Genomic DNA, 72089 nt, shown 5'->3' on the forward strand with positions numbered 1-72089 from the left:
TGCCGGATGTATTGAGAAGCTCCAGATGACCAATTCTTTGCCAGGTTCTGTCTAGTTTAGAATTAGGCTAATGTTCTGCATTGGTGTGGGTTTATTTGTGCGTATGTGTATATATTTAATGTGCTTCTTTGTGTATTAAATATATATAAAGTTTCAGTAGGCCCCTGGGTGGCAGAGCCTCAGTGGGCCCCTTTGCAGTAAACTCATGTGGTGGCATTAAAAATTCAGAAACTCAAACCGTCTCATGTTCCCTAAAATATTCCCTAGTTAATCATATCAAACAGCCCCCTCATAGTTATTTTATATAAAGCCCCCCTCATCCCCATGGATTCCTTATGTACAGCCTTATGTGGGCCCTCCCAGCAGCCCTGGGCCCCAGCACTTACCTGAGTATGCCCAGTGCTGGCGCCGGCCCTGGCTCTCTCCACTAAATTATGCATGAATGCAGGAAATGATGAGGAGGAATGCAGTTTCCCCACAGTACTCAATGCTGAATTCACCAGGGAATTTTGGTGAGGTCAGGGAGTGGATGTCCTGTCTACTCAGGTCCAGATTTGAAGAGACAATGAGCTGTCAGCCAAAAGAAGGGGGCAGGGTTCACTGGCAGACTGGGGAAAGCTTCTTGGAGACGACTCCTCTACATAAGTTGACTCTTGTCTACTCATGTGCATATCAGAAAACCAGCTGCATTAGGGTCCATTGCCTCAGTGGCAGATTATTTTAGGTAAAATGGGGGACACTTAACCCTTTTCGAGCAGGTATTAAATTCTTTTAACATCTTTTATGCTACATACTGTTATTAACAGAGAGTCTTCCAGTTAATAAATCACCCAGCAGTATTTTTCCAGCGATCTGTCATTTAAGAGAAAGTTTTGTTGTTTCAAATGGAGATTAATGATTTATCCAAGATTCGCTTTGTAGAATTTTTCAAAAGATCCCATTTGGATCCTAATATATTAACTCCAAAACCATGTTGGTCCGATTGTCCTGGAAATTGTACATAACCCCCTCTACACCACTATTTTTTTTAATAAAAAACTCCTTATTTGTTTTATTATTATTTTTTTTTTTACAAATGTTTTTATCTTTTCTTCCTCCCCCCACCTCCCTCACAAAGCTTTGTGAGGATTGATAGAAGTTTCTCGCTGCCATTTTAGAAGATTTGTCCAAAGGGAATAATTCACAGATTCTGATACGACATGGTACTGGAAAAATGGCAGATTAGTACTAAAGCTTTAAACCAACGAATATACTGTCTCTGCTCCCAGTGATAATGTAACAGACTGTCCTGCTCTGTTACCATAGTATGATGTGTAACTGCCACCACTGCACATCACCTCACTGAGATGGGTCTCACCACAACATTGGCCATACTGGATGCAGTACAGCCAAACACAGAGGTGATCACATGACCTGCCCAGGCAGTTGCAGGACATTTGATATGGACATGTGACCAGCAGCAATCTTCTGGGCTTTGTCGTTTCCATAGAAAAATAACCAGTAGCATTTTAATTCTTAAAGGACATCTACCACCAGGATGAAGGATTGTAAACCAAGCACACTGACATACTGGTGTGTGCCTCCTCTGGCAGGATCGGCTTTTGTTTTAGCTTCTTAGGACCCTGTTTTTATGAAAAAAGGGTTTTAACAGGTATGCAAATTAACCTGAGGGGCTCAGGACTACATAAGTGTTAATGGAGCCTAGAGCCCCTTAGGCTCATTTGCATAATTCTTAAAACCTGTATTTCCTAAAAAAAAAAGGTATAATAAGCTACAAGAAAAGCAGATGCTGCCAGAGAGGGCACACACCAATTTATCAGTGTGCTTGGTATACAATCCTTCATCCTGGTGGCAGATGTCCTCTAATTACAGTGTATGTCAACAGCATTTTCCTGAGCAAAATTTTAAATAACAAATACTTACATATTAGCTATATTTTAATGCCCTATTTGAATATGATTTATGCTTACTCCTAGAATACCCTTTATACTTTGCAGGCTGCGGCACTCACTGGCACCTCGCTGTATGGTCGCGTGGTCTACCACTTTGTGGTTAAGGTGATGTTGGTCTAGGATACTTCTGCTGTATAATAATAGCTCTTACATTTGACTTGCGGCAATGGTGACTTCTCACACCTTAACCTTTCAAGACCAAGTTTGTTAGATTTTTTTTTTGCACTAAACAAAAGCCTCAAGCCATATTCTGTCAGTCATATTTCTTTCATATTTCAGGAATTTTTAGTGGTTTTTAAATTTTGTAAAATATTTAATCTTATATATCAAATAAATATATAAATGAATCCGCAGATCAGATAAGAAATTTCGGAGGGAGGGGAGGAGACAGCAGAATGGAGGGACTAGTGATCTCTCATCTCTAATTCCGTCCATGTACTTCCCCCATGTGGCCAGCAGCTACTGGGACAGATCTGTGCAAGTGTTTAAATGTACATCAGTGCTTAAATGTGTGGGCAAATATGTATATTTTCAGATTTTCCATTAGATCACATGATGCATAACCAGTCCAGTTGACACTTTAAGTAGTTTCTATGTGCAATAGAAGTTTTTGAGGCAGTTATCAACCTGTTCTGCTAATTTACACTCATTGGGAGAGATTTATTATGCCTTCTCTGCCAGTTTTCTAGCATAGGAAGCATGTAAATCTCACCATCCTCGCCAGATCTGAGCCTTTCCTGTCCCATATGGCACTTTGGACGTCCCATATAGCAAGATATGTGGGACAGGAGTGTGAATGGCCCTGTCGGACTGCAGCATTCACTATAGTCTTCTGTCGGAAAACCTGAAATCTCTTCTAGGTCAGACTTGATCTAAACAGGACATTTACAAAGAATGTGGGAAACTTCACTAAAAGTGTATTGTCCATGTATTTTGCTTGGTGCGATTCATTATCAACGTTCGCCAGAAATCATGAATATGCGGCTTCCCTGCACTGCCCGTCAGAGTTCACCAACTTTTTTGTGGTGCACAAAACATACATAGGGCCTGCAACAGAGTTTGCATGTTAAATCCGGCGCATGGTCTGACTGAGTGCCGGAACGGACCCTAATTTGTCTTGCATGCAGGCTAACGCAGCCACCAACAACACAAAAGTGGCGCAGACACTTCTTAAATACCTGTGCAAGCAGTTTCCACCTAAAAGAACATGCAAAGTCCGTTACAAAACAGGTGCAAGGGCCTTAGTAAATGTGAGCCATTGGCGCAGATTTATGAAGCTGTCTAAGAGTAAGAACATTCTTAGTTGCCCATGGCAACCAATTATTTATACTATAAAATAGTATAAATTAATGATAACTACTCTTGTAGGAAACCTACCACCACGGATCTACCTATTAAGGTGGTAGATGCATCTGGAAGATGCATCCGGTGGTAAATGCATCGAACTTATGTAAGGATAGCCCTTTTTAGGGATAATCGTTTAGTCCCCTGTATCTTTTCTAATCTTTAATCAGGGAATATGCAAATTTTCTGGTGTGTGGAGTGCCCCCAGCTGATTCGGAACCACCACCTTGCCTATGCTTTGGCAAGGGTGTTGCAGATTCTTTGGCAAGGGTGTTGCAGATTCTTTGGTGTGTCCTCAGAAACAAGAGGAGGGAAATGATGAAGGAAATGCCAGCTCCCCTATATACCACTACAATAAAAGACTGGATAAAAGACTATGGGCCACATTTATCATACAGTCTGTTACAGTTTTCTGGCGCAGACTGCATATAAATACATGTGCAAACTGTTTGCACATGTATTTATGAAGTGTTTGTGCTAGTGTTGCGGCTGCACTATGCACACCACGACACAATCCCGTGCACAGAAAGGCGAACGCCCACAACGGCTGACACATTTATGTTGGAAACTCTGACAGAAATATGGCGCATGCCCCTTGAACTGAGTGCACCGGTCTTCATGATTGTGTCGCCCGCTGCACGATAGTTTTTTTTATGTGTGTTTCTAATTTACAAAACAATAAAATGGCGCCCGGCTGACTGCTAGACTTGCTGACTCTTTGAAACTTCACTAGCTAGCAGTCATGTGTTAAGATAAGCCGTGCGCCTGCCAGCAATATTTTAATAGCAAATATACATTATGTAAAGTATGTATTGAGAGTTGATCAGTTACCTGTAAAATGTATTATGTACTAACCAATAAGAGGTGTTAATTGAATAGCTATTGTTTAAATGTATGTTAACCAATCATGCTAATTATTTAAGCAGTAACACCTGGTGTACCCTGCTGGGTGGGGGGGGGGGGGGCTAGACCCACCCACAATTGGGATTTTTGCTGAGTGCTACACCTGTCTGTTGAGCTCCGTTATTCCTCCATCGCGACGTCATTCACCTACAGCATGTGGCAAGATCCCCTGTGCGCCGGACGGTATCTTTGCTTTAAAAGTTATAGAGATCTAAATCCTCCTCCGTGTTATATTGCCATCATTTCATGTAGTGCAAAACCTTCTTTTAAGGGTTAATATGTGTCCGTAGTAATATACAAAGTCACTTTAAATTTGCATTGTCACATGTAGTGAGAGTGTTTGTACCTCCCAGTTCCTGCCCCGACCTCCCTCCTAGCCCACTAATGTCTCAGTCAGTGATGTCTTCCTCATTGCAGCCTTTGCTGATCTCAAATACTTTATATTTGTGTGGAGGACGCTTCTGTCTCTTTAACCTGGTGACAGGTTTGATTATTTGGCTCTGTACCATGATAGTTGGTGATGAGGTGAAGCAAGAAGAAGCAAAGCTCAGAGCAGATCACTCAGGCACAGAGGACACCGGTGAGTGCACACTCAGTGTTATACCTGTACACATGTCACTCAATGCTGTTCATAATAATAATCCTACTGTTATTTTTTACTACTACTGTTTTTTTGTTCTATTTTCACTTTTGAGGAGTCTCGCGTTAATGCTGTGGTGTGTTTACATGTGTCAGATTTTTATTTATGGGACTTAAAAAAATTGCAGCATATACTGAGTCAGATGATAAAACTTTTCACCAAAATGTTGTACAAATCCTGCATTTCACTCTGGTCCTTAATATAATTTCTTCAGCTGAAAGTAGGAGAAATGATAATAAATCTTTAGTTATATAGAGCCATTATATTGTGCTGCGCTGTATAGAAATTTAAACCAAACACACAGAAGATGCACTATTAGGCTATCTATCTATCTATCTATCTATCTATCTATCTATCTATCTATCTATCTATCTATCTATCTATCTCTATTATAATATCTATCTTTCATCTCATATCTACCACACATATCTATCTATCTATCTATCTATCTATCTATCTATCTATCTATCTATGTATATCCTATCTATCTATTATCTCATGTCTACCTCTCTTATCTACTCTATCTTTCATCTCATATCTACAATACTTACCTATCTTTCTACTGTATCTATTTATTTATTTATCTATCCATCTATCAATCACATATCTGTCTCTCATATCTACCCTATCTATCTATCTATCTATCTATCTAGAGAAATTCCACAGCAACACATCATGGAGCCAATTCTGGGAGGGTGCTAAGCCAAATGGTTTCTGGTCCAAACCATAAATATCTAGGTCCACAGAAGAGGCAGCGCTCCAAAACTAAAGTGATAAAGTTGGTAAAGTTTTTTCCATGGCTGGTTGCATGGAGTGATGTCTCTTCTGTGATCTTTTGTATGTATCTATCTATGAATCCATCTATTATCTTCGTATTCATCTATCTCTTAACTGTCTATCTATGTCATCTTTCTCTTAACTATCTTATCTATCTGCTGCCATTTGCATTGAGCTGGAATCATTCAAAGGTCAACCCAAGTTATGAAGTCATCCTCTTTTCACAGTACAGAAGATAATCTGATGATTATTAGGGTCCTCACCGCTGGAACCCCACCAATAATGAGAATGGGGGTCCAGTTCCATCTAATGAACTGTCGATTTGACTACTGGAGATATTGCTGGGTTCTCTAGGGTAATACTATATGTTAAATATGCCATCATGCCATTTCATTTATTTGGGGTAAAGATGAGCAAATCATTAAAGATTTCATTCTCTAATGCTTCTCTGAATTTTTCAATCAAATCAGTCCAAAGTGATGTCGCTCCAATTGTTCCCTGTACTCTAATCCTCTAAAATACAATTTTTTCTTTCTTATTTTGTTCATATTCTACATATTTTTTTCATTAGAATTAGGGTTACACATCAAAAGCGAATAAAAAAAACTGATCTGATTTGATCAGAAGATACGGTCGATATGTACTGAATCTACATTTGATCCTCTCTATTTTGGGGCAACAAGACCCTATTCCTGGATGAATGGGGGTCTCAACATTAATTTCCACAGGATACAACTAAGGTCAACCTCTATGAGCCCATTGCACAATGTGCGCAGACCTGGCGTAGATGAGACCTGCCGGTGCACTGCATCTTTATTGCCCAGCCGGATTTATCAGATCCGACGGCTTCTATTTTTTATCTAGTCTCCAGTCTTAAGGAATTATATAGCTGCTATGGACACATGGTAAGAAAGTACCCTAACTTTTTCATTCAATTCTTGGATTCTTCAATGTGGGCTTTTTGCCCAAAGTACTGTTTTTAATATGCAGAAGTGCTGTTTTCATTTCCCTTTTTGTATTTTACATAAATGATAGATCTAAGATGTATAAGAAGATAGATGGATAGATAGATAGATAGATAGATGGATAGATAGATAGATAGATAGATAGATAGATGGATAGATAGATAGATAGATAGATAGATAGATAGATAGACACAGAAAGATAGTCCAAGCTGCACAAAAGTTAAAAAATAAAAAAAACAAATGCCTTTTTACATTCTAGATAGATAGATAGATAGATAGAAGATATATAGGAAGAGAAAGTCCACGGCAGCACAGTAGAAACCCATAACAAGGGGATATGAAAAGTTTGAAGGTCGCTTGACCACTTATGGAACAAAGTCTTACCTTGAAGAGGACCTGTCACCCATAAAAAAAGGCACTAATGCGACCTCAGATGTAGCGGTGTTACACTGCTAGCTATATCGGAAACCTCAGTTAAAGCTAACAGATACTGCTGCGCTGTACGATAGAAACGCCAGACCAAGCTTACAGCGGTTCGGTGTATTCATGAAGTTGCAGTCCGAGGCGCTGCCTCTTCCCCTGAGCAGCACTAGGAGCTACTTACTTTTTAGGGTGGCAGGTCCTCTTTAATTCTACATTGAACCTGGAGTGCTACATTACAGCCTAATCCGAGAATAGATAGATGATAGATTTATTAAAAGAGATTTTATAATTCTCATGAACTTTCCGGTTAGGTCTTCATTGGTGACCTCCCGATTACAGTAAATTCAATTATTTTTTAAAGAAAGCAGTAAAACTAACTGAGAAATTTTTACTGAAAGTGAGCACACAGGGGCAGAAGTATCCTTTTCCTGGTGCTTTTTTTTTAATTGCACCTGGTTTTGTTTCTATTTTGCATATTAATTCTTTAATTTTTTTGCCACTATGATGACTTCACTATAAACTACTGTATATACTCAAGTATAAGCCGACCCAAGAATAAGCCAAGGCCCCTAATTTTACCACAAAAACCTGGTAAAATCTATATTTTTTTTTTACTCAAGTATAAGCCGAGTTTGGGTTTCCAGCACATTTTTTGTGCTGAAAAACTAGACTTATACTCGAGTATATATGGTAGTTTAAATTTTATTCTGCTCTCTGGCTGGAGTGATTTCCTCCCTCCCCAAAAAGCGAGTTTTCTGTTCAGATGCAAAATAGAACTAAACAGATGTTTTTTTCTAAGGGCAAAATGACACGAACGTGTGCCCGCCGGCACATGGTGACGTGTAGCACGGCGGGCACATGGTGGTGCACGGAGAGGAGGTGGGGGTAAGCGCTGCTCACCCTTACCCCTCTCCATAGAGATATATGGTGCACGGTGTCAAACAGACTAAAAAATTTTGATAAATGTCCCACCAAATCCTATATTCTCACACTTTCAGAATGGTTGCTGAGAATAATGCATAGGTTGACACTTCTGCAGAGATCAATTTTCTGCTAAAATTCTTCTCACCTTGGACTTTGTATATAAGATGACGGCTGATGACTGGTTTAAGCAGCAACATTTGTTATTAGCTTAAGTAAAAAATCCAATGTTTATTTAGTCTTATTAGATGCAGGGAAAACACAACCACACAATGTTTTTGCCTACACGTTTCAGAATTGCTTCCTTACTTGTGGCCATGAGACTGGACAAGGTTTAGATAAAGAGGGATTTGTCATTGTTCAACAGATTAACTTTAATGCATGCGATTACCCAGCACAAATTCTAGTGCAAATATTTTTAATTTCATAGCTGGTAAAGATTGTTTTTTATGGACCCTGGACTTCCAAAAGTTGCACCAAATGTAATAATAAACTTCTACAGGACAGGTTAATGTAAGATGGGACAAAAACACCAGTTAATAAATTCTCCCATATGATCTTTAAATAGGACCTCACACATTTGATGTTGGACATACCATAATGTAGGAATTGTTACACAGATTCAGGGGTACTTCAAATTATATTTCTAGCACCCACAGATGCTCATGTATCAGCCCTGGTATCTGACCATTATAATTCTCTCCACTGTCAGAGAGGAGGTGCTGGATGACCATTTGTCCGCTGCAGAGTAGGAGGGGGTATGTCTTATGATAATCTTCTCTGACACTGTGCAATCAGCTGTAGACAGCATCATAGTGTGATATCTCTATGCCCATCAAAAAGCAGTGTTCACATTGCATTTACATTATGTTAACTCTCCATTAAAATGACTTTCACATTTACTTAAACATAGGGGCAGATTTATCAAGCTGTCTGAAAGTCAGAATATTTATAGTTGCCCATGACAACCAATCACAGCTCATCACATTTTACCAGTGCTCATGAATATTTTAAAGGGGAGCTGTGATTGGTTGCCATGGGCAACTAGAAATATTCTGACTTTCAGACAGCTTGATAAATCTGCACCATAATGTTAATATTATGTTGCCTTAATGTTAACTTAGTGTTACTACAATGTTAACATACTGTAAACACAACATGTGAATGCAGCCAGAGAGATCACACTGGCTGCTGTATACTCCTGTCAATGTGGGCACACAGTGTGCTCCCTCTGGGTGCATTAACACGTTGATTTCACGTTGCATTAACATTTCATTTACTTTTATTTACTTTCTGTTTAAGCCAATGTTGACATTGCATTTATATGAACAAAGCCTCAAGCCTAAACGGTATCAGAGAAGGTTATCATAACAATAATGTTAATAAGGAGGGCTCAACTCAGGTGAGTATATACTTAGTGCTCATTGAATAAAATGCCAGGATATCACTGGTATAAAATAGCGGATTTGCAAATAATACAGTTCTTCAACACTTCAAATGGATATAAGGCAAAATCTATTTCTTAGAAAACCCCCTTTATTTGGTACAAATGACTTATAGAATCATAAAAAACATACATTTTATATATTACACACCAAAGCATACTGATTAAAAACTCTCAATAATAATGCATTCAATATAACTAAATGTAAACCAAGTTGCAATTGTCCATATTGGACATATTGCAACTTGTAAAATTACCTTTAAAAGATATCCTGTAAAATTACCATATACTGCAATAAAGAAGTATTGCAGTATATGACATGAGCAATCAGACCCCCTATGGTTCAAGTACCCCAGGGGGGACATAAAAAAATTGTGAAAAAGAAAAATTTAAACAAAATGTAAAAATGTACACGTGTGTATATAAAAAAAAATTACATACTCACCTTGGATGCTCCCTGATGCCCCATGCAGCTACTCTTCTTTCTCCTCCTCACATATAACAGGGCAGGCAGAAACCCGTCCATGCACTCTGCCCACGGCCCACCCTATAATGTCAGCGGTAGTGACACGACGCATCATGGTGTGTGCCATGGGCAAAGCGAATGGATGCATCTCTGTGCACTGCAGGGCATTTCATTATTTGGGGGGTGGCAAAGCATTTAATTATTTGGGGGGCTGCAGGACATTTCATTACTAGGTAAAGCTGTGACAAATGCATTTCCCACCCTAGGTTTATACTTGAGTAAATAAGTTTTCCTTGTTATTTGTGGTAAAATTAGGGGCCTTGGCTTATACTCGAATGTTACCATAAAAGTTAACATGTTAGGTATCTCCATGTCCTAAAATGCCTCAGCGGTGAACCCTGTAACAGAAAATAGCTTATCCTGAAAAAAATGACAAATATCATTGGCCTCAGTATATGGCAAAACAAAGACTTACACTTTTTTCATTTATTAAAACATAATAAAACCTATACAAAATTGATATTCTCATGATCATAACGACCTAAAGAAAAAATTGCATAGGATATTAAATACTGGCACTGGGATGTGCAATAGGTTATGCAGAAAGCAGATGAGATCTCCTTGCCTAAGGTTCCTGGTTGCAACTTCTATCTACAGCCCCACATAGCTTCTCCTCTATCATTACAGTAACCCTCAGCACAACATAATAACAAACCTGTCAAAATGCCAACTACCTATAAAACAGAGTGTGACACATATAGGACGTCACAAAACCACACAACAATACAGGCGATCCCCTACTTAAGAACACTCGACTTACATACGACCCCTCGTTACAAACGGACCTCTGGATGTTGGTAATTTATTGTACTTTAGTCCTAGGCTACAATGATCAGCTGTAACAGTTATCACAGGTGTCTGTAATGAAGATTTAGTGTTAATCCTGGTTCTTATGACAACCCAACATTTTTGAAATGCAATTGTCACAGAGACCAAAGAAGTTCTGTCTGGGATTACAATGATAAAATATACAGTTCCGACTTACATACAAACTCAACTTAAGAACAAACCTACAGACCCTATCTTGTATGTAACCCGGGGACTGCCTGTAATGTATTATAAAGCTACTTATCTCTAGGTGCAGAGGTGCTGTAGATTACACCCCCCTGCATTATGCCCTACCTAATTTTTAGGAAAGTTGTGACATTTAGACATTTCCGTGAAAAAATAGGAATGGTACCAGTCTGGTTTATGTAATCTGAAAATACTTGCTCTTGTTTTGTCCTTGTTCAGAATGTTCAGCAATAAATGCTGTATGTCAAAGTTTTAGGCAAAGGAGTTACTTGAGATTTGTTAAGCAGTGGGATGACATTTAGGCTCTGGTGCTTTAGATTCACTTCTCTTTTCCTGGTATTATGAAATATTGTCTTAAAGGTATATTCCTATATCTAACGTCTAATGCACAACCTGCTGCTACTCCATTATATTAAACATGACCTATTCCCTTTAGGAGAATATACACACATGACATTGTGTTTGTGTATCACTTTTCACCTAAATTAGATTCAGCATAAAAGGAAAAGGAAATAATAAAAAAATGTTGAACTTCCTAAAATATAAGGAATTAGAATACTCTTCCTTGTGAGTTATTTGCTTGTTTTCTTGATGTTATTGTGGCGGGCACAATGTCATCATGACCTAGCACCTGCCAATCTCTGTGGCACAGCTGGTATTGTATTCTGCATATGCCCAATTCCATACAGAAAATTCATGGCAACTCTGAGCCAAGTGCAGGGGCTTTCAGAATGATTTTGTTAGTTGGAATATTACTGAGTGATATTGCAGAGCAGTTCAATGACCGCTAATCACAACTTGATGTGTTATGTGCTATGTATAGCTGCAGAGCAGTGGACGGCATGTGCACTATTCTTCATACTCATGTTTCATGTGCCCATCCCTTGGAGAGACTGAGCACAATCAGCACGATCAAAGGCAAATGAGTTTAATAATGTTCCTCGAATAATTTGTACAATGCTGATGGCTATCATAGAGATTGTACTGAAAAGATTATTCTTACCGCCTCCAAGCTGCTAAACAGAAGGCAGGACGTGACGCTGAAACCACACAGGTGATGTGGGTTTGTGTATTTCATATTATTCTCACCGCTTTAATGTGCCAGAATCTTTGTATGAATTTAATATTTTAACCTTGATTTAGGCAGTTATCATTTTTAATATGTTGATTTTTTGCATTTGTATGCATTTTTACTCTCTGAAGGATAATTCTCAGTTGAGCTGGTTGGTGGAGAATAGCTGCCAGGATGACTCCTATTTACTGAATCAAAGTTTTAGACCAGGGCAAGTGTTAGTTTAAGTCCTGAAAATTAATGTTTAAAAATGTTGGCTGGCGTGGCTATAATAACAATTAACTGCTTATACTCACCTTCTCCGACGCTCCCGTTCACCCACAGCCAGTGTTTATATACAAAGGCCAATGGTGCCCCCGACCAAAGCTGGGCGCCTTCTACTGCCGGAATGCCCTGCTGTAAAAGGTGCGCATTCTGGGTCGGTGACCTTTGTATACAGAGACAGGCATCACTGTGGGTGAACAGGAGCATCGGAGAACGTGAATATAGGTGGTTTATTTTTATACAGGCTGTTTAAAATGTATCTAAAATGTAACTGATCCAAATGTAACCATTTGGATCAGAAGACAGCCTCAGACACTAAAATGGTTAATGCCCCATCAACCTGGAATAGGTGCTCTGTTAGGCCCGATGCACACAACCACATTTGGGCAAACGATACAGCCGCACAATTTGCAGTCACATCACGTTCCCCTATGGAGGTCTATATCACCCGGTCACAGAGACATGAGAAAACGGTGTCTCACTGCATCATGACCGAGCCTGGCAGCTGTGTCGCAAAGTATAAAACAGTGCTATTTTTGCTGTTTTTATGATGCCGCTGCTCAGCTTTCAATGGAGAGGTGAGGAGTGCTGGATGAGCATACATTTGGCCTCCATGATGCCTGTGTTTTCCAAAACTGCAGCGAAAGGTCCCATGCACATGACTGTTTGTGCATGTGGCACACAAACAACAGGCCATTTGCTATTGTTTGTGGTCATTATGACATCAGCAGTTGATCACTGCTCAACCTGTTGATGTCCATTAAAAATGCCCAGCATGGTCATTGGGTTTTTGGACTTTTTAGTGCAAACTGGCTGCACTAACTTTTGTTGCGCAGCTGCACTAGACTCATGCGTCGGACCGTGTGCCAGATTTAACATGCAAAGTCCGACAGAAGTGTGTTGCACGCCCCATGTTATAAGTGCACCAAAAAAAAAAGTAATGCACTCTATCAGAGCAGTACAGAGAGCGCCAGATTTATGAAAAACGTGCACCAGAAATCCTAAATCTGGCCCCCTCTGCACTATACACAGGCAAACTGCATTTAGTGCAGTTTGCACTGTTGTTAGTAAATGTGCCCCATTGTGCTTTAGCATAATGTAACCAAGCACAATAGAACGGTATGGGAGCTGTGTGCGCCGAGCTCACAGCCCCTTCACACTGTCATGTGCATGAGGCTTTAGGTATTGGTCCTGGAGATCAGTGTAACCTTAGTTAGTAGCAGCAGAACTGTGAAAAATGCATATATATTCCATGATTACAGCTGAACTTGGAGCACTAGCCATATACCAGATATATACCAGATGATTGCAGGTGAAAAACACAGATCCGTCCAGTGAACTATCATTCACTGCTATGAGAAGGTGACCATAGAGTATAACAGGTAAGCGGCAGGTGTTGTACTCTCACCAACCAAATTGTATAAGGGCCTGGAAAAACACTTCAAGAACAATATTTGTTATACACTGTATTCAGCGGCCAAGCCTTTTCCCCAATCTTTGCTTATTAGAGGTTCTCGGACACTCTAAGTCACTCTCCTTTAATTTTGAAACCTGTTCTCCCTTTCACTAAAATGAGGAAATATGTGCTGCTATCAGATCATGTGCCACCTCGGTTTTTTTCATTAATTCTGATGATAACCATGTAACATACAGACAAGGGCTTGATCATAATTTAGACACAATGAGATATGAAGGCAGTGCAAATCCGAGGACTGTATAAATCGCTGCGTGTCACATAAAGAAGTTTGTGGTCTTTGTGACACATACATTGCACACATATGCTCATATTTTCTTAGAATTCCTTTCTTAAGAAAGGGACATCTTATACCACAAAATGCTGAGAATATTGTGCAGTAGTGTGCTAATATAGATAGGAAATGATGAACACAGATATATGTATTTTAATTGCTCATTCATTAGTGTTTATAAATTTTTCATATAAAAGGAAAACTACCACCTCCAATCTCACTCATAAGTAAAAGCATCATTGTGTAGGACAAGTTATACATTTTCCAGATGAACTGGAAAATATCTTCTATATCCCTAATCTGATGTTACAGAAAATTTCTTTTATGTCTTCATGTAAATTAACTTTACTGTGCACCAGGTTAGGCTTGTGTCTGCTGGTGCACAGGTTTTCCTTTTACAACTTATTTCCAAAAGATATTGGGGCTTATTTACTAAGGGTCTGCGGATCGCACTTTCGTCAGATTTTCAACATTTTCAGGATTTGCGCGCTGTGACAGGTATTTATCTGGGGATTGTGTTGCACGTGATCAAATTGTGGCGCAGCTGCGCTGGCTTTTATGCATCAGAAATCTGGGGGCGGGCCGTCAGATGATCCGATACTCAGTGCGGGATTTAAGATTTGTGGCAGATGTGTATTCCGGTCGGAAAATGCTCTTTCTGGGTAAGTAAAGGTGCCCCATTGTCAATTATTGTTCAAAAAGTTTGGTGTTGCATGGTGCTGGACATCTTAAAAAATGAGAAAACCGCTGTACCATCAGACATGGCTTTGGTGGAGCTATTTTGCATCAAAACTAAATTTTCTATAAAATAATAGATCAATGAGAAACATGTAAATCTATAAAGTTTATAAAGGCAGATAAAAAGGTGAAAGGTCCAAGCTAACCACTATCTCCTGACCCTGCCTAACTGACAGTTCTGCGCTATCCCCCCGGAAGACAACTGGTCTACTGTCCCTACTCTGTGTAAGTGCCCAGAACAGAAGACATGTGAACAAAGAGAGACAGACACAAGCGTAGTCAGGATATTTGAGTCAAAAGCAAAGGTGGCGGGGAGATACAGAATTGGCAAAGAGTAGTCCAAAAACGAAACAAGATGTCAAATAAAAAAACAGAGAAGTTATAATCTCAATGATACAAAACACTAGTATAACCAGAAACTGGGAGATGAACGTGGAAGTGTTTCAGTTTCCAGACACCTCCACAACAACTGACTGGCTCATCCATCCATCACTCAACCTACACCTGAAACAAACACTAGCTCGTAGATGATATCACTCAGCTTTCCACAAAACACACACCCAGCCCTGCCAAGAAAACTATCTCTCCAAGGCAAGCTGTCAATCAGAGCTCCAGCAGAACAGTCCTGGTTGTGGTTCACGAGCCCAGAACCAAGTCAGAGAGTCCTGACTAATGTGGCCTATAAAATGCTAATTTTACTTGTGGGTGAGTTGGGAGGCCTTTAAACCAAAAAACATTTATTCATTCATTTATTTATAAATCATCAATTTAATGGGTTACTTCTAGAGTAACATCAAGAAGGAAATATGGGGAAGATGGACACACACAACTGCAAAACGGTAACTACAATCATGGAAGCGTGGAAGAGCAGGAGCATTCAGTCCGGATGTAGAGCTGTTATAGTTGGGTTCAGTTAGGTTTAGCTAGGTGTTGCTGGGTTATGTCACAAAGGGTTTTTTTTAATTAAAAAGATGATACCAAGTGATTGGGGCTTATGTGCATTTCCAGGTATAGTTTCTATACTATGTACACTGCTGTTCCTAGTGAGCAGTTAAAGTAAATCTACTATTGGGAATCTGTTTTCTGAATGTTTCCAAAGTAGATTCCCTCTTCCTGCACTATCCTAAAACCCTAATTCTTTTATTTAGCTTTCCCTAAAATAAAATTAATTTTATCTATATGCAAATTAACTGTAGAGGCTACTGGGGGCAGGGTGTAGCCCCTGTGAGCTCTGGGGAGAAGGCTACTCACCACCCCCAGTAGTCCTTGCAGTTCCGCCTACCTGCTCATTGTCTTCTGTTCTTCAGTTGTCTCGCCTTCGCCTTGGAGCTCACAGGGGCAACTCCCCACCCCCAATAGCACTTCCAGTTAATTTGCTTTTATGGAAAGCTAAATAGAATTTACCATGGAAACTATTTCAGAAAGTAGATTCCCGATGGTAGATTTCTTTTTAAGGATGACAGCAGTTGCCCAAATGGATCTGGCTTTTCTTACAGCTGATTGGCTGGGTTGGCAGGTGACTCCCAGTTATGTGATATTTGTAGGTCATCAAACTCCTAGGTCTCCTAGATAACCACTTAAGAGTAAATTTTCTGGGTGATTTGGGATACTTAACCAGCTATAGGTCTTTATGAGCCACATTGGACCCAACTTTGGTGCTCCCGTTACATATATGTTGCTTAGGGCAGGTGCATGTGCAATGAAGCCCGGGTGTACTACACTGGCTTAACTAAAGCAACATACATGTACAGGGAGCATCAAAGAGGGGTCAGATGTGACTCATAAGGACATATGGATGGTTAAGTATCCCAGATCACTCTAAAATGCTAATGATTTAATGAGTTTGTTCAGAATGCTACTGTATTCACTGACCTTTTCATTCTCTTTGTAGATTTTAAAGAACAGCCCATTTCATCTTCTTAGTACCGGTTGCCATGGTTCGCATCTTCAGAATATTTGCTCTCATCACTTCTATGACCGCCTGCATTTCCTGCTTTCTGTACATTGGTCTTTTAAGAAATTCAAAATATTTTGGCAATTCTCCGAAGGATCAGTTTAAGTTAACCAGCTTGACATCACCTACTAATAACTCCGAGAACACCACAGATGCACCCAAGAAGTTACAGGACTTACCAAAAGACAGAATGAAATCTAAATACCGTAGAACCAAATTGTGGGAGAGGCAGATGACTTCCAAAGACCTTGCCTTAAGACTACAGAAAGTGAAGAAGAATTACATTGCAATGAACAAATATAAAGTCGACTTTCAGGGCAGAAAGAACCAGCAACACAGCCCACATGAGATTTTGTGTCAGCTTAAATACCGGGTGAACATGACAACACTGAAGGAATCTGACCTACCTAACAATACCACTTACGAGAGTCAGTATCTACCAAACAAGGATATTCATGAGGTAGTGGGTAAACTAAGACGGTGTGCTGTAGTATCTTCAGCTGGATCTATGAGGGGTTCAAGGCTTGGACAGGAGATAGGTAAGTGAAACTAGCATGACTGGGATCAGATTTAGGGATAGTGTGCTGTGGGGTTAATTACTGCATGAGAAAACTTCATACAGTTTATCACAAATTACACACTTTAGTTGCTGTTGGCCACAAGTTTGCCGGTGAAAGCTATACATGTAAATACCAAAATGGAGACAATTCACTGTAAAATGGGTTAGTTTTGCCACACTCTGTGATCCCCCCTTTCAAAAAAAAGAATGATGTCCATGATGTGATGTTGGCCCTTTCCTTTCCAGAGGCATTTTTATATTCTGAAGCTACTTTTCAGAAATCTTCCTCAACAGCAGTGAAGTGGGTGGTCTTACCTCTGGTCTTTGCTCTGGGCTGAGTCCATTACCATCTGCCCATAATTTCAATGATGTCTTGTGTTCTCTTAAGAAGGAGGATAGCTGGAAATCCAATGAGATTCCAACAAGATAATCCACTGAGCTCAGCACAGTACAGTCATGGTCAAAAGTTTTGAGAATGATACAAATGTTAATTTTACAAGTCTACTGTATCAGGTTTTATAATGGCAATTTTCATATACTCCAGAATGTTATAAAGAGTGACCAACTTAACAGCAATTAATTGCAAAGTCAATATTTGCCTAGGAAATTAACTTTTCCCCCAAAACACATTTCAACTTCATTGCAGGCCTGCCTTAAAAGGAGCAGCTAACAAGGTTTCAGTGATTGCTCCAGTAACACAGGTGTGGGTGTTGATGAGGACAGGGCTGGAGATCAATCTGTCATGATTAAGTAAGAATCATACCACTGGACACTTTAAAAGAAGGCTGGTGCTTGACATCATGTTTCTCTTCTGTTGACCATGGTTATCTCTAAAGAAACACGTGCAGTCATCATTGCACTGCACAAAACTGGCCTAACTGGGAAGAGTATCCAAGCTAGAAAGATTGCACCTCAGTCACCAATCTATCGCATCATCAAGGAATTCAAGGAGAGAGGTTCCATTGTTGCCAAAAAGGCTCCAGGGTGCCCAAGAATGACCCGCAAGCGCCAGGACCGGCACTTACAAGTATTTCAGCTTTGGGATCAGGCTACCAGCAGTGCAGAGTTAGCTCAGGAATGAGCAACATCTTACAAACACACATAAAAACCAGAGGCCAACAGATCATGTGAAAATCTAAGATTTGTGTCATTCTCAAAACTTTTTCCCATGCCTGTATGTACAGGATCTACTGTATGTAGTTACTAACCTGGCAGCTATAGTCACATGTAGGAGCAACTTCATAACATAAGTAGTAGCAGAAATAACCTGTGCTGTATGAGCGCTAAGGGCACTGTGAAGTGCAGGAGCTGGAGGGTAGAGTCTATTGTAAAGCTTGTTAGACTTAAGACAGTCTTGTGAGCTGCACAGAGCAGCATCACATGACTTCTCCCTCCAGAGTGAGCAGGGAGAAGCAGCTCCTCCCCTCCATCAGTAACATAAGCAGCACAACCAGAGAAGACAGCTACTGCAGGTAAAGACTAAACTGGGGAGGATAGCAAAGAAACTGATAGACGTAGGTAAAGAAAGTAATAGGCAAAGTTGTCATACATCACAAGATCTATTGTACATATAAATGGCAAAGAAAAGTTCACATTCAGGAAAACTATAAGCATAAAATTATACATTACTCAACTGTTCCGGACACAGGGACCTTTATCTAAGACTGTTAGTGCAGTATACTGATCACAAACTACCTTTTTGCATTAACAGACTCCCATGATGCTGTTCTTAGGTTCAATGCTGCACCTACAGAAGATTTTGAGTCTGATGTGGGATCAAAAACTACATTCCGTCTCATAAATTCCCAGGTAAATCTAATGTTTATTGTGAAGATTTTTTTGCCTTCAGTATAAGATCAGTGATATTACAACACCCACCACCATCACAGATAGCGGCAGCGGCTGATAAACAGAGAATGGAACAGGAAGCAGACAGCTCCACTCTCTGTGTAGTGGCTGAGCTGAGTCACTGCAGCTTATGCAGTAATCTTATGCTCTGGTTTTTGCTAAAATTGGATAACACTATCTTTAAAGGAAATCTATTATCATAATCCATCATGATAAATCGGGGACACTTACTCATAGATCCAGGCACCGTGACTGTGGTAATCTTCTTATATTTGTTATCCATGGCCTCCTTCCTTCTAAAATTCTAACCCTTCTAATATAATGCTAATGAACCTTAAATGCTCTGGGGGCCATTTTCAGAGGCCCTCTATGCTCTGTCTGTTAGGCTACCCTCACACGGCAGTTGATTATGGGTGTGCACTAGCTGTTGTTTCTATGGCTAGCACGCGTCCCCACTCTTCTCTTTGGTCTCATGTCCATATCTCCCCCTGTATGAAGCAACCTACTGTGCCAAAAAATTCAGAGGCGGGCAATGAAGTAATATTCTATTCCAGATAGCTCATAAATGGTGCTCTCACACCGATGATTATCAGGCTGCAAACATTGGGCATGGTATCGTTGTTTGCGGCACAACGCCTACCCACTGTTGTGTGAGGTTAGCTAATCACTATGTAGGAGCACTTCCCCTCCCAATGTCTGCTGCTGCCCTTAGATTACATTAGGAACAGGGAAGGGGTAAGTGCCAGGGTTTAGGAGGAGGTAAGACAGTATAACAACCTGTGAAGCTACAGCACAGAAGGTATCACCCCTAGGAGCCCTTCAGGCTCATAAGCATAATTTTCAAAGAAGGAAAGAAGCCATGAATAACAAATCTGAAAAGTTTACCACAGTCACAGTACTTGGATCTATGAGTAAGTGTCTCTGGCTTATCATGATGGATTTAAATGGAAGAATTAACTTTAAGGCACAGTGTAATTTTTCAGACTGATACAAAACCCAGAGACTAAAAATACTAATCCCATATTCACACTGTCACTGTCAAAATTTGATCAGTATTTTAAATCAGTATTTAAATTCCAATAGCAGAAGTAAAATCTACACAGAGGAAAAGGTACAATGAAAAGATCTGCATCTTCCTCGCTTTGGATCCAATGTTACATTTGTTTTACAAATGTTGATGCAAAATACTAACTGTGTGAAAGTGGCCTTACACACAGCACCAGTATACCGTACATGTATACATTGTCTTGGTCACCACATTTCTATGTCAGGCCCTTTTTTTATGTTTACAACCTGTAATTCCCCAGTACAGAGATGCATGGCTTGTCCTGTGGCCGCAGCGTCACAATGGGGGGCATTTATTAATTTGGGCGCAAGCTGGAGTTGGAAGCGTGCAATAATTTTCAGTCATAGGCAAGTTTGTGGCGCAAGGGGTTAATGATTTGGTGCATAAACAATAAGGTGTAGAACTGTCTCCCCATTCATGAAGGTGAAATAGAAATCCCTAGACTTGCTGTTATCTGCTTTAATTGTGCCCAAAACAAGTCGGAAAAATAGAAGTGCCAGAAAAGTGTCAGGTTTACAATCAGAGCCACAATTTTCTGCTGGAAAACAGAACAAGTCGTGAGTGTTGGAAAAGCACCAATATTGTGGCGCCACCTGATTTCCATTTGGAACTCGATAAGGGCGGGACGGTGGCTGAATGAGTAGCACTTCTGCCTTGAAGTGCTTGGGTCCTGAGTTCAATTCCCACTCGGGTCAACGTTTGCAAAGAGTTTATATGTTCTCTCCGTGTTTGTGTGGGTTTCCTCCGGGTCCTCCGGTTTCCTCCCACACTCCAAAACATACCGGTAGGTTGTTTAGATTGTGAGCCCCATGGGGACAGGGACCAATTTGGCAAGCTCTGTGCAGCGCTGTGTAATCTATAGGCGCTATATAAATAAATAATTATTATAATAGTCACTACTTATGATTTGGGTCGCCGGAGCAATCTACAATGTAGATATATAGTGATCCATTCAGCTGGCTGATTTTACATTGCGTTTACATTATATTTACACTGAGTTGAGATAAATTCTAGATTAATGTTTTATAAATTCAATGTAAAGGCAACGTGTTAACACATTTACATACACAGCTACCTAGATAACCAGATGCATGTGTATTACATGTGGTGCAACCCTCCTACTGCCACATTTTGTCGACTAGCTCCAATTTTTATAAAATTCAAGTAATGCTTAAAGTGGTTTTCCCATTTCAGCAAATGAATGTTATTGTTTGTATAATGAAAAGTTATACAATTTTCCAATATACTTTCTGTATCACATCATAAGAGTTTTCTAGATCTGTTCTTGCTGAAACTATAATAGAAGCGTGGTTTCGCTTATCCCATCTTTGCGTATTTTCCTAGTGGAGCATCCATGGCTATAAGACTCCACACGCCTACACAGTGGCCAAATGCGCTGTAAGGAGAACTCTCACTTCCCAACCCTAGTTACAAGCCTCTCACCCAGCCAAACCAGTTCCCTGCACTGTGCTGAAGAGACCCAACCAGGTCGAAACAGCGCTGTCTACAATTGGGAGTCTGTTCCTTCTGGAATAGATAAACTGGTTTGGATTTAATCCCACATCATGTCATTAGGCTTCCTGATGGTCATGCTTGATCTCAAGGGAGTTACCTTACAAGGTAGATAAGGGGGCGTGGTTTTCCTTATCTAGTCCTTTACATATTTTGGGGGAGCTTCATTGTTTACTTCCAGTGCAAAGAAATCTATCCATGGGGTGGGTTATAATGTGCACGGCTCATTCTAACCCACGGGCCGGCTCTGATTACTCACTGATACTACACAATGCAAATTCTACAAGCAAATATATACATTCAAATATATACAGGTCGGCATAAACACTGAGGTGATATCATGGAAATACCTGATAAGTTATACCGGGACAAAGCAGTCTGGGAGAGATTGCGTTTTGTAATATCTGGATGCTGTTATCTGTCTGACCTCTGTAATGATTAATCTTGATACTAGTGTCAGAGATTTGCTACTGTTTTACTCACATGTTCCCGACCTGGACAAAGAATCGTCTCAGTTGGTCATCGAGATGCATGGAAGGAAAATGAAAAACAGCACATTACACATAGAGGGTTAACGACGGCTTTATATTACCATGATGAAGATTCGGTGGGCAAGTGGTTTAGCACTATTGTCTTGTACACATAAATGACAAATTGATGCTTTGATGTTGAATGCAGCACATGATTACAACCAAGGTGGACATACAGTTGGTGGTGATAAATTATACCATCCAGGTCCATCTGCAAAGAGTTTGTATGTTCTTTCCATGTTTGCGTGGGTTTCCACCGGGTCCTCCAGTTTCCTCCCACACTCCAAAACATACTGGTAGGTTGATTAAATTGTGAGCCCCATTGGGGACAGGGACTGATCTGGGAGATTGACCGTACTAATGATTAACCCAACATCATGCCCCCTGCCCCCCCTTCAAAATCAACACACAACACAACTTTTGAGGAAAAGTGGGGGTCGGCCACAGCTTTATTATTAATAATAACTAATAATCGACCTGTGGGGAACCCAGACCCTTTCCCTAAACATGCCCCCTACGCGGGGGCATGTCCTAGTTGGTCCGTCAGGTGATTTAACTACCAGCCGAGATGGTCAAGATTACACCACAGGCCAAGCTGTGACTACCAACAACAACATAGAATGAACAACACAAATAACAAACCGGCAAGAAGAATGACATATATTAACAAAAAACAATAATATACAATAATAACTTTGGGAGGGTGGGGTGGGATCTCTTGAGCGCGGAGCAGTCCACATAGGCTGGACTAGCACCGCGCTCAGGAATAAATATCCTGGACCACTGCCCCTAAGTGGCCAGTGGAACTAGCTGGCCACAATCTGACCAGAAACCGGAGGGGGGGGGGGGCAGGAGGAACCGTGCCCTTAACGGTAAAGAGCACATTCAGTCCTGAAGCCCCCCGGCTTAGGCAGCCCGCGGGCTGAGCAAACTCTGTGCAGAGCTGCGTAATCTGTGTGTGCTATATAAATTAAGGAATTATTATTATTATACAGTTTGTGGTAATAAAGTATACTGCTGTGCCTATAAGCTGTGTCCTGGCACCTGTGATTTATCGTGACAGGCTTGTTGACTATATGCTGTAAGTTCTAACCAAAGGAGACATTTTATCTGATATTAAAGGGAACTTGTCAGCAGAAATTGAACCGATGAGCCCCTAATAGTTTGTTGTCAAGTAGATTAACACCTTCCAGATCATGGGGGGAGATTTATCAGATATGTCTAAGGTAAAACTGTTCATATTTGGGTGATGTAGGAGTTCTACTCTAGGTTCTACGAGTAGCAAGCTATTATGGGCAGTTTTGTACCTACACATATAACTACAGCCCATATACTGTACATATGAAAGGCTTAGAGCAGTGATGGCGAACCTTTTAGAGGCCGAGTGCCCAAACTACAACAAAGACCTGCTTATTTATCGCAAAGTGCCAACCCAGAAATTTATTTTGTGATTTATACTCCCTTCTCTGTCACAGCTTTTATTGATACCAGCACCCTGAGGACACCAATAAAGCAGAAAATAGTCCCAGGTAGAGGTGTCACTTTAATATAGCTCTGTGCACAGAAAGTCCTGGGCTGTCTGGGACTGCAGGAAGATACCTGGAGTCATCTCTGGTGATGGCCTGAGTGCCCACAGAAAGGGCTCTGAGTGCCACCTCTGGCACCAGTGCCATAGGTTAGCCATCACTGGCTTAGAGAGATCAAAGTTAAAACAAATACAACAAATGAACTGAGACTTAAAGCTAAAGCTGCACTGCAGACATGACACAATTATAATGTAATAAATACCTTATGTTCTTGTTGCAGGTTATTACACAGGGTGAATTCAACTTTTCGACAAACCCTATCTATAAAGATGTGATCTTAATACTGTGGGATCCAGCCCCTTATACTGCAGATACATATCAGGTAAGGCTAAACAAGCCGAATGAAGACATATTTACATATTTTTTTTAATTGACTGACATTTGCATTGCATTTAGAGACCCATTTCAAACACTGTTTTGCATTGTTTACATGATGGGACATAGAAGCTTTGGCCACCCCACTTAGGGTGCTTGCTATAGTCGTGTCTAAGCAGATTCCTTGTTAGCGTGTTATTCTGACCTGTGTCTCCTGGTATCTAGACTTTTGGCTTGGGTTCTGACTATTCCCTGACTTTGCAATTTTGTGCTACGTTTGTCCTTTGGTTCTGACCCGACTCCTCTTATTTGTTTGTATTGTCTTTTCCTGTCTTTGAATTTTCTGCACAGGGAGGATTTATCTCTTAATTGTCCTTTGTCATTAGGGCTTGCAAGGCAATCGACTGGGAAGTGAGCTAAGCATTAGGGTCCAATATCTTTGTCTCCCTTTCTTGTCCTATCCCAGAGCATGTATTATAGCTAGTCTTAATAAATCCCCCCCTTTGTGTTTGTTGGTAGAGAAGTAATGAGTATGTAATTTTGTCCAAATAGTGATGCAATGTTTTATGTAGTTTTTCATAGAACTGCTGGGAAATCATAATCTCAGCCAATTCACACAAATGAGACAAACATAGAATTGAACTTTGCATCATACACAATATCATGTACATAAGGCATTAAGGCCATAGCTGAGCGACTATTGGTTTCTGCAGTTCTAACCTTAACCTCAAATGCTATTATGCAGCATACTGTAAGCCCTTGCCTCTACAGACAGTTTTGGTCTTAATAACTGGATCACAAATTCTGACATGTGTCTCTTTATGTGGTAATGACTTTGTAATGCTTTAACTTACCCAGCATTCTTTTGTGACACATTAAGGCACATTGGCCTTTGTTTAGGCTTTAGACACCTGTTTTTTGGGGATGGTAGAACCGCCTCGCCTCTAGGTGTACAGGATGCCCCTTATCTACATCCACTACACCTAGAGGAGAGGTGATTCTACCATCACCATAGACAGGGGGCATCCTCTACACCTAGAGGAGAGGTGGTTCTACCATCACCATAGACAGGGGACATCCTCTACACCTAGAGGAGATAGGATCTGTCATCACCATAGACAGGGGGCATCCTCCACAACTAGAGGAGAGATGGTTCTACCATCACCATAGACAGGAGGCATCCTCTACACCTAGAGGAGAGGCGGTTCTACCATCACCATAGACAGGGGGCATCCTCTACACCTAGAGGAGAGGAGGTTCTACCATCACCATAGACAGGGGGCATCCTCTACACCTAGAGGAGAGATGGTTCTACCATCACCATAGACAGGAGGCATCCTCTACACCTAGAGGCAAAGCGGTTTTACCATCACCATATACAGGGGACATTCTCTGCACCTAGAGGAGAGGTGGTTCTATCATCACCATAGACAGGGGGCATCCTCTACACCTAGAGGAGAGGAGGATCTACCACAACCATAGACAGGGGGCATCCTCTACACCCAGAGGAGAGGCGATTCTACCATCACCATAGACAGGAGGCATCCTCTACACCTAGAGGCAAAGCGGTTTTACCATCACCATATACAGGGGACATTCTCTGCACCTAGAGGAGAGGTGGTTCTATCATCACCATAGACAGGGGGCATCCTCTACACCTAGAGGAGAGGAGGATCTACCACAACCATAGACAGGGGGCATCCTCTACACCCAGAGGAGAGGCGATTCTACCATCACCATAGACAGGGGGCATCCTCTACACCTAGAGGAGAGGAGGTTCTACCATCACCATAGACAGGGGGCATCCTCTACACCTAGAGGAGAGGAGGTTCTACCATCACCATAGACAAGGGGCATCATCTACACCTAGAGGAGAGGAGGTTCTACCATCACCATAGACAGGGGGCATCCTCCACACCTAGAGGAGAGGAGGTTCTACCATCACCATAGACAGGGGACATCCTCTACACCTAGAGGAGAGGAGGTTCTACCATCACCATAGACAGGGGGCATCCTCCACACCTAGAGGAGAGGAGGTTCTACCATCACCATAGACAGGGGACATCCTCTACATCTAGAGGAGAGGTGGTTCTACCATCACCATAGACAGGGGGCATCTTCTACACCTAGAGGAGAAGTGGTTCTACCATCACCATAGACAGGGGGCATCCTCTACACCTAGAGGAGAGGTGGTTCTATAATCACCATAGACAGGGGGGGCTCTACACCTAGAGGAGAGGCGGTTCTACCATCACCATAGACAGGAGACAGCCTCTACAGGGATTCCTTACAGTAAGAGCAATGAGACTATGGAACTATATGCTGTTGTTATGGTGAACTCTATGTCCATGAGGCCTGGATGCCTTTCTGGAGAGCAAAAATATTACGGGTTACGGGAAAAAAACATTTGTTTAATTCTTAAAGGTTGGACTTGATGAACCATCTTCTTTTGTTAGAGGTATATTGAATAATTATAGTCATAGATATTCCATTCATTTATTTTTTCAGTGATGAAGATAGAATGATGGCAGAAAGAGAATTTGGTACACCAAATCCTGCACTGTTTTTCTACTGGTGGGGAAGGTGTGGGTATTGTAGGGGTAACGTCTGTCTTTGTACAGGTCAAGGGGTCTTTTCCCCAACAAATACTAAACCTGTGGTGTACCATGCTCCATATGGCACATATAACTTGTCAACTTTTGAAGTCATAAAAATTAAAGAGGTGAAGTGATATATATTATAGATTCTTCACTAGTCTTTAATAATGGTATTTATTTAAAAATATAGACATAAAATAAAAGGTTATACACATATATCAGGACTATTCATATAAAATATATTACGGTAGCTGCAGGGCCCCCAGAGACTAGCTGACTTATCATACATACAGAACTGTATTCTGAATTAACCAAAAATATACTAGTACAAATAAAATACACTCACCGGCCACTTTATTAGGTACACCATGCTAGTAACGGGTTGGACCCCCTTTTGCCTTCAGAACTGCCTCAATTCTTCGTGGCATAGATTCAACAAGGTGCTGGAAGCATTCCTCAGAGATTTTGGTCCATATTGACATGATGGCATCACACAGTTGCCGCAGATTTGTCGGCTGCACATCCATCATGCGAATCTCCCGTTCCACCACATCCCAAAGATGTTCTATTGGATTGAGATCTGGTGACTGTGGAGGCCATTTGAGTACAGTGAACTCATTGTCATGTTCAAGAAACCAGTCTGAGATGATTCCAGCTTTATGACATGGCGCATTATCCTGCTGAAAGTAGCCATCAGATGTTGGGTACATTGTGGTCATAAAGGGATGGACATGGTCAGCAACAATACTCAGATAGGCTGTGGCGTTGCAACTAGAGATGAGCGAGCACTAAAATGCTCGGGTACTCGTTATTCGAGATGAACTTTTCCCGATGCTCGAGTGCTCGTTTCGAGTAACGAGCCCCATTGAAGTCAATGGGAGACTCGAGCATTTTTCAAGGGGACCAAGGCTCTGCACAGGGAAGCTTGGCCAAACACCTGGGAACCTCAGAAAAGGATGGAAACACCACGGAAATGGACAGGAAACAGCAGGGGCAGCATGCATGGATGCCTCTGAGGCTGCTTAAATGCACCATTATGCCAAAATTATGGGCAACAGCATGGCCATGACAGAGTGACAGAATGAAGCTAGATAGCAGCTAAAACATCCAATAATTGACCCTGACACTATAGGGGACGGCATGCAGAGGCAGCGGCAGCAGCGGAAGGCTAGAGAGTGGCATGGCGACATACCCTAAATGGACTCAGGCTTCAAACCAATGGGTAGCAGAGAGGAACCAAAGGAGGTGAGCAAGAAGCGCTCAAATAATATCGGTACATGATAAAAGTTTGCCAGTATATTTTGTGGATTACACAGCAGGGTGGCGACAAAGTTAACATGGAAGCCATGAAAACAATCCAAAATTCTGCCTGACACAGCTCGTTTGATAAGGGGACGATGTATGGAGGCAGTGAACTAGTAGTAGATTAAAGGTGCTGCAGTTAAAACTATGTTAGTTGTTTCTTGGCATGGAGCTGGCGCTCCGCTGCCAGGCGAGCTTTCGCCAATCCAAGCCCCTGTCTCTAGGCTACTCCCCAAACAGCACTTCTAAGAACCTTTCGGATAAGATCAAGTGTAGTAGCGTTCTTATAAGTTTGGGATATGGCGGGTGAGGGGGATGTAAACAGATGCGCAAGAAGCGCTGAAATAATATCCGTAAATGGTAAAAGTTTGCCAGTATATTTTGTGGATTACACAGCAGGGTGGCGACAAAGTTAACAAGTTTGTTGTGGAAGCCATGAAAACAACCCAAAATTCTGCCTGACACAGCACGTTTGATAAGGCGGGCATGTATGGAGGCAGTGAACTAGTAGTAGATTAAAGGTGCTGCAGTTAAAACTATGTTAGTTGGTTCTTGGCATGGAGCTGGCGCTCCGCTGCCAGGCGAGCTTTCGCCAATCCAAGCCCGTGTCTCTAGGCTACTCCCCAAACAGCACTTCTAAGAACCTTTTGTATAAGATCAAGTGTAGTAGCGTTCTTATAAGTTTAGGATATGGCGGGTGAGGGGAATGTAAACAGATGCGCAAGAAGCGCTGAAATAATATCCGTAAATGGTAAAAGTTTGCCAGTATATTTTGTGGATTACACAGCAGGGTGGCGACAAAGTTAACAAGTTTGTTGTGGAAGCCATGAAAACAACCCAAAATTCTGCCTGACACAGCACGTTTGATAAGGCGGGCATGTATGGAGGCAGTGAACTAGTAGTAGATTAAAGGTGCTGCAGTTAAAACTATGTTAGTTGGTTCTTGGCATGGAGCTGCCGCTCCGCTGCCAGGCGAGCTTTCGCCAATCCAAGCCCGTGTCTCTAGGCTACTCCCCAAACAGCACTTCTAAGTACCTTTTGTATAAGATCAAGTGTAGTAGCGTTCTTATAAGTTTAGGATATGGCGGGTGAGGGGAATGTAAACAGATGCGCAAGAAGCGCTGAAATAATATCCGTAAATGGTAAAAGTTTGCCAGTATATTTTGTGGATTACACAGCAGGGTGGCGACAAAGTTAACAAGTTTGTTGTGGAAGCCATGAAAACAACCCAAAATTCTGCCTGACACAGCACGTTTGATAAGGCGGGCATGTATGGAGGCAGTGAACTAGTAGTAGATTAAAGGTGCTGCAGTTAAAACTATGTTAGTTGGTTCTTGGCATGGAGCTGCCGCTCCGCTGCCAGGCGAGCTTTCGCCAATCCAAGCCCCTGTCTCTAGGCTACTCCCCAAACAGCACTTCTAAGAACCTTTTGTATAAGATCAAGTGTAGTAGCGTTCTTATAAGTTTGGGATATGGCGGGTGAGGGGAATGTAAACAGATGCGCAAGAAGCGCTGAAATAATATCCGTAAATGGTAAAAGTTTGCCAGTGTATTTTGTGGATAACACAGCAGGGTGGCGACAAAGTTAACAACTTTGATGTGGAATCCATGAAAACAACCCAAATTTCGGCCTGACAAACCTCGTTTGATAAAGGGACGATGTATGGAGGCAGCTATATGGACGACTTTTGGAGGTAGCAATGGAGACAACGTGTGGAGGCTGCTATGGAGACAATTCAATTTGGATAGTGCCTGTATGTGGCTGTCCAAAAAAATTTTCAAACCAGAGGAGCAGGTAGGTGGCCCTCCAGAAAAATGGAATAGATTGAGTGCCTGTATGTGGCAGTCCAAAAAAGTTTTTAAATCCAGAGGAGCAGGTAGGTGGCCCTCCAGAAAAATGGAATAGATTGAGTGCCTGTATGTGGCAGTCCAAAAAAGTTTTTAAACCAGAGGAGCAGGTAGGTGGCCCTCCAGAAAAATGGAATAGATTGAGTGCCTGTATGTGGCAGTCCAAAAAAGTTTTTAAACCAGAGGAGCAGGTAGGTGGCCCTCCAGAAAAATTGAATAGATTGAGTGCCTGTATGTGGCAGTCCAAAAAAGTTTTTAAACCAGAGGAGCAGGTAGGTGGCCCTCCAGAAAAATGGAATAGATTGAGTGCCTGTATGTGGCAGTCCAAAAAAGTTTTTAAACCAGAGGAGCAGGTAGGTGGCCCTCCAGAAAAATGGAATAGATTGAGTGCCTGTATGTGGCAGTCCAAAAAAGTTTTTAAACCAGAGGAGCAGGTAGGTGGCCCTCCAGAAAAATTGAATAGATTGAGTGCCTGTATGTGGCAGTCCAAAAAAGTTTTCAAACCAGAGGAGCAGGTAGGTGGAGCTCCAGAAAAATTTAATAGATTGAGTGCCTGTATGTGGCACTCCCAAAAATTGTTTAAAACAGAGGACCGGGTCGGTGGCCCTCCAGAAAAATTAAATGCATAAAGTACTATAGGTAGAGCCAGTGGGCCCTGTCAAAAAATAGCCAGTTTCCTCTGCTTTACTGTACAAAGAGCAGGAGAAGGAGGAAAATGAGGAGGAGGAGGAGTGGATAAATTATTCAGGTTGAGCTTCCTTCACCTGCTGGAGATTGGAAATTAGGAGAAATCCATGCTTTATTCATCTTGATAAGCGTCAGCCTGTCAGCGCTGTCAGTCGACAGGCGTGTACGCTTATCGGTGATGATGCCACCAGCTGCACTGAAAACCCGCTCGGACAAGACGCTAGCGGCAGGGCAGGCAAGAACCTCCAAGGCGTACAGCGCCAGTTCGTGCCACATGTCCAGCTTTGAAACCCAGTAGTTGTAGGGAGCTGTGTGATCATTTAGGACGATGGTATGGTCAGCTACGTACTCCCTCACCATCTTTCTGTAAAGATCAGCCCTACTCTGCCGAGACTGGGGACAGGTGACAGTGTCTTGCTGGGGTGACATAAAGCTGGCAAAAGCCTTGTAAAGCGTACCCTTGCCAGTGCTGGACAAGCTGCCTGCTCGCCTACTCTCCCTCGCTACTTGTCCCGCAGAACTACGCACTCTGCCGCTAGCGCTGTCAGAAGGGAAATACTGTTTCAGCTTGTGCACCAGGGCCTGCTGGTATTCATGCATTCTCACACTCCTTTCCTCTCCAGGGATGAGAGTGGAAAGATTTTGCTTGTACCGTGGGTCCAGGAGAGTGAACACCCAGTAATCGGTGCTGGAATAAATTCTTTGAACGCGAGGGTCACGGGATAGGCAGCCTAGCATGAAATCTGCCATATGAGCCAGAGTACCAACGCGTAAGAATTCGCTCCCCTCACTGGCCTGACTGTCCATTTCCTCCTCCTCCAACTCCTCCAATTCCTCTTCTTCTGCCCATACACGCTCAACAGTGAAGGACTCAACAATGGTCCCCTCTTGTGTCTCGCCAACATTCTCCTCCTCTTCCTCCTCATCCTCCTCCACCTCCACCTCCTCCGATATGCGCTGAGAAACAGACCTAAGGGTGCTTTGGCTATCAACAAGGGAATCTTCTTCCCCCGTCTCTTGTGAGGAGCGCAAAGCTTCCGACTTCATGCTGACCAGAGAGTTTTTCAACAGGCCAAGCAGCGGGATGGTGAGGCTGATGATGGCGGCATCGCCACTGACCATCTGTGTTGACTCCTCAAAGTTACTCAGCACCTGACAGATATCAGACATCCACGTTCACTCCTCATTGTAGACTTGAGGAAGCTGACTGACCTGACTACCAGTTCTGGTGGAAGTTGACATCTGGCAGTCTACAATCGCTCGGCGCTGCTGGTAAACTCTGGATAACATGGTCAGTGTTGAATTCCACCTCGTGGGCACATCGCACAACAGTCGGTGAGCGGGCAGTTGGAGGCGGCGCTGCGCTGCCCTGAGAGTGGCAGCATCTGTGCTGGACTTCCTGAAATGCGCACAGATGCGGCGCACCTTCGTGAGCAAATCAGACAGATTGGGGTATGTCTTGAGGAAACGCTGAACTATCAGATTTAACACATGGGCCAGGCATGGCACATGTGTCAGTCTGCCGAGTTGCAGAGCCGCCACCAGGTTACGGCCGTTGTCACACACAACCATGCCTGGCTTCAGGTTCAGCGGTGCCAGCCACAGATCAGTCTGCGCCGTGATGCCCTGTAATAGTTCTTGGGCGGTGTGCCTTTTATCGCCTAGGCTCAGCAGTTTGAGCACCGCCTGCTGTCGCTTAGCGACGGCACTGCTGCTGTGCCTAGAGCTACCGACTGATGGCGCCATGCCCACGGATGGTCGTTCGGAGGAGGAGGTGGAGGAGGGGTGGGAGGACGAGGAGGCATAGTAGGCCTGAAACACCTGGACCGAGGTAGGCCCCGCAATCCTCGGCGTCGGCAGTATATGACCAGCCGCAGGGTCACACTCGGTCCCAGCCTCCACCAAGTTAACCCAATGTGCCGTCAGAGATATATAGTGGCCCTGCCCGGCAGCACTCGTCCACGTGTCCGTGGTCAGGTGGACCTTGTCAGAAACGGCGTTGGTCAGGGCACGGATTATGTTGTCTGACACGTGCTGGTGCAGGGCTGGGACGGCACATCGGGAAAAGTAGTGGCGGCTGGGGACCGAATACCGAGGGGCGGCCGCCGCCATGAGGCTGCGAAAGGCCTCGGTCTCTACTAGCCTATAGGGCAGCATCTCCAGGCTTAGCAATCTGGAGATGTGCACATTAAGGGCTTGGGCGTGCGGGTGGGTTGCACTATATTTGCGTTTCCGCTCCAGCGTCTGGGGTATGGAGAGCTGAACGCTGGTGGATGCTGTGGAGGATCGTGGAGGCGACGATGGGGTTTTTGTGGCAGGGTCCTGGGCAGGGGGCTGACTATCAGCTGACACAGGGGAAGGAGCAGTGGTGTGCACGGCCGGAGGTGAACGCGCTTGTTGCCACTGAGTGGGGTGTTTAGCATTCATATGCCTGCGCATACTGGTGGTAGTTAAGCTAGTAGTGGTGGAACCCCTGCTGATCCTGGTTTGGCAAATGTGGCACACCACAGTCCGTCGGTCATCCGGTGTTTCCTTAAAGAACCTCCAGACTTCTGAAAATCTAGCCCTCGCCGCAGGAGCCCTTGCCACGGGAGCTTCACTAGTTGACACATTTGGCGCTGATGCACCAGCTCTGGCCCTGCCTCTCCGTCTGGCCCCACCACTGCCTCTTCCAACCTGTTCTGGTCGAGGACTCTCCTCCGTCTCAGAAGCACTGTGTTCACCCGGCCTCTCAACCCAGCTTGGGTCTGTCACCTCATCATCCTCCGATCCCTCAGTCTGCTCCCCCCTCGGACTTCCTGCCCTGACAACAACTTCCCCACTGTCTGACAACCGTGTCTCCTCATCGTCGGACACCTCTTTACACACTTCTTCCAGTACGTCAACAAGGTCATCATCACCCACAGACTGCGACTGGTGGAAAACCTGGGCATCGGAAAATTGCTCATCAGCAACCGGACAAGTGGTTTGTGACTGTGGGAATGGTCCAGAAAACAGTTCCTCAGAGTATGCCGGTTCAAATGGCAAATTTTGCTGGGAGGGGGCAGACTGGGGGGGAGGAGGCTGAGGTGCAGGAGCTGGAGGAGTGCCGATTTCGGTGACATGGGTGGACTGCGTGGAAGACTGACTGGTGGACAAATTGCTCGAAGCATTGTCGGCAATCCACGACATCACCTGTTCGCACTGTTCTGGCCTCAACAGTGCTCTACCACGATTCCCAGTAACTTCAGACATGAACCTAGGGAGTGTAGCTCTGCGGCGTTCCCCTGCTCCCTCATAAGCAGGTGGTGTCTCACCCCGCCCAGGACCACGGCCTCTGACCCCTGCAGTAGTTGGACGCCCACGTCCCCGCCCTCGTCCTCTACCCCTAGCCCTCGGGTTAAACATTTTGAAAATGAGAGTTATAACTTGAATTTTTTTTTTTACTTTTTTTTTGTTTTTGTTTTTTTTTGTGTTTTTTAGTTTTTAAAACCAAACGATGCTATCCTATTGCTATGGCTATTTTATAGCCAAGTATGAAAGCACACTGCTATGCCAGATGAGATGACGCTGAGTTATGAAAAAAATAAACGTAAAATAAAAAAGGAAATGGCAGACTGTGCCTAATTGAAATACAACCCCGGCCCCTAATAAATTTTCCCACTTCGGTCTTTGCGATGGATATGTGCGTCACTAAGCGCAAAACACAGTGGTCGCAAGTCTGACTCCAAATTGCTCACAATTTGCTAGTAGATGCACTGCAACAACTACAGCCACCAGCAGATCAACCAGAAATCAAATATATATAACGCTACTGTAGGCGTAATTAAGCCGTTTGTATTCTCCTATGGCTATTTTCTAGCCAAGTATTACAGCACACTACTATGCCAGATGAGATGACACTGAGTTATGAAAAAAATAAACGTAAAATAAAAAAGGAAATGGCAGACTGTGCCTAATTGAAATCCAACCCCGGGCCCTAATAAATTTTCCCACTTCGGTCTTTGCGATGGACATGTGCGTCACTAAAACACAGTGGTCGCAAGTCTGACTCCAAATTGCTCACAATTTACTAGTAGATGCACTGCAACAACTACAGCCACCAGCAGATCAACCAGAAATCAAATATATATAACGCTACTGTAGGCGTAATTAAGCCGTTTGTATTCTCCTATGGCTATTTTCTAGCCAAGTATTACAGCACACTACTATGCCAGATGAGATGACGCTGAGTTATGAAAAAAATAAACGTAAAATAAAAAAGGAAATGGCAGACTGTGCCTAATTGAAATACAACCCCGGGCCCTAATAAATTTTCCCACTTCGGTCTTTGCGATGGATATGTGCGTCACTAAAACACAGTGGTCGCAAGTCTGACTCCAAATCGCTCACAATTTACTAGTAGATGCGCTGCAACAACTACAGCCACCAGCAGATCAACCAGAAATCAAATATATATAACGCTACTGTAGGCGTAATTAAGCCGTTTGTATTCTCCTATGGCTATTTTCTAGCCAAGTATTACAGCACACTACTATGCCAGATGAGATGACGCTGAGTTATGAAAAAAATAAACGTAAAATAAAAAAGGAAATGGCAGACTGTGCCTAATTGAAATCCAACCCCGGGCCCTAATAAATTTTCCCACTTCGGTCTTTGCGATGGATATGTGCGTCACTAAAACACGGTGGTCGCAAGTCTGACTCCAAATTGCTCACAATTTACTAGTAGATGCACTGCAACAACTACAGCCACCAGCAGATCAACCAGAAATCAAATATATATAACGCTACTGTAGGCGTAATTAAGCCGTTTGTATTCTCCTATGGCTATTTTCTAGCCAAGTATTACAGCACACTACTATGCCAGATGAGATGACGCTGAGTTATGAAAAAAATAAACGTAAAATAAAAAAGGAAATGGCAGACTGTGCCTAATTGAAATCCAACCCCGGGCCCTAATGAATTTTCCCACTTCGGTCTTTGCGATGGATATGTGCGTCACTAAAACACAGTGGTCGCAAGTCTGACTCCAAATTGCTCACAATTTACTAGTAGATGCACTGCAACAACTACAGCCACCAGCAGATCAACCAGAAATCAAATATATATAACGCTACTGTAGGCGTAATTAAGCCGTTTGTATTCTCCTATGGCTATTTTCTAGCCAAGTATTACAGCACACTACTATGCCAGATGAGATGACGCTGAGTTATGAAAAAAATAAACGTAAAATAAAAAAGGAAATGGCAGACTGTGCCTAATTGAAATACAACCCCGGGCCCTAATAAATTTTCCCACTTCGGTCTTTGCAATGGATATGTGCGTCACTAAAACACAGTGGTCGCAAGTCTGACTCCAAATTGCTCACAATTTACTAGTAGATGCACTGCAACAACTACAGCCACAAGCAGATCAACCAGAAATCAAATATATATAACGCTACTGTAGGCGTAATTAAGCCGTTTGTATTCTCCTATGGCTATTTTCTAGCCAAGTATTACAGCACACTACTATGCAAGATGAGATGACACTGAGTTATTAAAACAATAAACGTAAAATAAAAAGAAACTGGCAGACTGTGCCTAATTCTACTCAAACCCCTAATAAATTTTCCCACTTTGGTGTTTGAGGTGGATATGTGTGTCACTAAGAGCTAAACACAACGGTAGCAAGTCCCCCTGCTAATTCCTCACAATATGGTACTAGCTGCAAATAAAAAAAAAAAAAAATTATAACGTTATTGTAGCCCTAAGAAGGGCTGTTGGGTTCTTTTAGAATCACTCCTGCCTAACAGTAAGCTAATAGAACACCCTAACGCTTTCCCTGACCAGCAGCAGCTCTCTCCCTAGCGGCATCCAGACAGAGAATGATCCGAGCAGCGCGGGCAGCGGCTAGTCTATCCCAGGGTCACCTGATCTGGCCAGCCAACCACTGCTATCTACGTGTAAGGGTACCACGTCATGCTGGGTGGAGTGCAGAGTCTCCTGGCTTGTGATTGGCTCTGTTTCTGGCCGCCAAAAAGCAAAACGGCGGGAGCTGCCATTTTCTCGAGCGGGCGAAATACTCGTCCGAGCAACGAGCAGTTACGAGTACACTAATGCTCGATCGAGCATCAAGCTCGGACGAGTATGTTCGCTCATCTCTAGTTGCAACGATGCTCAATTGGTACCAAGGGGCCCAAAGAGTGCCAAGAAAATATTCCCCACACTATGACACCACCACCACCAGCCTGAACTGTTGATACAAGGCTGGATGGATCCATGCTTTCATGTTGTTAACGCCAAATTCTGACCCTACCATCCGAATGTCGCAGCAGAAATCGAGACTCATCAGACCAGGCAACGTTTTTCCAATCTTCTACTGTCCAATTTCGATGAGCTTGTGCAAATTGTAGCCTCAGTTTCCTGTTCTTACCTGAAAGGAGTGGCACCCTGTGTGGTCTTCTGCTGCTGTAGCCCATCTGCCTCAAAGTTCGATGTACTGTGCATTCAGAGATGCTCTTCTGCCTACCTTGGTTGTAACGGGTGGCGATTTGAGTCACTGTTGCCTTTTTATCAGCTCGAACCAGTCTGCCCATTCTCCTCTGACCTCTGGCATCAACAAGGCATTTCCGCCCACAGAACTGCCGCTCACTGGATGTTTTTTCTTTTTCGGACCATTCTCTGTAAACCTTAGAGATGGTTGTGCGTGAAAATCCCAGTAGATCAGCAGTTTCTGAAATACTCAGACGAGCCCTTCTGGCACCAACAACCATGCCACGTTCAAAGGCACTCAAATCACCTTTCTTCCCCATACTGATGCTCGGTTTGAACTGCAGGAGATTTTCTTGACCATGTCTACAGGCCTAAATGCACTGAGTTGCCGCCATGTGATTGGCTGATTAGAAATTAAGTGTTAACGAGCAGTTGGACAGGTGTACCTAATAAAGTGGCCGGTGAGTGTATATAATCAATAAGTAATCTTTGAATTCCCTGCAATCTTTCTGATGCCCATTAATATGAGAACATCCAAGCTCATAATAATCCTTGTCAAGAAAAGGTGCATAGTTTAGAGCTATAGATTTATTACAAGAGACGTAATGTATCCTATTGGTCGTAGTCTAAGATGTGATTGTACGTCAAAAGTGAACTTTCTATTTATCTCCCCTTATCAGGGGAATCACCCCCTCTTGAGATTTGTAAATGGTAGTCGCTGCAGGTGTTTGTATAGCTGGGCATCGATTATGTTCAAATATGTGCTGACCAGTCTCTGTTAGGCCCCATGTACACAACCATATGGGGGCAGTTGATACAATAGGACAATTCGCGCCATTATCAAAGCCCCCATAGAGGTCTACGAAAACTGGTCAGTATACAGTGTCTAATTGTACTGTGACCAAGCCGGCATCCAAATTGCAGAATGTAGGACATGTCCTATATTTTGCTGAAATACGGCAGCAGTAGCTCAGTTTTCTATGGAGAGGGGAGGGGGAAGAGCGCTAAACTCTCCTCCCTTTTCCATCTGCCCATGTGCTATGCCCAGGTTATGGCCAAGGTGAGCACACATCCATGTACATGAAGCCTGAGGCCATGTATACAATGTGGCTAATTCATGCTTGGAGTACAGACATGTGCAAATGTTAAGTTGCTCGCTGATGGGAGCAGTGGTTCCAAAATCTTATTTTAAAAAATTGTGTTGGGCCCATATTCTTCATACATGGCGAGGACCATGACCACCATAATCTGCATCTGAGACCCCCTCAACTAACAGTGCAACACATTTTACCTTCTCTTGGGCCTCTGTTCATAAAATGTAATTCGAAACCATATTTAGGTGTCATGCATCAAATTATTTAGGACCCATATCATGGACTACCTTGATGGGGTGCCATCAAAAATAGGTCATAAGGTGTTTCTTTACCATATGTGAAGGCACGTACTATAAACAATATAAACTAGACAGTGCACAATACTTGTCTCTTTTGGGAGAACAAAGGATCAGGTGTTGAGGTCACCCATGTCATTTGTCAGAGGAGAGTAGCGAGGCCTATTGTACCGGCATTTTTGACTATTTTTCTCTTGGGTTGAATTTCTTGCAACATTTCCCCCTAATCTTATCATGTTTTCAATTTAAAATTGTTATCTTTTACTTTAGTACATAGATATCTTATTTACTTAATATTCTAAGTCAACAGCATAGGTTAATGATTGGAGAGGAAAGTCTCATTTTCCACTTCCAAGTTCTCGCTTCCACAAACAGCTGCAATGCCATTCCATATCTATAAATATAGTAACTGAGCTTTGATCTGCCATGAATAATATCCATATCATACCATGTCTTTATGATCTCACATTCCTCCCCAGTGGTTTACAAAGCCTGAATATAAATTCTTTGAACCCTATAGAGAATATCGAAGGGAAAACCCTGAACAGCCATTTTATATTCTGAAACCACAAACTCTTTGGCAGCTGTGGAATATAATTCAAGAAAACTCACCGGAATTCATCCATCCAAATCCTCCATCTTCAGGGTCCATTGGTGAGTATCTAGATAGCATTGGGCTTTATTACACCTGTACAGGACATTTGATTTAACTTTGTCTTCCATTTTTATTCTTAATACAAAAGTTTTTAGATGACAAGCAAGTACACTCATGAACAGAAGTAACAATGCACAGAGAACCAAAATATGTGAGCGTCAGTAATCATAAGGCAAAAGAACAAATCACAAGTTCCAGCGTTAAAGGAAATAATATTCTTAATATGAAAAAAAGAGAACTGACTAACAAACACAAAAGACCTAAATCACCACAGATCAAAAACTAGGCACGAACACAAAGATCAAAAAAGGGGCATAAAAGAGGGGGAGGGAAGACGAGGGAGGATGGGAGTGTACAGAGTCCGGTTTTAAGGACATGAAGGATGGGAGGGGGGGGTACCGAGGCTGAACAAGACATTGTCCAAAATCAAACCGATGAGAGAATTCACTGTAGCCACAAGGCAAAGTCAGCACTGTCCTTATTTTGGTAGTATAATACGCGAAAATCCTACCATAATAATCTGCCTGGATTACGTTGACCTCAGAAACACACTGGGGCAGATTTACTTACCCGGTCCTGACGCGATCCAGCGGCGCGTTTTCTGTCGAGGATTCGGGTCTTCCGGCGATCCACTAATGTAGTGTGCCCGATGTCCACCAGGTGTCGCTGCTGCGCTGAAGTCCGCCGGAGTCCACCGGAGTTCACTATCCTATTCCTGGTGCAGGTAAGCGTGTGTCAAGGGACACTTTTTTAAAAAAAATTCTGCGGTTTTTAAGACTCTGTCGGGTTTTCCGATGGCCACGCCCCCCGATTTCCGTCGCGTGAAAGCCGGCGACAATGCGCCACAATCCGAACGCGTGCCAAAAATCCCGGGACAATTCAGGGAAAAACGTCGCAAATCGGAAAAATATGGGAACCATGAATGGGACCCTTAGTAAATGACCCCCATTTTGTCACTGTAGGGGCAACAAGAGATCTGGAATCCCTAGATAAAACTGACCTCGCCGCTGGCATGAAATGTCAACGGAGAGAGACCTTTCTTGATTTGTGAGAATGTACCTCGAACAGAGCAGTTAGAGGGATTAGAGCAATTAGAGGGAAGGCTCAGATGGAGACATGAAAGATCTTTCGCAAGAAGGATCCTACCTGATATGTCCTAAAAACTTTTTTTTCCAATTTTGTATAAATTTGCCAAAAAAGACTTATATGAAATATATAAATCTTCTTACAGAAGTGTGCTAATTAATAATTAATATTATGAAATGTTCACTTTAAAGGGTTTAGTTTTAGTATAGACACTGGAGAATACTCTATGTTCATATCTACGGCACTTGGAAGATAGAGGCATGTTTGACTCCCTACAAGGGGGTTTGCTGTTACTAGGGTCCCAAACAAAGGTTTTTCTAAACTGTACTGTTATGAGGGCATCAATGTCTCCCACTCCCAGCCTTTCCTTTCTCTGGGGCTCCAAGCCATAAGTTGGGTTACTATGGTTAAATCAGACTTTGGCTCCTTACTAAAGAAATGTGCAACCAAATCTGCACTGCAATGCACAATCTTTGGACACGTGTCCACTAATATCTTAGCAGCTCATAGTCAGACATTTGTTTCGCCATAAGTATATGTTCAGCCAAGCATTCGTATGTCCTAAATAAAAATCAGCTGACATTTTTGGGTTATTTTCTGTCACATGTTCTGCATGAATCTGGCACCCCCTGCACTGCTCCGACAGAGTGCAGTACTTTTTTTTGGTGCATCTTTAACAGGGTGTGCGACACATTTCTGTCGGACTTTTCATGTTAAATCTGCCGCACAGTTCGGCTGAGCAGCGGAATGCCCCCCTCAGTGCAGACATTTGTTAAGAATATGTACATATGTATCTGTTGCCCAGGTTCAGCTCCAAATGAAGATGGTCCATGCACTTCTGTAGACTGTCCTGTTTTCCTGTAGCTCCTTCTCCATTCTGCCTCTAACTGATAGGCAGAACACTCAATGTTTCAATCAGCAACATCTTCTGAACCGTAGCACCTAGAAAAACAGTTCTTGTGCCATACTGAAGAGAATCTACCTTATTTTTTATCTGTCACAGAACCAGAGATATCCACTGTTACACAACATAAATGTTGTGTAAATATAAAAATAAAAATAAAAATGTTTTAATGCAAGTTTAAAGCATAACCATAATTTGAGTTTGGTTAAACAGCTCTGAGAAGTGAGGATGAACCCATTTACTTTCAACTTGATGTTTGATTATAGTGTTCACAGCATACTACAACCAGGAAGAGATTAGGAAGGGTTAAGACTCACAGCTGTGTAACAAACAGGAGAAAAGATAGAGACCTGTCTTTAATCCTGTAGACAGATTTGCTATAGCATTGTAACATTGTAACTAAGGGGCACTTAGCAGGCTCTTAGTTTCTTTAAAGGAGAATTTCTTTAGAAAATATATTAGAAAACAATTAATCAACATTAAACAGGAATATTAAACAACATAATCAAAATTAATCCCCAAACAATATAAAAAATGATCAATGTGTATATTTTTGGTTCTGTGACACCTAGAAACACAATCCTGATGCAAAATTTAAAGGGAGATTCTCTTTAATAAGACACCAGAACTTTGTTTCTAGGTGCTATGTACAGAAGTGACTCGCTACATCTATACATATACTATCTGCATGGCGTATGTGCAATAAGTACGGATATATAACCATATGGCAGTCATTAAAGGGTTAGTGTATATTGTAATTATTACTTCTGTTTGCCCATTTGCCCTTATATACTATAAAATTTTGAAAAGAATTATAATTTATTAAGAAGACATGTCTTTACAACCTCGTTACAATGAATACCCTTTCTCTCTCTACCCAGGGACCCTGCTGATGATGAACATTTGTGATGAAGTGAATGTGTATGAATTTCTACCATCTTGGCGTCAAACAGATCGCTGTTACTATTTCAGACATTATTTTGACTCTGCTTGTACTTATGGGGCATACCATCCACTTCTATATGAAAAAAATTTAATAAAAAAACTCAACCAGGGAACTGAGGAGAATATAACTAATAATGGAAAAGTGACCTTACCTGGACTTAGGGATTTGCCGTGCTCACCAGAAACTGGATGACGTAACACTGGTCATTAAAAACCTAAAACCAATCGAACATGTAAGACTATGGGTCGTGTAGACCACCCAAACCCAGGAACTTTACAAAGACATTCTTGTAAAATGTTATGTGAATGCACTTCATTTTATTAACAGTATTTCACCGTGCTAACATATTCCGCACAGCCGGCATTGATCATGTTAGGGATTTCGACATACAGGGGCACATTTACTTACCCGACTGAGTCGCGTTCCCTGATCCGGACTCCCCAACGATGATGCACAGCTGCCGCGATCCACGTAGATCCTGCGCCCGATTTCCTGCATATGTCGCTTCCCCAATCAGGTCCGCCAGAGTTCACCATCTTCTTCCCGGTGTATGTGAGTGCAATAGATGTGACACAAATTTAAATGTTAAATCCCGTGCTTTGTCCAAACCCATTGGATCGTCTGACGTCCGCCCCCCCGATTTGTGTTCCGTGAAAGCCAGTGTAATTGCGACACAATCCTATCACGTGCGACACAATCCCCGGGGCGATCCCGAACAGCTTCGAAAGAGATCCATGTTAGTTAAAAAATAGTTCACATTTATTGAAAAGCTTAAAAATAGTTGTACATACAACATGGAAGCATGGAGATAACATAGGGCAGTGAGGGGGCCAATGATCGCCTATGTGTTTTGGAAATAGCTTTCATTATTCATGGCAATGAAAGAAAAGCTATCTTCGAAACGCGTAGGCGATCACTGGTCCCCTCACTACCCTATGTTATCTCCATGCTTTCAAGTTGTATGTCAGATGAGCTGACTTTTTTTCTCTACTTTTTGGATACACAATGGTGTGGTTACATAAATCTCCCGGCCATTACCTAACACTTTCTGCAGCTATGAATAATCAAAACTGCTGGACTCTCTTTAATAGAGGCAGTAAATACATACATAAATGATGTTGCCATAAAATGTACATTAATGTTCTTGCTATATATTGTGCACTGCATTAATGTTGCAGGAAATTACAGAAAAATAATGCAGCACATTATGAGGGGGGGGGGGCTGCTGGGTTTTATATATATATGAGAGAGAGCTGGGGGTATAATATGAGGGGGGATTCCTGGGGGTATAATATCAGGGCTAGCTGTTGGGGGGGGCATCATTTAAAAAGTAGCTGCTGGAAGGCATGAAATGAGGGGGGACTGCTGAGGGGGGCATAACATGCAGCTGATGGGGGGGGAATAATGTGAGTGGGAGCAGGGGAGGGGATACAACGTGAGAGGAAGATGCGGAGCTATAATGTGCGGGGACGGAGAAAAGCATAGGCCAAAGGCATGGCTTAGGGCGAAAAAAAATTCTGGTGCATTCCTCTTTCGCAATAGTTAAGAGGTATGCGTCAGAATAATAAAGATCCAAAAAACCAAAACTCTTTGCCTGTAACATATAAATGGCTTCCCCAAATAAAGAATATAGTAAATACTGGATTATTTATTTTTTTAAATAGTGCTCAAATTGCATCGTTCACGTTATGGAGATAGAAAACTAAATTTGACTAATAGAGAATCTTATTATATTGATAAGGGCAGCAGCACAGATCTGATGAACTTGAGTGCTGAGGGAGCAGGGGGGAGGGGAGCGACAATGCAATATAATCATTTTAAAAATTGATTTTAGAAGGAGGCCAAGGATAACAAATATAAGAAGATTACCACAGTCACGGTGCTTGGATCTATGAGTAAGTGTCCCTGGTTCATCATTTTCATGGTAGATTTCCTTTAAAAAAAAGGACTAAACTGAAAAGTTATCAGAACTTGTTCAAAAAATGTAGATGTAAAAATGTATTGGTAAATCTGCCCCAGTGTGCTCCTACAAAGTCTAATCCTGTCAGCACTAACTGGACACTTACCACTTAGGAGCACAGCCCCTAGCCAAGAGAAATAACACTCAATAGTCCATTTACACGTATATATGGCTGTAGTCGCAGGGTGTATTTGCTGTGTGTTGACCTCAATGAACACAGCCACGTCAAGCACCAGATGAAGACAGACGCTATCTGCCGTGGTTTTCAGCCACGAGTTGGGTTTTAACCTTTGCAAAGTTTACATCTGAATTCTCAGAAAAACCCTGAGTTATTTTACCTGTCATGTGGAAACAATTTGCTGTATCTCATCCACCATAATAACAAAAGTTGTTTAGGGTCAATGGTCATCAGATTTCAGTGGCTAACCTGCAGCGTTTCAGTCCAATTTGTCCCAACAAATTGGCACAATTTTACATTTTAAGAAGTGTTATTTAATGTTATGTAAAATAACGATGTGATTACTGCTGTAACTAGTAAGGTCCCATGCACAAGACTGTTTTTGGGGGTCTTGAGCTAGCCTCAAAAATGGCAGCTAATTTATGCCCCTCCCCTCCCCATTGAGGTCAAAGCTACTCATTTCCTATGGATATGGAATGGTTGAGTGATGCTCACCCACCGATGTCCATCTGGCTGACACGGGCTGCAAAAAGGGGATTACTTTTCCCAGTTTGCTGCCCGTATTGCACTCACAGTCATATGCATGTAGCCTTAGGCCCTGTGCACATGACCAAGTGATACAGGCTCTAAATTTGCAGCCCTATCGCGCCCCCATAGAGTCTATGGCACCCAGTTACGCCGCAGTGAGCACTCAGTTTCACACCACATCGTGACTGAGCCAGGTGGCTTTCAATGGAGAGGGGAGGGGTGAGGAACCCTCACTCGCCCTCCTTTCTTCACCTAGAAAACCTGTTGCACCTCGCCCCGAGGGACCATATGGCCGCGTGAAAGGGGCCTTACAATGATAACATCCACGTGTCCATGGATGAAGTGAGAATACACCTGCCTGTATAATAAGGTGTTTTTATTTTTGACCCTGTGGTTATAATATAAGAGTTCATGTAAAGAAGTAAGTCATGGGGTCACATTGCTTGGCAATACCTTCTCTCTTGAGCAAGTTTTTTTCTTACAAGGCCTATGAATTAACAGACTGTAAGCTCTTGTGACCAGGGCCCTGACCCCTATTGTTCCATATGACTGTTTGTACTCTGTAATGTCTTATTTTATTTGTATAATTTGTAAAGCGCTACGGAATATGATGGCGCTATATAAATAAAGATTATTATAATTAAATTGTGTAATAGAAACACACAGCTGCTACACGCTACACCACAACCGGCATCTGTCTTTCCGTCTCGGTGACTACCTCCTACTGTTTCCTGTTGATGTACTGAATCTCCTTTAATCTCTTATAGGTGCAATACTGTAACAACCTTTCACCACTTCCCCCTCACTTCTTGTGGCTGGAGGTTTTAGTGTTGCACTTCTTAATTCTTTAGAATCGTCCCTTTTGCACTCTGTATCTTGCCACATGCCAACGGTTAAAGAAACAGTTTTCTTACCAGTGGGAAGTTTATTTTGACTTTGGCTCAAAATACCCATGGGAGATTTTTTGGGGGGGGGTTACACCTCATCACCTTATTTACCTCTTATTTCTCTCTTCTTCTGCAAGTGTACAAAACTTTTCCCAATGCTTCGAACTAATACATTTCAGTCCCTATCACCTACAACATTTTCTGGGGGGGCATTTATCTTTTTTTCCCCTTCCTTGAGCTCTTTTTGCACCTTTTGTGAGTCTATTTTTTGTGAATCTAGTTTGGCCTTTTTTTAAAAGCAGATTTCTTTGAAACTTTTTAGGCACAAATTTTAAAAAAGGTGCACATTTTTCGAGAACTCATGCCATTGCTTTTACTACACATGGTCGGGACTGGCATGTTTTTTGCGTAATTATTTGCATCTTTTTAGGAGCCAATCAATGTTAGATAAGGCACAAACATCTAGAAGCAGGAGAAATACAAAGACAAATTTGGTGCAAACCAGGATACCGGCTATACAGTGAACTCTGGAAAACTGCTGGAAAAAGCTGCAAAAAATTGTGCAAAAAGTCACTAAAAAACAATTAGATAAATTGTGACTATTGGCTACAGGAACCTTGAAGTCTTGGATATGAAATTTCAGCGTTTACATAAAGTCTGTAAGTTCTTCTGTAAGTCTGTAAGTTCTTCTAAAGTCTGTAAGTTCTTGTTTTTGTGGCTTACATATGAGTATTCTGAACACTTGTAGCCCATGTCCTGGATATGTCTCTGTGTGGTGACTCTTGAAGCACTGACTCCAGCAGCAGTCCTCTCCTTGTGAATCTACAAATACATTTTTAATGGCCTTTTTAACAATCCCGTCAAGGCTGTTGTTATCCCGGCTGCTTGTGCACCTTTTTCTACCACACTTTATCCTTCCACTCAACTTTCCATTAATGTACTCCGTGAACAGCCAGCTTCTTAAGCAATGCCCTTTTGTGGCTTACCCTCCTATGGAGTGTCTCAGTGACTGCCTTCTGGACATCTGTCAAGTCAGCAGTTTTCTTCATCATTGGGTCCAGGGCCGATTCTAGCATAATTGCTGCCTGAGGCGAATATTAAAATGCTGCACCCCCCCCCCCCCGCTCCCTGTTAAGTAAATCCTTAAACTTTACTAACAACCCTACAGGCAGCTCCCTGACACTGTGTGACTGACTACAGGATCTGAGAGGCATTAGTGGAATCTAGTACCTTATAGATGACAATCAGGAGGACTTTATTCCAGGTTCTCCAATCCATGAAGTATCACTGCTGAGTTCACTACCAGATGTCTTCAGCTCTGCGCAGCATATCCACCCGGCGTCCCTAAAAATACCACAGTCACTTACAGTATGAAGTCTCCTGGATAACAACACTGCGCTCCTAAATAATATATACCCCTCACAACACAACTGACCGCACTCTCCCCACATATAACACATCCCTTCAATATCCCTGCTCTCATATATTTAAAGGCCTCGTTATTCACCACCCAATTAAATTATATACAGATCGCCTACAGCTTAAATAAAATCTTGCCCCACATATACATCCCCCAGCTTAGTAATATACTGTATCCCATATACATCCCCCTCCCAGCTTAGTAATATACTGTACCCCATATACAGTCCCCTCCCAGCTTAGTAATATACTGTATCCCATATACAGCCCCCCAGCTTAGTAATATACTGTACCCCATATACATCCCCCAGCTTAGTAATATACTGTACCCCATATACAGTCCCCTCCCAGCTTAGTAATATACTGTACCCCATATACATCCCCCTCCCAGCTTAGTAATATACTGTACCCCATATACAGTCCCCTCCCAGCTTAGTAATATACTGTATCCCATATACAGCCCCCCAGCTTAGTAATATACTGTACCCCATATACAGCCCTCCCAGCTTAGTAATATACTGTACCCCATATACAGCCCTCCCAGCTTAGTAATATACTGTACCCCATATACATCCCCCCAGCTTAGTAATATACTGTACCACATATACAGCCCCCTCCCAGCTTAGTAATATACTGTATCCCATATACAGCCCCCAGCTTAGTAATATACTGTACCCATATACATCCCCCCAGTTTAGTAATATACTGTATCCCATATGCAGCCCCCAGCTTAGTAATATACTGTACCCCATATACATCCCCCCAGCTTAGTAATATACTGTACCCCATATACATCCCCCCAGCTTAGTAATATACTGTATCCCATATGCAGCCCCCAGCTTAGTGATATATAATATATAGCATCCCCCCAGTATAAAATAATTATAGCCCCAAATCCCCAAATAAAATATAGCATCCCCTCCCCCTAGTATAAAATAATTATGGCCCCAAATAATACATATAGCACCCCCCCCCTAGTATAAAATAATTATGGCCCCAAATAATATATATAGCACCCCCCCCCCTAGTATAAAATAATTATGGCCCCAAATAATACATATAGCACCCCCCCCCCCTAGTATAAGATAATTATGGCCCCAAATAATACATATAGCATCCCCCCCCCAGTATAAGATAAGTATGGCCCCAAATAATACATATAGCACCCCCCCCCTAGTATAAGATAAGTATGGCCCCAAATAATACATATAGCACCCCCCCCCTAGTATAAGATAATTATGGCCCCAAATAATACATATAGCACCCCCCCCCTAGTATAAGATAATTATGGCCCCAAATAATACATATAGCATCCCCCCCCTAGTATAAGATAAGTATGGCCCCAAATAATACATATAGCACCCCCCCCCCTTAGTATAAAATAATTATGGCCCCATATGATATCTATAGCGCCCCCCCCCCCCCAGTATTAAACGTTTTCTAGTCCTGTATAGTACCCCCCCTCCCAGTATAACATAAAACCTCCCCACATTTAATTAAAGTACGTGAAAAATAATAAAATCATACTCACCTGCAGGCAGCTGCTCCCTCGGCGCGGCTCCGGTCTTCACGCGGCTGTGAGCTCCTGTGAGCCGCGGCTCCGCACAGTGACACAGGCGCATGACGTCATGACGCCTGTGTCACTGCTTAGGACGGAGCGCGCAGCTGCCGGAAAGGCGCTGCGTCGCTCCGCATATAAATCGCGCCTGTGTCTTAAAGAGACAGGCGCAATTTATTTAGCTGGTGGGCGATTCGGGCGTTAATGGACGCCCGAATCGCCCACTTTAGAGCGGCAAATTTCGCCGCCCTTTACAGGGACCCGCATTCTGCCGCCTGAGGCGAGATTTTCATCTCGCCTCATGGCAGATGCGGCCCTGATTGGGTCGTCTACTGAACCAGACAAAGGGACCTTTTAAAACACATAGGAAGACTTTGCAGATGTTTTGGATTCATTATTCTAAATTTCTGAGATAATTACTTTTGGGTTTACTTTTGCTGTAAGCAACATTAACATAAATAAACCCATTAATTTAATTAGTACAATTCAAAAAGTCTTCTAAAAATTTCAAACTTTCAAATGTGAGTGATGGTGATCTATATAAAACACTGCAGATGTATAATCAACAGGAAATACATTCATTACAGACTCTCATCCCTTTTGTGGTCAGTGGGGGATGGGAATGAATGACATGGGAACTGAATTTCCAAAAATAATTAAAAAAATAATCTTTTAGCTTCAGTCACTGTATGCAAAGGAAATGTACTAATACTGCAGTCCATGGGCTGCACAGGCAGCAAAACACTCTATCAACAACTGTCCATATATATCAGCCCCTCATGTACAATAATTAGCAGTATTTTGCCGTCCTGGTAGTTAAATAGGCAATCAAGGATTAAGCCACTGTGAATTTTCCTCATCTGTATGGTATCATGCAAATGAAGAAATTGTTAATGTGTCTGTCTTGATGTGTGAGCCCGGCCTATTGCCACTTGTTCAGGGTTGGCTCCAGGTTTCAGTAGGTCCTTGGGAGAGACTTAGTATGCCCCTTTGTAGTGAATTCAGATGGCAGCATTCAAAATCAGAAACTAAAACAGTCCACTGTCCTAAAATATTCTCTAGTTCATCATACCAACAGCCCCCTCACAGTTGCTTTATACACTGTACAGCCCTAATGGTTATTTTATATAAGCCCCTCTTACACATTATGGATTCATTAGGGCTCCCCTGGGGGATTCCTTCACTAAACTGCAGTCTTCAGCTCTTCTTATATCTCCCCGCTGGCCCTTGGAATGGACGAGGCCTGTTCTCCTGGACAAAACCACCCATAATAATAATAATAATTCCTATATTTATATGGCGCACACAGTTCACGCAGCGCTGCACAGAGTTTGTTATATCAGTCCCTGTCTCCATGGGACTCACAATCTAATCAGCCTACCAGTATGTTTTGGAGTGTGGGAGGAAACTGGAGGACCCAGAGGAAACCCATGCAAACACGGAGAGAACATACAGACTCTTTACAGATGTTGACTCTGGGGACCCAGGTCCCCAGCGCTGCAAGGCTGTAATGACATAGTGCTTGTGCTAGGCCGCAATACAAGCCAGCCAATCTGGTTTCATGGTTTCCAGATGCCCCCACACTGCGGTTAGGCCCTGGAAGTTGAACGTTACACATGACCAGGCAATGGCTGAGTTCAGGGCATAGAATAAACACCCAATACACCACGCCTGACCATCCCCTAACTAAATAAGACACAGACACATGAGTAGTTGGAAAGGTGAATTTATTTCAAATTCTTGTTAAACAATATGTAAAAACATTGTTAACCCCTTAACGCTCTGCGCCGTAGCTCTACTCACGGGCTGAGTCCTCTTCATACAAAGGTGGGGGTTTTTGCATTTTGCACAAAACCCCCACTGCTAATAACCGCGGTCTGTGGCTATTAACCCTCTCAACGCCGCCGGCAAAGTCGCCGGCAGCGTTTTACCATGGTAGCCTCGGGTATTCTTTTGACATGAGGCTACATGGCTTATGCAGGTTCGTTACAATGAGCCAGTGGCTCATTGTAATGTATGACCTGCAAAAATGCCATATATTGCAATACTGTAGTATTGCAGTATATGGTAGGAGCGATCTGACCATCTAGGGTTAATGTACCCTAGATGGTCTAAAAAATAGTGAAAAAAAAAAAGAAAAAAAAAGTTTAAAAAAAAAAAAAAATTGATAAAATATTAAAAGTTCAAATCACCCCCTCTCCCTAGAACGGATATAAAACATAATAAACAGTAAAAATCACAAACATATTAGGTATCGCCGCATCCCCAAATGCCCGATCTATCAAAATATAAAAACGGTTACGGGCGGCGGTGACCGCCGAGGCGGGAAATGGCGCCCAAATGTCCGAAATGCGACTTTTACACCTTTTTACATAACATAAAAAATGAAATAAAAAATGATCAAAATGTCGCACAGACCTCAAAATGGTAGCAATGAAAACGTCGCCTCATTTCGCAAAAAATGACCCCTCACACATCTCCGTGCGCCAAAGTATGAAAAAGTAATTAGTGTCAGAAGATGGCAAAATTATTTTTTTTCTTTTTTGTACACATTCGTTTAATTTTTGAAAATGTATTAAAACACAATAAAACCTATATAAATTTGGTATCACCGTGATCGCACCAAACCAAAGAATAAAGTAGGAATGTTATTTGGAGCGAAGAGTGAAAGTCGTAAAAACTGAGCCCACAAAAACGTGGCGTTTTTTTTAAAAATTTTTCTACATTTGGAATTTTTTTGCAGCTTCGCAGTACACGGCATGGAATAATAACTAACATCATGGGAAAGTAAGGGAAAGTGAGGGCTTATTTTGTTACGCACAAAATAAGCCCTCACACAGGTCTGTACACATAAAAATGAAAAAGTTATGGATTTTTGAAGTTGGAGAGCGAGAAATGAGCCGAAAAACCCTGCGTCCTTAAGGGGTTAAAGAATACAATAGATAATAAATACAATAACACTTGTAAAAGTAACAGCTGAGCTCTTGGCAACACCCCGAATTGGTACCATATTAAAATAAAAACTTCAAATATCAGCAGTGTCTCACAAAACCATAAATTACACGCACAGCGTGCGAGGACCACAGCCCCAGCTCCACTAGCCGCCAACCTCCTAGCTAAAATGGTGAAAGAGGATGTGGCCCTAGACCAGTGATGGGCAACCTTTTGAGCTAGGTGTGTCAAAATTCGCCAAAAAAACGAGCATAACTCGGGTGCTGTGTCACCTAACCTAATTTTGTAATAACATGTCCAGTAGCGGCCTCCCCTTATTAATAACATGTCCAGCAGCGGCCTCCCCTTATTAATAACATGTCCAGCAGCGGCCTCTCCTTATTAATAACATGTCCAGCAGCGGCCTCCCTTTACTACTAAAATACCCCTAGCGCCCTCCCTTTACTACTAAAATACCCCTAGCGGCCTCCCTTTACTACGAAAATACCCCTAGCGCCCTCCCTTTACTACTAAAATACCCCTGGCGCCCTCCCTTTACTACTAAAATACCCCTGGCGGCCTCCCTTTACTATTAAAATACCCCTAGCGGCCTCCCTTTACTATTAAAATACCCCTAGCGGCCTCCCTTTACTACTAAAATACCCCTAGCGCCCTCCCTTTACTACTAAAATACCCCTAGCGCCCTCCCTTTACTACTAAAATACCCCTAGCGGCCTCCCTGTACTACTAAAATACCCCTAGCGGCCTCCCTTTACTATTAAAATACCCCTAGCGGCCTTCCTTTACTACTAAAATACCCCTAGCGGCCTCCCTTTACTATTAAAATACCCCTAGCAGCCTCCCTTTACTACTAAAATACCCCTAGCACCCTCCCTTTACTACTAAATTACCCTTAACACCCTCCCTTTACTACTAAAATACCCCTAGCACCCTCCCTTTACTACTAAAATACCCCTGGCGCCCTCCCTTTACTACTAAAATACCCCTGGCGGCCTCCCTTTACTATTAAAATACCCCTAGCGGCCTCCCTTTACTACTAAAATACCCCTAGCGGCCTCCCTTTACTATTAAAATACCCCTAGCGGCCTCCCTTTACTACTAAAATACCCCTAGCGCCCTCCCTTTACTACTAAAATACCCCTAGCGCCCTCCCTTTACTACTAAAATACCCCTAGCGGCCTCCCTTTACTACTAAAATACCCCTAGCGGCCTCCCTTTACTATTAAAATACCCCTAGCGGCCTTCCTTTACTACTAAAATACTCCTAGCGGCCTCCCTTTACTATTAAAATACCCCTAGCGGCCTCCCTTTACTACTAAAATACCCCTAGCGCCCTCCCTTTACTACTAAAATACCCCTAGCACCCTCCCTTTACTACTAAAATACCCCTAGCACCCTCCCTTTACTACTAAAATACCCCTGGCGCCCTCCCTTTACTACTAAAATACCCCTGGCGGCCTCCCTTTACTATTAAAATACCCCTAGCGGCCTCCCTTTACTACTAAAATACCCCTAGCGGCCTCCCTTTACTATTAAAATACCCCTAGCGGCCTCCCTTTACTACTAAAATACCCCTAGCGCCCTCCCTTTACTACTAAAATACCCCTAGCGCCCTCCCTTTACTACTAAAATACCCCTAGCGGCCTCCCTTTACTACTAAAATACCCCTAGCGGCCTCCCTTTACTATTAAAATACCCCTAGCGGCCTTCCTTTACTACTAAAATACTCCTAGCGGTCTCCCTTTACTATTAAAATACCCCTAGCGGCCTCCCTTTACTACTAAAATACCCCTAGCGCCCTCCCTTTACTACTAAAATACCCCTAGCGGCCTCCCTTTACTACTAAAATACCCCTAGCGGCCTCCCTTTACTACTAAAATACCCCTAGCGGCCTCCCTTTACTATTAAAATACCCCTAGCGGCCTCCCTTTACTACTAAAATACCCCTAGCGGCCTCCCTTTACTATTAAAATACCCCTAGCGGCCTCCCTTTACTACTAAAATACCCCTAGCGCCCTCCCTTTACTACTAAAATACCCCTAGCGCCCTTCCTTTACTACTAAAATACCCCTAGCGGCCTCCCTTTACTACTAAAATACCCCTAGCGGCCTCCCTTTACTATTAAAATACCCCTAGCGGCCTTCCTTTACTACTAAAATACCCAATTTTTTCTGGCCAGAATGAGGCTCTCCCTCCCTGCCAGACTTTATAAACCCTCTCACTCCACCCCCTGCATTTAAAGCCCCCTATCACAGCTAATGTTATTCTCCACCCCCCAGTGAAATCCAACCACCTGTATTCTGTGCCCCTCCCAGCCCAGTCCGTCATGCCCGCTCTCCGCCCACTTGGCGTAAGCTCCGTGCTCACAGTATGAGGGCTGACACGTCGATAGGCCTTCTGGCTGATTAGCAAAATCCAGTCATATCTCCTGGAATAAGTGTCTCTGGTTTATCATGCTTGATTTTATTGCAGGCTTTCTTTTTTTCCCATTCATGCTACATGAGCGAACCTAATCCATTTCATAACAATAACCATAACTTTTTTCATGACAAATGCGTAGTAAGGGCTGAAAAGGTCTGCAACACAAGTAATACATTTGGGACTTATCATGTAAATACCTTCTGTTGTGTAATTTACATAGGGATTTTTTTTGGTTATAGGGGTCGTCCAGAGGTTGAAAAACATGGCCACTTTTTTTCTAAAAACAGCGCCACACCTGACCATGGCTTGTGTTGGTATTCCAACTCAGGCGTATAGTGATTAATAAAGTCTAGCTACAATACTGGCACAAACCATGGTCAGCTGTGGTGCTGTTTTTGGAAGAAAGCAGCCATGATTTAGACCCCTGGACACGCTTTTTAAGGGGGATTTCTTTGCACCACATATTAATGACAGATCCACTGGTTATTTTGGTTTCCTTTGTCATTTCACAGTAATAAGTTAGTCATGCGTGTTTTCTCTCTCATTTCTAAATCACACATCTTTATTTCTCTAATAACGCTCCTTTCGGTGAACATAATTATACACATCTGTCTTTGCACCTGTTGATATTTTTTTTAAGGCCTGACAAAAATTACATTGAGAATGTAATAATTAAAGTGTTGTTATTTTTTGAAAGATAGTGGTAAGTGTCAAAATACTGGAGTTCTGTCTACTGGGAAATTCACTGGGGGAGATTTATCATTAGGCGGCTCCTTGAGACAGTTCTGTGTCTATTTTCGGAGCTCCGCTGCCCATCACATTTATTAAAGTGGCTTTGGCCCTTTAATAAAGGTTCTTATGCACTAATTGGTGTCAGGTATTTTTAGCAGTTAAAGGGCCCAAAAAACCTCAGTAAAACTTTTTTGAGATGCACAAAACCCCCACAAAACCAAAGATAAATAACCCCCTATGTCTGTCTTTGGAGCCCTTCTATTAAAATGGGGCAGATGTATCTTAGGGGGTCATTTATCTTATCTCTGTTTTGGCTGGATTTTGCCTGTCATTTTTCAGCTATTTTCTTAATTTATCAATCTCACTTTTTACTTGTGTTAAATGGGGCTTTTTCAGATCTCTTGTTGAGACATTTGTTACAAACTTCTCAAAAAGGTCACACAAATGTAACTAAGAATATTCTGTCTTTTAGACAGCTTGATAAATCTGACCCATTGGGGTAGATGTATTATCGTATATGAACCAAAGAAGTGTTGGAAACTCATGTTTTTATAAGCGCAAAAGCGTTGCAGATCATTTATAATATGTTTGTGCCAGAAAGAACAGATGTTTCCGACTATCCCGACTTGTCCATCTTTTTTTGGCACAAGTGGGCGTGGCCTATATTTCCCACATCATCCGCAACATTTATGTTGAGTTTGTCTGCTTTTTTAGGCTAAATTTTTGGCACAAAACTGACCAGGTAAAAAATTGTCTGAAATCAAAAGAAAAACAGGCGCAGCCCATGTAAGATTTTGGCACACATCTCATTTGTGTTTGCATTTTTATGGCACCCGACTGATTAGTTCCGTCTGCGCATTAATTACTTACAGCCGTACGCTACTTTAATACATCGGGCTATGTTTTCCGTCGTCGGATCTCAGATGCCGACTGTCGAGGTTGCAACAAAATTAATAAATCCCCCCATTGTGTACTTTTTTGTGCAGATTTTTGCACAACTTCTGAAATGTTGCCCAATCATGGGTGCAACTTTTACCAAGCAGTTTACTACGCCTGGTGGGGACTGGAGTGTATTTGAAAGTCCCAAAAAACTGAAAATATACTGGAAAATTGTGTAACTTCATTACACAAAAATATCAATTATTTGTTATTTAATATAATAAGTACATTTCCAGGCCTGGGAGCCATTACATGATCGCTATGATGGCACCTGCAATCTCATGGTGATGCAAATGATAGGGATCAGAGGGAGTCCAAAGCGCTATTGACCATGGCATTTTAGAGGTTAAAGGGGTTGTCCACTAAGAAAATAATTGATATTGTTTGTGTAATGAAAAGTTACACAATTTCCCAATGTACTTTCTTTATCAAATCCTCACGGCTTTCTGGATCTCTGCTTGCTGGGCTGTTATAGAAAACTTCCATATTTACTTCCAGTGGATAGAAATCTGTCCATGCACATGTGATGTTACACAGGTGCACAATCCGATATTATCACACAAAGTTATCAGAGATATGTGATATTAACGGGTCGTGCACCTGTGTGATATCACATGACCATGGACAGATTTCTATCCACTGGAAGTAAACATTGAAGCTTTCTACAAAAGGACAGCAAGCAGAGATCTAGAAAACCGGAAGTATATTCTAAAATTATAGAACTTTTCATTACACAAACAATATCAATTATTTGCTGAAAGTGGACAACCCTTTATACTTCTAGGATTAGAGTTATCACTGATCCCAGAAATGATTTAGAACACAAATACTACTTTATCATAATGGAACCATACAGTTATGAGAATATGAGGATGACATAATAAAAAAGATAAAGTAATTCTTCGTCCTGAAGCTAAAATATGGTACTGTCTGATTGGTATATATCAGGTTAAAATTACAGATAATAAAAAAATGTTAAAATTAAAAATAAATAAATAAATAAAAATTTTAAAAAAATAAGGGGAAAAAAAAAATTACAGATAATCCACCACATCATTATCAAACACTAGATGGCAGTGCTGCTCCTCTATCGTTTCTACTGCATCCTGTATAACTGATGACAAGTCACAGACATTCACTTAAAATTATTGGAAAAGTCAAATACATTACACAATATTTCCAACTTGCTCATTCCCATAGAGGAAGTTCTATAATTGTACTCAGTCGTACTATTTCTTCAATTAAGTCATATTACACAGTATTTTACCAACACTTCATTCTAATAGGCTCCTTCCCTTATGAAGTTTCCCTCATTACAGCAAACTTACCCATTTTGCTGACTAAATGGAAAAAAAATTGCATGTACGCAGACTAGAACTTGCTCTAACTTTTACCGAAATATAAAACTAAAAAGTAATAATGCTGCTGCCATCACATTAAAGGGAAACTACAACCTGCGTGATAGCAATTTAAATATAAATATACTTACCTGTCACTATCTTATCCAAGATCCTGGCACGTATCTTCATTAGTATTGACACACCGGGATACCTGCAAAGAAAAGACTTTAAAAATATGTAAATTAGTCTTGGGTACTTTGTCTACATCACACCGCCTGTTTGGGGGTGAATGATTTGTTGAGGTCCCTTTCCCAAATGTTTGGGTAGTTGGGTAAAGAGTCCACTTGTCTACAACAGTGAATAGACCAAGGAAATTGTACCAGAGGGTACGGAGGTGGAGAGGTAAAGATCTTCGAAAGTAGAGTTTACTGATAATTGTTCTAATGATCCCAAAGAGGCGGCATAATTGCGTATCTGAATGTATAGGAGGCATCCGGACGTTGGGATACACAATAGGACTGTCACTTTGGTCTCAGGATGAATATCTGCGTCCGAGGTGACATCATGTATCCTAGGTAGAGGAGTGTTAGGAGTGTGTGGTAGTGTGAGGAGACCAAGAATACCGGGGTTGCGCAGCAGTGCCGTAAGGGAGCCTGGTACTTTAATGAACCCTGAAGTGCAGGCAAACTTGTGCCACGATAATAAGAGAAGGGCCAAGAGTAGGGCGAAGTCTACATAAAGAGGTGGTTTAGCCACAAAAACGCCCTTAGTGCATGAGCAGAATGCCACCCGGAGCTTTGAGTAGAAATGGAAGAGACCAAGAAGAGAGGGATTTCCGGCGCTCAAAGGGATCTTCTGGGAAACAACGTAATATCCAACTGGTGATACAACATAATATCCAACTTGTCAAAGTAACACATTCGGCTCAGCACGTGAGCCTTCGTCAGGCATAAGGACACATAGTGGGTTTTACAGCGATTTCCTAAGTCTATGAAAATGAGTAAATGGGACAGCGAACTTACCCATTGTAGGGTCTAGTGAAGGTCCAAAGGAAAGTTTGAAGTCTCCACCCAAGAAAGGGAGAAGTTTGGGTGCGCTTTTTATATATAAAAAGCACACCCTACGACACTTTAATAGTTATTATCTCCAGTTCCCTGGAGGATAAATTTTAACACTGCAACTCAGAACATGTACAAACAGTTATGTATGTAACACAAAAAACACACACACATTCCTGAACGAAGTTTGTATTTTGCGCCATCCTCCATTATTTATACCTATATTATGGTGTTCTTACTGAAATTCTTATGAACCAAGGGAGATTCCGGTATTGCGCGACTAAACGTGACTTTTGTTATCTCATTAGCTTGGTTTATGGATATATACGGTAGTTATTTATTTGGGTTACTGTTCTGTAAGGTAGCATGCAATAATATAACGTATCTGTGTGACTCTCAGTGCAATTTTTTTCAAAAAATGTTTGGTGCCCCTGTGGATTTCACATTGCCTTTGATGCATATTCTAGTGAATATACACATGTGGGGTATGTATGATCTCCTCACATCTCACTGTTTTTAGGAAAGCATATTTTCTTTATATAAGTTTTTTGGATTTGTACATATTTTAGTGGAAATTTTGATGTAATTTTTGCATGTTATTACTTTTTTCTGCAAAGTTGCATGAAGGTGTAATGTGTATGAATTAAAATGTTATTTTTGTAAACATGATAGACAGTGATTTCTGCGGAAAAAATAGATTTTGAAAGAAAAAGAGCTGTTTACTAGAGATGAGCGAGTATACTCGTCCGAGCTTGATGCTCGTTCGAGTATTAAGGTACTCGAAGCGGCTCGTTGCTCGGACGAGTATTTCCCCTGCTCGAGATCGAGCATTTAATAAAAAAAAACAGTGAAGAACAATGAAGAATAGAATAAAAACAGTGAACACAGTGAACACAAGATCATTCAAGTGAAAAACACAGTGAAAAACACAGTGAAGAATAGATTACAGATGTTCGGCACATCAGCTTACTTGTCGGAAGATACGGCCGAACGGTGCGAACAAAATAGTATGTGAAGAACACATTGAAGAACACGGTGAGCATGACAGAGACACCAGGGAGCAGCACAGAGACACCGGGGAGCAGCACAGGCAGCGGCAGGCACGGAGACAGCGGGGCAGCGGCAGGCACGGAGACAGCGGGGCAGCGGCAGGCACGGAGACACCGGGGCAGCGGCAGGCACAGAGACAGCGGGGGAGCGGCAGGCACGGAGACACCGGGGCAGCGGCGGGCACGGAGACAGCGGGGGAGCGGCAGGCACGGAGACACCGGAGAAGCGGCGGGCATGGAGACAGCGGGGGAGCGGCAGGCACGGAGACACCGGGGCAGCGGCGGGCACGGAGACAGCGGGGGAGCGGCAGGCACGGAGACACCGGGGCAGCGGCGGGCACAGAGACATCGGGAAGGGCAGAGAGATCGGGGAGACTTCAGTGGAAGAAGAGGAGCGGATCCCGGGACAGCGTATCTCCCGACAAGTAAGCAGATGTGCCGAACATCTGCAATCTATTCTTCACTGTGTTTTTCACTGCGTTTTTCACTTAAATGATCCTGTGTTCACTGTATTCACTGTTTTTATTCTATTCTTCACTGTTCTTCACATCTGCTAACTTGTCGGGAGATAATATACGCGCGGAACAGTGAAGAATAGATTGCAGATGTTTGCATACATCTGCTAACTTATCAGAAGACAATAATAGTAATAATAAGAAATAATTCCTTTATTTATATATTGTGCACACAGATTACGCAGTGCTGTACAGAGTTTGCCAAATTGGTCCCTATTATTATTTTTAAATCCCTATTTGTGCGTAAACCTCCACTTTGACGTGAGTTTTATATAAAAATGTATGTTTTCATAGAATTTTCAATGTATTTTCTTTTTAATAATTTGTAATAAGTTGTATGATGGTGGTACAGGCTGTCAACTGTTAATAAATACAAATGCAATCACCAGGATGTCTGCTTTCAAAAAGATTTTAGGGGGCCTTTACTTTTTAATCTGTTTTATTGCTATATTTTGCAGGTTGTGACTGTCTTAAAGTTCATAGCAGAAACGCAGATATTTGGTTATTTCAGTTTTGGTGATTTTATTATGATGTATTCATATAACATATGACTATGAGGTATCTATGAACTCTATACATGTTCATATATTACATTTAGGAGATGTGAAGCTAAATATTTTCAGCACATTTTTGCCATCAAAGTCAAAATTTATGCATTTTTTTAAATAAAATGTTATTCCTTGAAGGCGCCTATCTCTATAAACCGTTTAACGCAATTTAAGAAATTGGGCAATATTCAGAAAATATATGGTTGCTGTCGATTTCTTTTTGCTGTATTTTCAGTTTTATTTGTAAACCTTAAAATTGTAAACATTGAATTTTAACAATACTATATCACAAAAAAGCAAAACAAAACTCTAAATATTGTGCATCTATGGGAACAGAAGTGAGATACAGGAAGTTAAATAACTGGATCTGCAGCTAAATTTTAACTGCCTGTGTGTCACGGGTGCCCCTGCGATCCATGTCACGGATCATGTGCACACCTGTGCTCCTCTCTGTGGCGCTGCTCCCTCTGGCCCGCACTCCACGCTCCTGCTCCCGTCCCAGCTAGGCCATGCGCGCATCACCGCTCCCTAGGGTGCCCGTGAGAAGGCTCTCAAGGATTTAAAGGGCCAGCGCGCTGCTGATTGGCGCTGGCACATCCAGGTTTTCCATTAACGATGGCTGTTCCCATCATTCCCTGTCGGATCTTTGAGTTATATGGTGAGAAGGGAAAGCTTCCAGTTCCCAGCGTTTGTTCCTTGTTCCTCGTCCCCATTCCTGCCATGCCTTGATGTCCTGTTGCTGATCCCGGACTTGAACCTTGACTATGTATCTCTGCACCCAGCCCTGATTACCAGCCTGAACCTAACTACGAGACTGTCTCCTGTATTGGTGCCTCAACCTTGGCTACCACCGTGGGCTAGTGGCACCTATGGAATGACCTAGTGGCACCCTAGCAAGACCATCCTGCTTTGTGGGGGGCTCTGGTGAAGACCAGGTGCCACTTAGATTGCGGTCCCAGGTGTCAGCTAGTACCATCTTCCACGGTGAGCCAGGGGGCCACTGACCCCGAGCCCTGACACTGTGTTTCTGGTGCTTTAGCACATAGAACCACCAGCCTGATTTCATTTAAAAGATCAGGTTCTCTTATTTAACATATTACCTTAAGCAAAGTTCTAGGTACTATAGAACATCAGATATTGGCATCTAAAGTGACACTCATCTTCCAGCATCTATAATCGACTCATTTCAGCTCATTTGAATATAACTTTCTTATATCAAAAAGTATTCCAAAGGTTTATTCACCAAAACATAAAATACAAATGTAGGATTACATAGAATTTAATAGAATTAATTTGATATCTTGATTAATCCTTGGAAACTGTGAGAAGTTCATTCGAACATCGCCTAAGTAAACACCTTGATGAAACAGAAACAAATAATGATCTCAAAAAACTGTGTGTAACCAGTCAGTCTCATAAGATATGTAGAAGATAACTGTTACTTTCAGATTACAATTAGATTTACCCCAAGGGCTTCTGCTTACATATTTATAATTAAAAAAGTGATTCTTAACTTACTCATCAGATATTTCCTGTATGTTTAGATGGGACAAGGAAGTAGAGACAAGTAGGACCATTAAGCAATAGAAGATGAGTTTTGGGGCTAAGTAATTTTTTTAAAATTTTATATAAAAAACTCTTATGCAAAGCAAGGTTAGACTAGACAATCTTGTCCGCCATGTTGAATGATACTTGTATCGGATTATGAGATTGTGTAGTCTAGCTTTAGTTTAGTTTACCACAGAACATTTTTGGCACAGTTGTCAACTTAGGGCATGCCCACTTTTAGGGCCACCATTGGGGGCGGTAGGGGGGATTGTGTGTCAAGAGAACGACCAGAAAAGGGGACCCTCTGTGCACATAGTTTGCCAATAAAGAGCCACAAAATTCCTCATGGCAGCCATATCAAAATAATATGAAGTTAACCTCTTTTTGATACATATCTAAAAAGTCTCTCTTAAACACATAGTAAATCAGGGGGAAGGCACGTTGGACATCTTTTTGGTGAAAGTAAATGAGAATTATTGTACATTTTTCTTAGTAAATATTTGTCATATAGCCATGCCAGCCAAAAATGTTTAATGTATGTGTTAAGATTTTTTAAAAACTCAGTACTTGCAGTAAAAAAGCAACCAATTGATGATATACCACTTCTCCATTTCTAAACCAACTAGTTTTATTTTCTGCCTCCCAATTGACTACGCACAATGAATTTGCTACTAATGTCCATTCTCATGAATCCTTGCAGCTTTAGTAACTCCAGAAGGCTATGGAGAGGAAGCAGGACACATAGAGATGCTGGAAGGAGATAGAGGAGAGAGATGTTGCTGCTGTCTCAAGAACATGTTCATTCCCATCAAATAGTTTATTTTTAATCCAGTTTTAAAATGAGCAGTCAATGGCTAAAGGTTGTTCTAAAATGTTTAAAGTCTACAGGACTGGGGTCAGGGTTGGCACCAGCACAAGGCGTACTCGGCCAAGTGCCGGTGCCCAGAGTAGCTGGGGGGGGGGGCCTTACGGCTGAGCTCCAGTCTCCAGCTGCTTTGGCCCAGAACTGCTGGGCCACCCCTGCGGCTAAACTTCAGTCCCCAGCAGCTTGGCAGCGCCTAGTGACGGGGGGCTGTATATAAATTAACCATGATAGGGCTTTTTGGGAATTATAAACAGGGGAATATTTTAATAACTTTCGGAATATTTAGTTCCCTTCAAAGGTGCCCCCTGAGTTCTTTTGCCCAGGGGCCTACTGAAACCTGGAGCAGGCCTTGACTGTGGTCATGTTATGTGGCCTCATAAAACATACTGGGTGACCTTAGACACATATAAATTAAACAGCTCCTTAGAGCGTGCCAAAAAATCTAGTTTTTGTCGGACTTTCAATGTGTCAAGTGACTAGGAAATGTGAGGAAGGCCACATCTGTGCTGTGAACTTTTGTTGATCACGTAACTCATGTTTCCTCTAAGCTTCCAAGATCCAATCTTATGGATCTAATATTTACATAATTATCATAATTATGTACACACTATTTACTGCCATTCGATCAAGGTTATATTACCCTTTAAAAGTTACGCAGAACCTCAGTTTAGATCTGTTTACTCTTTAACAACCCTGCCCCTTGCCATAGCTACAGCTGCCTGTAGGATAGGTTCTCAGGAGGCATGGCAGGTCACAGCTGGTAATACTGATGTCATCAGATCTACACCACAGGGGTCGAATGCCCTTATAACTGCCTGTAGTGTGAAGTGCCAGGAATTAATAACAAGTTTATCTTCTAATAAAAATTAATTAACACCCAAACCCATGACAATCAGGCTCCAGGAAAGAATTGCCACTAATTGTCAGTGACCCGTCACCATGTATTAGCATCTTCTCACTCTGCTGGGTGTTGTTTTTCTGATAATTCCTTAACTGCAGGAAACACAGTTGTCCATACATTTCTCTAAAGAACTTTGTTTTAATTGTAATTCACTTTACCCTGGATATTAGCGATGTCATGTTTAGGATTCTTGACTCATATAGCGTTCTAATTAAAGAATTGTGTGTACATGCAACCACATGTCTCCCCTAAGATTCCTTATCTAACACGTGTTGATGCAGCTAGGATGGTATACCAAACATAATATCTCCTGTAGATGCTTTGGTGTGATAGAGGAAATGTAGATAATCACATTATACACTCACCGGCCACTTTATTAGGTACACCTGTCCAACTGCTCGTTAACACTTAAATTCTAATCAGCCAATCACATGGCGGCAACTCAGTGCATTTAGGCATGTAGACATGGTCAAAACAATCTCCTGCAGTTCAAACCAAGCATCAGTATGGGGAAGAAAGGTGATTTGAGTGCCTTTGAACGTGGCATGGTTGTTGGTGCCAGAAGGGCTGGTCTGAGTATTTCAGAAACTGCTGATCTACTGGGATTTTCACGCAGAACCATCTCTAGGGTTTACAGAGAATGGTCCGAAAAAGAAAAAATCCAGTGAGCGGCAGTTCTGTGGGCGGAAATGCCTTGTTGCTGCCAGAGGTCAGAGGAGAATGGGCAGACTGGTTGGAGCTGATAGAAAGGCAACAGTGACTCAAATCACCACCCGTTACAACCAAGGTAGGCAGAAGAGCATCTCTGAACGCACAGTACATCGAACTTTGAGGCAGATGGGCTACAGCAGCAAAAGACCACACCGGGTGCCACTCCTTTCAGCTAAGAACAGGAAACTGAGGCTACAATTTGCACAAGCTCATCGAAATTGGACAGTAGAAGATTGGAAAAACGTTGCCTGGTCTGATGAGTCTTGATTTCTGCTGCGAATTTCGGATGATAGGGTCAGAATTTGGCATCAACAACATGAATTCATGGATCCATCCTGCCTTGTATCAACGGTTCAGGCTGGTGGTGGTGGTGTCATGGTGTGGGGAATATTTTCTTGGCACTCTTTGGGCCCCTTGGTACCAATTGAGCATCGTTGCAACGCCACAGCGTTGAGTATTGTTGCTGACCATGTCCATCCCTTTATGACCACAATGTAGCCAACATCTGATGGCTACTTTCAGCAGGATAATGCGCCATGTCATAAAGCTGGAATCATCTCAGACTGGTTTCTTGAACAAAGCAATGGGTTCACTGTACTCAAATGGCCTCCACAGTCACCAGATCTCAATCCAATAGAGCATCTTTGGGATGTGGTGGAACGGGAGATTCGCATCATGGATGTGCAGCCGACAAATCTGCGGCAACTGTGTGATGCCATCATGTCAATATGGACCAAAATCTCTGAGGAATGCTTCCAGCACCTTGTTGAATCTATGCCACGAAGAATTGAGGCAGTTCTGAAGGCAAAAGGGGGTCCAACCCGTTACTAGCATGGTGTACCTAATAAAGTGAACGGTGAGTGTATATAGGTGAATGGCTCTTTACAAATAAGATGCTTGAAAATATAGAGACAGAAGATATTAAGTCAATATTAATAGAAAAGATTACAAGAGGAAAATAAAGAACATGTAAAGGGGGTTATGTTTCTTGAAGAAATAAGCCATATTTTTGGTTTCCTGTTACATCTCTATTAAAAAGTAACTTTTTAAAATAAAAGAATAGTTCAAGTTACTATGAAACTTTGCATTATCAGAGGAAATTGTCCCTATTGGACATATTGGAGGACAATTACTGTCAGATTTCAGCTATTTTTGTGTGGCTCCCACAGCCTGTTCTTATTTGCGCCCCATTTTTGGTGGCTGGAGATGGAAAAACTTTGATTTTACACCTACTCCAACTCTACTCTGGCATGGTTTGCAAAGTGGGGGTACTGCACCACAAAAAATATGTCTCTTTGACATTTCTATGGCGTTCAGAAGTGGGGCCAAGTAGACCAAAAGAAAAATGGTCAAGCAGGTGCTGGTCGAGGCAGCCCCAGTGATCGGCTGATCAACCAGATTTCAACCGGATTTATTTGGGAGCAATTTGAAAATACTGATATCAAGAAAACTCTGGCTACAAATGCTAAAATGCCTGATATCCAAATTAAAAAAAAAGGAACAGCAAGGAAAGACCCACAACCACAACACATTATAAAATTCCTTCCAATAGGACTGTAGTCTCACACTTGATTCAGAATGATAGAGCCCTAGATGGCCAGGTTGCAGTTTCTCCAGATGAAAAAATCTTGTGCATGGGAATAGCCGGAACAGCAAATGGACTTAAGGGTTGCCTGGTGAAAGCCAGTTTGGCCCTATCCACAGGCTATTATTTAGCACACAGCTTGAAAAGGGCTGAGGGGTTTCAGTACATGATGGACTTCCCACATTTAGATTCCTGCTGCCCTACATTCTTGCATCAAATCCCAACTGAACAAGCCATTGGACCAAGACAGACACTGATGGAACGGCTAAACTTGCCATTGAAACAGCTCCTCAGCAGCCTCCCCATCAAATTCCCTTAATGCTGCTCACATTTGTGGCACTATGGACAGAAAATGGTCAGAGTGTCAAAAATATTAACTGCTAAGCATCACAAAATAAAATATGTACGTCATTATCGACAACTGGTTGGAAACCAAACCGGCGGAGGGAGCGACAATTTTTATAAATGTCCCCATTAAGTAAAATATGTCTCCATTTTAAGGAAACCTACCATGAGGAATCTACCATAAGAAGTAGATCTGATGTTAGATTCCTCCTGCCTCTGCCCTTTTCTGTAATTTAATAATGCTGGAACATAAATTAATATGTAAATTTTTCCTTGAACAGTCTTAGACTTTTGATTTCATCTAAGTAAAATACTATCAAATTTGAGGAGGCTAAAAAAAGATTATGGTCATCAATGAAAGGGGTTTTCCACTTACATGAAACTTTAACAGGGTAAATATAAGACCCTAATAGGGAAACCTATTGTGATGGATATCATATTTCTCTCCAGACGCAATCTTGTTCACTCTCAATAGAGAGAGTCTAGATGTCTAGAGATAGTTTTGTGCTGTTTTCCTTCTTTGCTCTGCAACTTCTGTCTGAAGGTCATGTTTTGACTACTGAGGAGCCTTCGCAGTACATTTGTGGCTGGGATGATGATAAGATTCTGTTTCCAGGAGAACGGCGCTCTTTTGAAGACACGAAACCTAGAGCAATGCAACATTATTTTGGGAAGGTAGCCTAAGGGGAGTTGCTCAAAGTATATTCAAGCTAACCTATAACATCTCAGTATCCTATGACCTTTTCACGCCCAATGCGCACCTTGAATAAAGTGGGATTTGAGTGCAGCTTTTGACCTATATGTGTCTTTCTGTTATACTCTGTCATCCCGCTGCCGGCACCTATCTTATCCTCCCTTGTAACTATTAATTTGGAGATCACCTTACAACTGAAGAAGGGTTGTTGGACCCCTTGATAAAATCTCTGACACTATATTATACTTACCCCACTTAAACTCTGGGTAGCATGACTGGAGACTGAGGGGGCCGTGCAGTCATTGTAGTTCGGAGTGGGCAACCCCTTAAAGGTCATCAATATCTTAGAAAACAGCTTTAACTATTATTCTTTTTAGGCTGCATTCAGTCGGCCGTTGTGGGATGTATATACGGCCGACGCATATACGTCGGATATATGTCCCTCATAGGCTGGCAATGGGCGCACTGTACACGTGTGGCACTGTACTGTTCCATAGCCGGGGAAAAAAAGGACATGTCCTGTCTTTCCCCAGAATATGGCGCTGTGCACCATGTTTCACTATGGAGTGGCTCTCACCCCCTCCTCCTCTCGCCAGCGCAGACATATGGTACAGTATGGCGGACACACATTTATCTGAATTTAGCCTTACAGCAAGTATAGATACAGAATTTTTCTTTTCCAATTTGCACACAGCGCATGTTCTGTCGCTCTACAGAGAGATCAATACTGAACAGTTATTGTCAAGGTTGTAGTCTGTTATCTCTCTGCTAGTAATTACAGTCGATAGCAGAAGATTCCTATATGTTATAACTCGCAATGAAGGGTTTAATATTAGAAGGTGCACGGAGATGTGTTACAGAATTTATCGATATCACTCTTACAAGTTCTTTTCTTTAGCAAGGAAATCAATGAATTCCCTCACTGTAGGCTTTGCTATTATGTGATGAGATAGAGTGGAGATGTTAGAAGGCAGAAAACCTTGGATGAGATTGGTGACGATCGTTGCTGTTGCCACATTTGGAGCTACAGTACTTTGTTGTGTTAGAGAGTGAAATGAACTAAAATCAAAGAAATTGTATATTAATTAAAGTAATTCTGAAATCCCTCTCGGATCGTTATCCTGTCAGGCAATTATCTGAGACAATCAATTGTAACCAAATCTTTGAGGGATTCACGACTACCCACTGGCAGGAGAGGTACATTACTGTATGCAAATTGCAGATGTAACAAAACTAAATTGATTCCTACTCCTGGAATGGATGGGGTCAAAACAATTACGGTGAAATTCCGTTTCTTCCCAAACAATGACAGTTTTATTTCTGACGCAAGTTTGTCTTGAAAGAAAAATCAATTGACGTTAAGTGGTTTCTATAAAACAAGTTTATATTGAAAGTAAGAGGCTTTAGTTATTCCCATATTAGCGCCAATAGATTATTAAGACCACTGTTAGAAGGTCAATACTTGATGCTTAGCGTTCAGTGTGAAAAAAAGATCAAGTTTGAATCCCACTCTTTGAAAAAAGATGAAAAAAGCTATATTTTTGCTTATTAATGTACACTGAGAAATGTAGATATTTTTCCTAATTAAACATGATAAACTGAAATATTAAACAGATAAGTATTCAGCCCCTTTGCTCAGTATTGAGTAGAAGCTGCTTTTGAGCTGGATTTGGGTATCCTCTGCCTCTTCCCTGCAGATCCCTCAGGTTAAATGGTGAATGTTGGTGGAAGCCATTTTCTAGTCTCTCCAGAGATGCTCAATTGGGTTTATGTCCGAGCTCTGACTGGGTCAGTCAGGAATGGTCACAGAGTTTTTCTGATGCCTCTGCCTATTTTAGCTGTGTACTAAGGGTCATTGTCCTGCTGGAAGGTGAAGCTTTGTCCCAGTCTGAGGTCCAGAGGATTATGGAAGAGGTTTTCATCCAGGATATCTCTGTACTTGGCCGCATTCATCTTTCCTTCAATTACACCCAGTGGTCCTGTCCCTGTCCCAATAACATGATGCTGCCACCACCATGTGTCACTGCAGGGATTGTATTTGGTAGATGATGCTCATTGCCTGGTTTTCTCCACACATACTGCTTAGAATTATCACAAAAGTTCAATCTTTATCTCATCAGCCCAGAAAATCTCATTTCTCATAGTCTGAGAGTCCCTCGTGTGTTTTTTGCACTTCTGTCTGGAGACTGGATTGGTGAAAGCTCAGTGATAGGTGACTTTGTGTAACTCCCATCTCCCTCCTGCATCTCTGTAGCTCAGCCACAGTGATCTTGGGCTTCTTCTTTACCTCTCTCACCAAGGCTCTTCCCATTGGTTGCTTAGTTTTGCCAAGGATGAGTTGTAGTCATGCCAAACTTCTTCCATTTAAGGATTATCTAGGCGACTGTGCTCTTAGGAACCTTGTCAGATGTGTGCTTTGCCACAATTGTGTCTCTGAGCTCCTTGGGCAGATGTGCATGTGCTCTGACATGCTCTGTGAGCTGTGAGGTCCTATATAGACAGGTGTGTGCATTTCCTAATCAAGTCCAATCAGTTTAATTAAACACAGCTGGACAGCGGGTGAGTTAAATACTAGTGTCACAGCAAAGGGTCTGAGTACTTATGACCATGTGATTTCAGTTTTAGTTTTTCTTGTTTAATAAATTGACAAAAATATCTACATTTCTAGTTTTTTTCTGTCAAGATAGGGGCAGAGTGTACATTAATGAGCAAAAAAAGAACTTTTTGATCTTACCAATTGGCTTCAATGAAACTAAAAATGAAACAATTAAAGGGGTCTGAATAATTTCTGTACCCACTGTAAGTAGTATACCACTTCCCATAACTGTAACTGAGGTCTTCTCATTCATATAAAACTTTCCACAGGAAGGTGTAGTCTATGCTCAGCTTTTCAGTGCCATCCCCTTTCCCCTCTCCTTTTTTAGCTTCTCTGGTTCTTGTGTGTCTAAAGCAGGGTAGATATGAAAACTTAACTTTCATTTAAAGGCATATTCCCATCTGGGCATTCACATTTAATTAAATTAATTTGCCACATGTAAATATTTCTTCAATTGGATGGTATTAAAGAAATGTTCCTGTGTTTCACCAACACCCTCTTTACGCCCCATACTTCTGATTGGGTCTTAATGCTGCAATAGTATATTGTGTTACTGCTTATAGATGCCCTCAGGCTTGGCAACAGCACAGCAACAACAGGGGCCCCGCCCACACACTTCATCTCTGACTGTCTGCGCACTACGTATGTGGCCGGGACATCCCCCAGCCCAACTATCTCATCTGTGGCCCGGCCCATCTTGCCTGTGTTCCGCTCGCCCATCCGTCACGCCTGTGCCCCGGCCAGCTTGTCTGTGTCCCGCCAACTTCATCTGTGTCTTGCCCGTTTTGCCTAAGTCCTGCCTGGCTCGCCTGAATCCTGTCCTTCCGCCATGCCTTTGCCCAACCCGTTTCATCTGTGTCCCGCCGGCCTTGCCTGAGTCCCGCTCGGCTCATCTGTGCCCCACCTGTTTGCCTGTCTTGTCTGAGTTCTGCTCAGCTCGTTTTTGTTGCACCATCTTGCCGGCACGCACACCTGGTCTGTGGGTCGCTTGCCTGGTCTGTTGCCTGCTGGTCTGTCTATGTGGCTGCCAAAGATGCAAGTACAGGCAGTCCCCTACTTAAGAACACTCGACTTACATACGACCCCTAGTTACAAACGGACCCCTGGATATTGCTAATTTATTGTACTTTAGTCCTAGGCTACAATGCTCAGCTGTAACAGTTATCACAGGTGTCTGTAATGAAGCTTTATTGTTAATCCTGATTCTTATGACAACCAAATATTTTTAAATTCCAATTGTCACAGAGACCAAAAAAGTTCTGTCTGGGATTACAATGATAAAATATACAGTTCCGACTTACATACAAACTCAACTTAAGAACAAACCTACAGACCCTATCTTGTATGTAACCCGGGGACTGCCTGTACTTTTATATGTATTTTAAGATGCATGTATGCATATATATATATATATATATATATATATATATATATATATATATATATATATATATATATACATAGTTGTATATGCTGTATGTGTGTTTATCTGTTTGTATAAATATGCATTATGTGTATATGGTGAGTATACATTGTATTTCTAAGCATATGATGTGTATATGAATACATAAATGTGTGCTTATGAGTGTATAAATGTATGTATAAGTTTAAGGGCTCATTCACACAAACGTAATAGGGACCGATAAGCGACCGCACCACTTACGGCCACATAACGGTCCCCATTGACGTCTTTGGCGCCCGGTCACTGTGCGCTGAGCAGATGTTGTCTCACTGCACTGTCCAGGATGGTGCATGGCGTAATATAGTAAATGTCCTATATTTCGCCAGCCGCTCACTTCCTTATGGAGAGGGGTGGGGTGAGCAGAGTTCAACCATCCTCCTCTTCAGCGCGCGGCTGTATCCCAGATGAATGCACTATGTGCAATTTGACTCACTAATGTGCAGATTGCTCCAGTTAAGACCAATCAAACATTCAAGTCATATTAATCATATACTAATAAGTTATTGGCCCTGTTCCTTCACGTAAGACAGAGGCTCCCATCAGGTGGTTGTTGTGCCCTTAATCTTGAAACAATCACATTAATATTTTTCTTTACCTTCTAGTTGGGTTTCATGGAGTCAAAAATGAATTCCAATTGAAGCTCCTGGAGAACTACATGAAATAGTAGTAAATAAGACGTCTGGTGAATGATGAAGCCCACTGTGAATTATGTAGGACACAATACAAATATTTGTTTCCAAAGGAAATTTTGATGAAATATGATAGCTTTTTCGAGCATAGAAGGAAAGCTTCTGGTGAGACTATAGCCCAGATTGAACACACCTCATGCCGAGAGACTATTGTTACTAGATTGGTTAAAGTAACACATTTCTTATTATACGAGGTTGCTGAATGAAACGGTAACAATGAAAGACCCTTCTTGAGTGCCCCATTTTTCTGTAATCATGACATTTAATGGGGAACACAGAGAAGTCTCCTCCGCAATGCTTTCATCTTAGCATATTGTGTTCTTTAATAAAATGGTCCTAAGCTACAGTAATATTCCTTCATATCGCTGTTTGTAATTTCAGTGACCCCTCACATGGGGTGGATTCCAATAAGTGTAAATAGACAGTTTCACTACTGGCATTTTTTTTACCTGTACTTTAATGGTACATGATTGTAACCATATAATACAGAATTTAATGCAAGTAATGTCCACGCAAATATATACATAAAAAACTTTAATACTATATAAAGAGAAACAATTGTGAAATAGTGATACAATAAAATAACTTGATCCTGGTCCAGCTCTTCGATAAATCAGACAGGCACTGACAGTAGTGGGG

At 42.1% G+C, this 72089-nt stretch overlaps 2 protein-coding genes across 3 annotated transcripts in view; one reads left to right on the forward strand and one right to left on the reverse strand.

Moving 5' to 3' along the window:
- The window catches only part of LOC140120649 (adiponectin-like), a 3428-nt gene extending 2910 nt beyond the window's left edge, over positions 1 to 518 (reverse strand). The window contains exon 1 of the mRNA XM_072139608.1: positions 387 to 518. The gene's annotated coding sequence lies outside the window, so the exon portion shown is untranslated. The remainder of the gene's footprint in view (positions 1 to 386) is intronic.
- Positions 519 to 4603: 4085 nt separating this feature from the next.
- Positions 4604 to 42186, forward strand: LOC140122447 (beta-galactoside alpha-2,6-sialyltransferase 1-like). Of its 2 annotated transcripts, none has more exons than XM_072143322.1 (6): positions 4604 to 4779; positions 16623 to 17224; positions 18956 to 19053; positions 24007 to 24108; positions 38859 to 39033; positions 41906 to 42186. In XM_072143322.1, exons 2-6 carry the CDS (start codon positions 16666 to 16668, stop codon positions 42160 to 42162), a joined length of 1191 nt encoding a protein of 396 aa, XP_071999423.1. In that variant the 5' UTR covers positions 4604 to 4779; positions 16623 to 16665; the 3' UTR covers positions 42163 to 42186. The 2 variants fall into 2 exon arrangements, with proteins under 2 accessions (XP_071999423.1, XP_071999422.1); XM_072143321.1 differs by lacking the exon at positions 4604 to 4779 and adding an exon at positions 11803 to 11963.
- The last annotated feature ends 29903 nt before the right edge of the window (positions 42187 to 72089 follow it).

This window comes from Engystomops pustulosus, chromosome 3 (genome assembly GCF_040894005.1).
Source record: "Engystomops pustulosus chromosome 3, aEngPut4.maternal, whole genome shotgun sequence".
Lineage (NCBI taxonomy): Eukaryota > Metazoa > Chordata > Amphibia > Anura > Leptodactylidae > Engystomops > Engystomops pustulosus.

Bases quoted from the DNA above. Each gene is read 5' to 3' on its own strand.
- LOC140122447 (XM_072143322.1), top strand. From the start codon at position 16,666: ATGGTTCGCATCTTCAGAATATTTGCTCTCATCACTTCTATGACCGCC. The intron at 24,109-38,858 runs GTAAGGCTAAAC...ATTCCTCCCCAG, and splicing joins ATACTGCAGATACATATCAG to TGGTTTACAAAGCCTGAATA. The intron at 39,034-41,905 runs GTGAGTATCTAG...CTCTCTACCCAG, and splicing joins TCCATCTTCAGGGTCCATTG to GGACCCTGCTGATGATGAAC.